This window comes from Salvelinus alpinus, chromosome 13 (assembly GCF_045679555.1).
Source record: "Salvelinus alpinus chromosome 13, SLU_Salpinus.1, whole genome shotgun sequence".
NCBI lineage: Eukaryota > Metazoa > Chordata > Actinopteri > Salmoniformes > Salmonidae > Salvelinus > Salvelinus alpinus.
Window position 1 is genome coordinate 37,970,908 of NC_092098.1, and position 60,948 is coordinate 38,031,855.

Genomic DNA, 60,948 nt, shown 5'->3' on the forward strand with positions numbered 1-60,948 from the left:
GGGCGGCCACCCGTTTGCGAGACTGCCCAGAAGAACCTCTGTCAGCCACAGAAGCGTCACTGTCCTATGGTCCCTTGAGGCCCTCCTGGCATGCTCGCCATTTATGTTGTGGAAAATATTAAATCAAATCCTACTCAGATACTAGAGCTTGTGAATTCAATTAGACTTTAATTGCAGAGTGCAACAAAGCCGAGCACCTCCATGGAAGTACTGCCTTCTCATTCTTAGTGCTTGGCTTTTATAAATGTTTTCCTTTACATAACGTCATCACCCCATTTGCTTTGTTACATAGTTTCCATTATCTTATTGGCTCAGATATTGAGGCATAGATTCTATTGGTGGCGTGACATGCATACCATTGAGCTAATGTTCCTGTCCAAAGGTCTTTACAAGTTCAGACATACATTATCAATGTATGCTTAACTTGTGTGCGTGTCCAGTAGCCTTCACAAGATCAGATATGGCCCAGACCAGTCACGTCTTGTTAGTTTACCTTGCATCATCTCCACAGATTCTGCTTACGTTCTGTTCTTTACATGTCCATTGGTCAATTCGATGTTGATCTAGCTTAGACACTCACATAGGTTTAGCCTTCATTCTGCTTACATATGTCTAATATTTAAGCTTATATTGATTATTCTTTCTACTTCAAAGAGAACAGTATAGGTTACTGAAAATCATCCGATAACTGGAAAATCTCCAACACTAACCATGTGTGAGTGTAGCAAAATGCTTGTGCTTCTAGTTCCGACAGTGCAGTAATATCTAACAATTCCCCAACAACTACCTAATACACAGAAATCTAAAGGGGTGAATGAGAATATGTACATTTAAGTATATGGATGAGCGATGGCGGAGCGGCATAGGCAAGGTGCAATAGATGGTATAAAATACAGTATATACTTGTGATATGAGTAATGTAAGATATGTAAACATTATTAAAGTGGTATTATTTAGAGTGCATTGTATAAAGTGACGAGTGCTCCATTTATTAAAGTGGCCAGTGATTGGGTCTCAATGTAGGCAGCAGCCTCTGAGTTAGTGATAGCTGTTTAGCAGTCTGATGGCCTTGAGATAGAAGCTGTTTTTCAGGCTCTCGGTCCCAGCTTTGATGCACCTGTACTGACCTCGCCTTCTGGATGGTAGCGGTGTGGACAGGTAGTGGCTCCGGTGGTTGAGGTCCTTGATGATTTTTTGGGCTTTCCTGTGACATCAGGTGCTGTAGGTGTCATGGAAGGCAGGTAGTTTGCCCCCGGTGATGCGTTGTGCAGACTGCACCACCCTCTGGAGAACATTGTGGTTGAGGGTAGTGCAGTTGCCGTACCACGCTGTGATACAGCCCGATAGGATGCTCTCGATTGTGCATCTGTAAAAGTTTGTCAGGGTTTTGGGTGACAAGCCAAATTTCTTCAGCCTCCTGAGGTTGAAGAGGCACTGTTGCGCCTTCCTCACCATACAGTCTGTGTGAGTGGACCATTTCAGTTTGTCTGTGATGTGTACTCCAAGGAACTTAAAACTTTCCACCTTCTCCACTGCTGTCCCTTTGATGTGGATAGGAAGGGTGCTCCCTCTGCGGTTTTGTTTTGTTGATGTTGAGTAAGAGGTTGTTTTCCTGACACCACACTCCAAGTGCCCTCACCTCCTCCCTGTAGGCGGTCTCGTCGTTGTTGGTAATCAAGTCAATTACTGTTGTGTCATTTGCAAACTTGATGATTGGAGGTGTGCATGGCCACGCAGTTGTGGGTGAACAGGGAGTACAGGAGGGGGCTGAGCACACACTCTTGTGGGGGCCAAGTGTTGAGGGTCAGCGAAGTGGAGATGTTTCCTACCTTCACCACCTGGAGGCGGCCTGTCAGAAAGGCCAGGACCCAATTGCACAGAGTGGGGTTGAGACCCCGCCCTGAGCTTGGAGGGTACTATGGTGTTGAATGCTGAGCTGTTGTCAATGAACAGCATTCTTACATAGGTATTCCTCGTCCAGATGGGATAGGGCCGTGTGCAGTGTGATGGCGATTACGTCGTCTGTGGACCTGTTGGGGCGGTATGCAAACTGAAGTGGGTATTGGGTGGACGGTAAATTGGAGATGATATGATCCTTGACTAGCCTCTCAAAGCACTTCATGATGACAGAAGTGAGTGCTACGGGGCGGTAGTCATTTAGTTCAGTTATCTTTGCCTTCTTGGGTACAGGAACAATGGTAGCCATCTTGAAGCATGTGGGGACAACAGACTGGGATAGGGAGTGATTGAATATATAAAAGGACACCAATAAGAAGAGACTTGCTTGGGCGAAGAAACACGAGCAATTGACATTAGACTGGTAGAAATTTGTCCTTTGGTCTGATGAGTCCAAATTGGAGAGTTTTGGTTCTAACCACCGTGAGATGCGGTGTGGGTGAATGGATGATCGCTGCATGTGTTTCCCACCGTGAAGCATGGAGGTGGTAGTTTTATGGTGCTTTGCTGGTGACAATGTTGGTGATTTATTAAGAATTCAAGGCACACTTAACCAGCATGGCTACCACAGCATTCTGCAGCGATACGCCATCCCATATGGTTTGGGCTTAGTGGGACTATCATTTGTTTTTCAGCAGGACAATGACCCAACACACCTCCAGACTGTGTTAGGTTTATTTTACCAAGAAGGAAAGAATGGAGTGCTGCATCAGATGACCTGGCCTCCACAATCCCACGACCTCAACCAAATTGAGATGTTTTGGGATGAGTCGGACCGCAGATTGAAGGAAAAGCAGCCAACAAGTGCTCAGCATATGTGGGAACTCCTTCAAGACTGTTGGAAAACCATTCCAGGTGAAGCTGGATGAGAGAATGCCAAGAGTGTACAAAGCTGGCAAGGCAAAGGGTGGCTATTTGTTTAAGACTTTTTTGGTTACCACATGATTCAATGTGTTATTTCATAGTTTGTCTTCACTATTATTCTACAATGTAGAAAATATAAAAATAAAGAAAACTCTTGAATGGAGTAGGTGTTCTAAAACGGTAGTGTATATATATTTTTTTTTCTCCAGAAAAACAAAAGGGTGTGAGATCAGTGGCATGTATTCATGGATGCCAAGGGAAGCCCGGCTTCCCCAAAAAATGTACCAAGACAAATTTTGCATCTTTTGTCTCCGTGTTTCATAATTTTCCTTAAATTTGCATGAGGCTGAAAGTATCTCACTGGAGAAAGCATAAGGGTGAGTGAAACAGTGCACCCCCCCTCCCCTCTGTATGTGTAGCCTATCTATCTGATGCTGTCTGGTCAAAGATAATGATACTGTTGCTGCCTGTAACATTAAATGCAAGGGAAGCCAGCGAGCATTTGGCCTCCCTTGATTTTTTTATACAGTAGTGTCGTAGCTGAATCAGAATTAGTTAGGTAACATAGATAAATAAGATGTTTTATTTATTTTATACTTGTCATTAGAATGTCTCCTTTTGGACTATACTGTTGGCAGTTGCATTTTCCTTTCTCCTCTAGGAAAAAGTCACTTGGGGCCCAGAGAGGGGAGAGGTCAGGCTTGTCTTTTACATGTCTGGTAATATGCAGAATATCAGAAAGGGAGAAGTCAGGTTTGAACATTGTCTTGCATATGTGAATATATCTGTGAAACCATGTGAAGGGCTCCACTATGTCTGTACTCCAGTCATACCCTCCTTTTCCCATTGGAGGGAGGAGTATGGCAGTGTCTGGAACCATTAAACCACCCCTCTGATGTTGAACTTATCTTTCATAGTATATGACCTAGTGGTTCACTCCCCTTAGTGAGCTTCTCCAGGAGTGGGGAGAAGTGGGGGTGTATTTGAGATGGGGGTATCTAGAATTGACAATTGATATATGCCATTGGATGAGGTAATGTTTTGGTAATAGGAAGTACCAAGAACGAGAAGTAGAACCTCGTCTAAGAGACCAAACTGAACGATAATTTATAGCTAATGCTATCTGGCTATGGGATACTCCTCTTTCAAGTGAAAGGCCCTTTGTGAAGTTCCTAAGATCTGTGGTTCGTCATGTGAGTTGAGAGGGGTGTATCTTGGCTATAAAAGATACTAAGTATTCTTTTGTAAGCACTCTCAGATAATTAATTTATAGACACTGAATTGATCTGAGAGTCAAAGGGCTATGGTGAAGCTCATATAATTAAAGATGGAGTTTAAAATATAACTCTGACGAGTTAGATGCACTATTGTAAAGTGGTTGTTCCACTGGATATCATAAGGTGAATGCACCAATTTGTAAGTCGCTCTGGATAAGAGCGTCTGCTAAATGACTTAAATGTAAATGTAAATGTTGTGTGTCGTTTGTAAACTCTCATCATTTAGTAACAGGAAATTACCACGACAGTAGCCAATCAGAACTGAGTGAGCTCAACTGTGAATGGTCCTGGCGCACCAATATAAAGTGTCAACGGAATCTAGTTTGGATATGGCTTCACACCAGTCACATCAAAAGTCAAAAGTCATTGATAGAAAAAAAACTTGAATTGTTGCATCTCGTTGTGTTGTTGTCCTCCGGTGGCTAGCTCGCTAAAATTGGTCCTTTCCTAAATTAGCCATGGATGGAGAGAGAGATTTGGACTTCTGGTTTTACTTAATTCTCTGTACTGGCCAATGATTATAACAGTGATTCTGATCCAACCCTTAATTCACACATTGAGCCTCTGGCCTGAGGATGGAATTTCAATATGTAGCAGGTTAATGGCTAATCGTTACCCATTAAAGGAAATTAGGCTAGCGAGCAAGCATTTTAGCCAGTTAACCTTGGACAACAAAATCTAAAAGCGTGTACTGTATGACCGAGTCATAGACTTTCGGCAACATGAAAGAGATGGCATTGGAGTTTCTCTACAAGTAGGGTGAGTCAACATTTTTCTACTTACGCATGTACACACACAAAAAAATGGACAGCCACATGATATTTAGCTTACGTTGATTGGACTAAATTGTTTTTGGAATCTTTTAGTTGTCACTGTATTAGACTAAGCATGGGTGATTTGATGATTCTGAAATGTTAAAGTGGTGCTGGAATAGTGAAGGCAGCTCCTGTTTTCTTTGCGACTTCCGATAACTCTGGTGTTCTAAATCAATAGTTGTTTAGTAGTCCGAAAATGTCGGAGACATTAACTTCCTTGACCATGCTGTAGGTCATGTAACTGTTTGTTACATGCAACATACTTTGTGGACTCCACCGGAGAGATATTGCTCTCCGGTCTTGTGATGAAACAAAGGTGTGGTTGAATTTATTCTGCCACTTCTTATTGTCTCGGCCTTTGGCCTATATATCATGATGTCAAGGCATATGAACTAACAGGTTATAGAGCAAACAATGCAGGTATCACAACACATAGGATGTAATATGGCTTTTTTCCTGGCTTGGATTCCCCAGTGATTTTACACATGCGATGTGTGTTCCTACCCTGTGAACAATAAAGTTGGTTTAAGGTGCCTAGTTCAAATGATCAAGGATCTAATATATTAAGGTAAAATATTCTGAAAACCTAAGGGTGTGCGATGTGTCCTTATCCTCTGAACTGTCCAAAGTATTGCATTAAGTGATTTTGTATAAATACATAAAAAAGTAGGAATAATTTTATGAGAAAACAAAAAGGGTGTGCAACATGCCTCTATGTAAGGAATAATGGACAGTTGAAATGAGGTTGCTAAGTCACGTGGTGTAAGAACTATTGATATTTGAATATTGTGATCATGCACTTTGTTGACGGTCCCCAACTACTTGCATCAATGGCGTGCCAGGCTGCCTACACCACTGACCATGTGATAACGACTAGGGTCGGAATCGAGAAATAAGACCTGTGCAATGTTGTACACATTTGATCATTAATTAATTAATTAATGCTCATCGAACATCTCATTCCAAAATCATGGGCATTAATATGGAGTTGGTCCCCCTTTTGCTGCTATAACAGCCTCCACTCTTCTGGGAAGGCTTTCCACTAGATGTTGGAACATTGCTGCAGGGACTTGCTTCCATTTAGCCACAAGAGCATTAGTGAGGTTGGGCACTGATGCTGAGCGATTAGGCCTGGCTCGCAGCATTTCAATTCATCCCAAAGATGTTTGATGGGGTTGAGGTCAGGGCTCTGTGCAGGTCAGTCATGTTCTTCCACACCGATCTCAACTAACCATTTCCGTATGGACCTCACTTTCAGGATGACAATGCCCCCATGCACAAACAGGAAACGGCCTTCCCCAAACTGTTGCCACAAAGTTGGAAGCACAGAATCGTCATTGTATACTGCAGCATTACGATTTCCCATCACAGGAACCAAGGGGCCTAGCCCAAACCATGAAAAACAGCTCTAGACCATTATTCCTCCAAAATGTATAGTTAGCACTACATATTCGGGCAGGTAGCGTTCTCCTGGCATCCGCCAAACCCAGATTCATCTGTTAGACTGACAGATGGTGAAGCGTGATTCATCACTTCAGAGAACACTTTTGCACTGCTCCAGAGTCCAATGACGGTGAGCTTTACACCAACCCAGGCAACGCTTGGCATTGCGCATGGTGATCTTATGCCTATGTGTGGCCATTCGGCCATGGAAACCCATTTCATGAAGCTCCCGACAAACAGTTCTTGTGCTACGCACAGTCCCGATCTGTGAGGTTGTGTGGCCTACCACTTGGCGGCTGAGCTGTTGTTGCCCCTAGACGTTTCCACTTCACAATAACAGCACTTACAGTTAAACCGGAGCAGCTCTAGCAGGGCAGACATTTGATGAACTGATGAACTTGTCATCCTATGACGTTGCCACGTTGAAAGTCAATGAGCTCTTCAGTTAGGCCATTCTACTGCCAATGTTTGTCTATGGCGATTTCATGGCTGTGTGCTCGATTTTATACACTTATCAGCAACGGGTGTGGATGAAATAGCAGAATCCACTAATTTGAAGGGGTGTCCACATACTTTTGTATATATAGTGTAGATCAAATCGTTAGGGAGATATTTAAGGTCCGAATTTCTAGCGAATATAAAATCGCAAACAAATGTTTTCCGTGGTCTGGTACCATAGGAAAGATATTTCAATTCATCTACCAGTAAATGCTAACTAAGCCAACAACAGGTATGCAAACCAGGTATCGAAGAAGTTTGGTCCGAAGTCTTGGTTGAATCATTATGTGCTGTAAGAACATTTCTAAAAGGTTATCCCGAAAACCCTTCCCAATTAAATGCAAAGTAGGCCTACCTGGTGATTTGTATCAATCGAGATGGCATTTGTTTAGATAACTCTGCCATCACATGTACACTATTGTTGTACAGTACAGAAACACAGCTAGCCAAATAGTCTCTTGCTAGGTGCTCAACTGAATTAAAAATTAAAACTACACCCTCCCAATTATTAGATATTATTTTCTCCCAGATCTCAAAAAGGTCTCCTGATACGGTTTAAGCATTGTTGTGGACTTAGAACATCCAATGTTTGTTGTTGTTTTTAATATATATATATATATATATATATATAAAAAGTGTGATTTTAATAGCGAAAACATGTAGAAAAACATACATTTCACACAGGGCACCTTTGTATACCCACATCTCCAGGCACCACCATGTCACTGCAACCCCCAACTGAAGCAAGCCAAATAGTAGCATGGAAAATAATAGGGTGGACAGTAACAGGGATGACATTTTCAGGCTTATCTTGCAACTATAGGGGGTGCTGTTCCGCATTAGCATTTTTTGGTCTCCAAATTAAACTGCCTCGTGCTCAATTCTTGATCGTACAATATGCATATTATTGTTATTATTGGATAGAAAACACTTTCTAGTTTCTATAGCCGTTGGAATTTTGTCTCTGAGTGGTACAGAACTACTTCTACAGCACTTTTCCTGACAGGGAGTCAGATTTCAGAAATTTTGACCCCTGATCTGGGGTCGGTTTTAAGGTGCCTGAAAATGATATAGAGAAACCGACACTGCCTACGTCTTCCTCTGGGTGTCAGTACGTCATCACGCTTTGAATGGAGTCGATTGCACAATCAGAGCCACTATAAAACAAGAAGACGTGGAAGTACCGTCCTTTCCCTTCGCGCGTTTTACGCAAGATGAACATCGGACTTGCCTCTTTCCAAATGGTTGTTTAGCCAGTGATATTTCTCCGGTCATGTTTTTAGTCGTTATAGTTGTTAAAAACATCATAATGTAGTTAATTTGAACCGTTTTATAGCAATTTATATCCGTTTAGTGCGATTTTGAGGAATTTCTTTGTCGTGCACTTTGAAGCTTTGGTCACGTTTCGGGGTCTCGGTCGATGTTAGTGGACATTTCGAAGGACAGAGGACATCTATCGACCAAAAGAAGATTAGACCCAAGAAAGGATACATTGCCCAAGAATCTGATGGAAAATCACCTCATAGTAAGAAATATTTAATATGATAAATCGTTGTTCTGTCGAAATATTTTAAACGCATAATCCGCCATTTTGTTTGTTATCGCTTCACTTGGCGAACCCTGTATTGCACAGTAAGGATAATTTTAGAAATGTAAATCAGCGGTTGCATTAAGAACTAATTTGTCTTTCGATTCCTGTCAACCCTGTATTTTTTAGTCAAGTATATGATTAGCTTTCGATTAAACTAGATCACTCTGAAAGATGACGTCCGACATTTTGAGGCTTGATTTGCCAGTATTTTCATTGTCTAACCACGGTTTTGTATGGCTAAATATGCACATTTTCGAACAAACTGTATATGTATGTTGTAAAATGATGTTACAGGAGTGTCATCGGAAGAATTCTGAGAAGGTTAGTGAAAAAATTAATATATTTTGGCGATGATTACGTTATAGCTCTCTTTGGCTTGAATCGATGCTCTGGTAACGTTTGCACATGTGGTATGCTAACTTATCGATTTATTGTGTTTTCGCTGTAAAACGCTTAGAAAATCTGAAATATTGTCTGGAATCACAAGATCTGGGTCTTTCCATTGCTATGCTTTGTCTATTCTTATGAAATGTTTTATGATGAGTAAATTGGTCATACACGTTGCTCTCTATAGTAATTCTAGTCGAGTTGTGATGGTCGGTGCAATTGTAAACTGTGATTTCTACCTGAAATATGCACTTTTTTCTAACAAAACCTATCCTATACCATAAATATGTTATCAGACTGTCATCTGATGAGGTTTTTTATTGGTTATTGGCTATCAATATCTTAGTTTAGCCGAATTGGTGATAGCTACTGGTGGAGAGAAAAAATGGTGGACAAAGAAAGTGTATTTTGCTAACGTGTTTAGCTAATAGATTTACATATTTTGTCTTCCCTGTAAAACATTTTAAAAATCTGAAATGGTGGCTTTATTCACAAGATCTGTATCTTTCATTAGGTGTCTTGGACTTGTGATTTAATGATATTTAGATGCTACTATTTAATTGTGACGCTATGCTAGGCTATGCTACTCAGTGTGGGGGGGGTGGGGGGTGATCCCGGACCCGGGGTAGATACTCGTGAAAGGTTAAATCAGCCATAACTTACAATGTGACTGTAGCCACATTGGGGCTGATTCAGATTGAGGAAACGTAAGCCTCTCCTATGCATGACTTTCCTGCGCACTTCAGTATTTGGTATTCAGACTTACCTTATACAGTCACGTAACGGGCTCTGCAGGTGTGGCTACCTTGCACGCTCTGAATAAATTTAATTGAACTGAAATCCCTCCCACTTGCTGACCAAGAGTTTTTCTTGAAGTTTTTATCCAATAGAGTTTTAAGTACATTTATCTTAAACCATCTCTTTAGATATGTACATTTTAGTTAAAATTGTTTGACTCACTAGAATATATCATGAGAACAGGTTCAGAATAGTGATCAATGAAAGAAAGCTATCTCTGTTTCAGCACCAATTTGTAAATAAATAAAAAAGATTTAGGAAACTATTTATGAATCATAAAAAACTTGTTTGAATCGCCTTTATGCACAAAATTAATTAAAGTGGTTTGATTAATTCTGAAAATTGCAACATTTAGTTCAACCCATTGTAATGTTGTAAGATTAGTGTACATTGAAATAAAAACAGGGAGAAGTGTACAACAGTACGCCTCGTATATTGCCAACGCCTCGTATATTGCCAACAGTACGCCTCGTATATTGCCAGTACTAACCATGGAACTGTATGAGGACAAGGCCAAGTATTGCGCCATGCGTCGGCTTCAAACTTATGGATTGGTCTGCGCTCCATAACAGTTTAATTAGCCAACATGTCTTTTTTTTTTATATTATCAACTGTTACTAATGATCCTCAGCAACAACCACACGGCCGTGACAGCGTTTACAGAGGAAGCAAATTAAGGTAAACGAAACAATGTAATTAAATGTCATGATAATGTAGACTATACCAACTGAAAGGAACTAACAGTAAATTGGCAGTTAAATATGTTTGCTTATTAGGATTACTTACTGACGGTCGATACTGATAGCGGCTAATATTTTTACAGAATAGAAATAGGAAACTGAGAAAGTCGGGGTAGCCTACCATTAAGACATGAGTGCCCATTCCTGCAAGTTGAAATGCTATACAAATCCTGCATAAATATAAAACAATTTATATTTACAATTACGTTATCCAAAACAGATTACTCACTTACCTAGAGCTCTTATCAAGTTGTAAATGATAGTGCATGGAGAATGGTATTAGAGCATAGAAATAGATGTTGATTGTCTGTTGTCCTGTCCTACATAGCAGTCTCAGAGACGATCCAAAGCATTATGGACAAAGCCCCTTAGTCCGTTTCACTGTTCATCAGTCATAGTCGTTTTCCACTGAGGCCACAAGGTGACGCTATGACCTTTCCTTTTTTGGAAAGCATCGAATAGTCCCCGCGATATGCAACTGTTCAGGGATGTCAGGAACCAATACACGCAGTCAGTCAGAAAAGCAAAGGCTAGCTTATTCAAACAGAAATTTGCATCCTGTAGCTCTAACTCCAAAAAGTTTTGGGACACTGTAAAGTCCATGGAGAGCAAGAGCACCTCCTCCCAGCTGCCCACTGCTCTGAGGCTAGGTAACACGGTCACCACCGATAAATCCATGATAATCGAAAATTTCAATAAGCATTTCTCTATGGCTGGCCATGCTTTCCTCCTGGCTACCCCAGCCCCGGTCAACAGCTCTGTCCCCCCAGCAGCTACTTGCCCGAGCCTCCCCAGCTTCTCCTTCACCCAAATGTTATGAAAGAGCTGCAAAACCTGGACCCGTACAAATCAGCTGGGCTAGACAATCTGGAACCTCTATTTCTAAAACTATCCGCCGCCATTGTTGCAACCCCTATTACCAGTCTGTTCAACCTCTCATATCGTCTGAGATCCCTAAAGATTGGAAAGCTGCTGCGGTCATCCCCCTCTTCAAAGGGGGTGACACTCTAGACCCAAACTGTTATAGACCTATATCCATCCTGCCCTGCCTCTCTAAAGACTTCGAAAGCCAAGTTAATAAACAGATCACTTACCATCTCGAATCCCACCGTACCTTCTCCGCTGTGCAATACGGTTTCCGAGGTGATCACGGGTGCACCTCAGCCACGCTCAAGGTACTAAATGATATCATAACCGCCATCGATAAATGACAGTACTGTGCAGCCGTCTTCATCGACCTGACCAAGGCTTTCGACTCTGCCAATCACCGTATTCTCATCGGCAGACTCAATAGCCTTGGTTTCTCAAATGACTGACTCGCCTGGTTCACCAACTACTTCACAGACAGAGTTCAGTGTGTCAAATCGGAGGGCCTGTTGTCCGGACCTTTTCTCTGTATATATCAATGATGTCGCTCTTGCTGCGGGTGATTCCCTGATCCACCTCTACGCAGACGACACCATTCTGTATACATCTGGCCCTTGTTTGGATACTGTTAACAAACCTCCAAACGAGCTTCAAGGCCATACAACACTCCTTCCGTGGCCTCAACAGCTCTTAAACGCTAGTAAAACCAATGCATGCTTTTCAACCGTTCGCTGCCCGCACCCGCCCGTCCGACTAGCATCTACCCTGGACGGTTCTGACCTAGAATATGTGGACAACTACAAATACCTAGGTGTCTGGTTAGACTGTAAACTCTCCTTCCAGACTCATATTAAACATCTCCAATCCAAAATCGAATCTAGAATCGGCTTTCTATTTCGCAACAAAGCCTCCTTCACTCACGCCGCCAAACTTACCCTTGTAAAACTGACTATCCTACCGATTCTCGACTTCGGCGATGTCATCTACAAAATAGCTTCCAATACTCTACTCAGCAAACTGGATACAGTCTATCACAGTGCCATCCATTTTGTTACCAAAGCTCCTTATACCACCCACCACTGCGACCTGTATGCTATAGTCGGCTGGCCCTCGCTACATATTCGGCGCCAGACCCACTGGCTCCGGGTCATCTATAAGTCTATGCTAGGTAAAGCTCCGCCTTATCTCAGCTCACTGGTCACAGTAACACCCACCCATAGCACGCGCTCCAGCAGGTATATCTCTCTGGTCACCCCTGTCATGACGTTGGGTTGGGGGTAGGTTTACGACAGTCATAAATACCTCTTTCCCCCTTTTTCTCTCTCCCCACTATAACTGATGTGACATAAGGAAACCCATGGGTTAACATAGAGATTCTGGGTAACATCAGAAGTTGGGGGAAATGAACTATATTCTGGTAGTCCAAACAACTGTACATATGCGGTGGTACTTAAGGTATATTATGTCAGTTCGGTTGCCCTCTGACACATTCTCATCAATGATAGAATGACATAAACGCTACTGTGAAAAGTCTAAACGTCAGAGGTATCGGATTCACATGGAATTGTTGTTTAATTCAAATGTTTGAATATGACATTGTTTGTGAAGAGGTGAAATGTAATTTTACCTTCCAAATGAGAGATCTGTGTTTTCATAAATTTGGCTTCTGCTCAACCAGGGGCCCGCCCCTGTGAAGAGACCTGGGTAATAGACTTTTCAGACACACCCCTCTACCTCCACTATATAAAGCCAGTGACAAAAATGTAACTTCCTGTTCCGGGTACATTTTGGATGACGATCCGATGTCAAGATGGTTCAGACAATAACTACAGAACTAGGCCAACATCAGCATGGACTTTGATTGTGAATGGTATGAACTTTGAACTCGTGTTCACTACAGAAGTGATATCTCCTAGCCGTTGAGTTGGCAACAGCTGCTACAAACGCAGGTTAGGAAGGACAGTCCGAGTATCCCGTCTACTACCCACAACGTTACTACAACGTCTCCCGTGACCAACAGAGACATTCTCCAAAGGACAGAGGACTCGGGTTGTCGATACGGCCTTCCATCTACCACCAACCTACTGAAGCGCAGCTCAGAGTAAATATGTATTGCATTTTCCTTGTCAAATGGGCGGTAATTTAGAATGCATAAGATACTATATTTACGAGAGCACAGCTTTTGCCCTGTTCCGAATCTCCCGCTCTTTCACTAAAATCCCACCCCTTCCCTTTGTGTAACAAGCTGTCATATCTATTCCGCCCGCTAGGGACGTTTTCTGTATGACGTAATTTGTGATCAAGTTATGATCTAATTGTATATGTGTGATTCTGTGTGATTAGTTAGGTATTTAGTAAATAAATAATTAAACCCAATTTTGTATTGCTGATTCAACTTGTTAGCCAGGATTCTTGCAGATAATCAAGGACTTACAACTTTCAGATGAGACTGAATAAAATGACGATTAATGTGACTGTTATTTAGTAAAATATTACTAAATCTTTAAGAGTTTATTCGAAAGATAACAGCTCTATAAATATTCTTTCATGGTGTCCCTCTCTAGTTAATTAATATTTACATGATTAGTTCAATCAGGTAATATTAATTGCAGATAAATTATTTTATAGAATAGCATGTCATAGCAATCAATCTGGCATAGTCAAAGACACGACACCCCCAAAACCAATTCTTCCTTTGGTCGCCTCTCCTTCCAGTTCTCTGCTGCCAATGACTGGAACGAACTACAAAAATCTCTGAAACTGGAAACACTTATCTCCCTCACTAGCTTTAAACACCAGCTGTCAGAGCAGCTCATAGATTACTGCACCTGTACATAGCCCATCTATAATTTAGCCCAAACAACTACCTCTTTACCTACTGTATTTATTTATTTTGCTCCTTTGCACCCCATTATTTCTATCTCTACTTTGCACATTCTTCCACTGCAAACCAACCATTCCAGTGTTTTTACTTGCTATATTGTATTTACTTCGCCACCATGGCCTTTTTTATATTTGTATTATATTTGTATTTATTTATATATACATTTTGTTTGCCTTCACCTCCCTTATCTCACCTCACTTGCTCACATTGTATATAGACTTATTTTTCTACTGTATTATTGACTGTATGTTTGTTTTACTCCATGTGTAACTCTGTGTTGTTGTATGTGTCGAACTGCTTTGCTTTATCTTGGCCAGGTCGCAGTTGTAAATGAGAACATGTTCTCAACTTGCCTACCTGGTTAAATAAAGGTGAAAAAAAAAAAAATTTAATAAAAAAATGTTACGTTTGGTATGGTTACATAAGACAGGGCACAAAATTCTAAATTCTAGCAACCCAAACGTTACGACTTCGAATCTCATCACGGACAACGTTGCCATTTTAGTAACTTTGCAACTACTTAGCTAAAACTTCCCTAACCTTAACCTAATCGTAACACCTAGCCAAGCTAATGTTAGCCACCTAGCTAGAATTCGTAACATATCGTACATTTTGCAAATTCGTAACATAATACGAATGGTAATTCGTAACATATACAGTACCAGTCAAAAGTTTGGACACACTTCTTTATCCTATTTTCTACATTGTGGAATAATAATGAAGACATCAAAACTATGAAATAACACATATGGAATCATGTAGTAACCAAAAAAAAGTGTTAAACAAATCTAAATATATTTTAGATTCTTCAAAGTAGCCACCCTTTGCCTTGATGACAGCTTTGCACACACTTGGCATTCTCTCAACCAGCTTCATGACGTAGTCACCTGGAATGCATTTCAATTAATCGATGTGCCTTGTTAAAAGTGAATTTGTGGAATGTCTTTCCTTCTTAATGTGTTTCAGCCAATAAGTTGTGTTGTGACAAGGTAGGGGTGCTATACAGAGGATTGCCCTATTTTGTAAAAGACCAAGTCCATATTATGGCAAGAACCCCTCAAATAAGCAAAGAGAAACGACAGTCCATCATTACTTTAAGACATGAAGGTCAGTCAATGCGGAAGATTAAAAACTTTTAAAGTTTCTTCAAGTGCAGCCGCAAAAAACATCAAGCGCTATGATGAGTTTCAGCTTTCATGAGGACCGCCACAGGAAAGGAAGAGACAGAATTACCACTGCTGCAGAGGATAAGTTCATTAGAGTTACCAGCCACAGAAATTGCAGCCAAACTAAATGCTTCAGAGTTTACGTAAAATGACAACAGTTCAGAGGAGACTGTGAATCAGGCCTTCATGGTTGAATTGCTACAAAGAAACCACTATTAAAAAGGACACCAATAAGAAGAGACTTGCTTGGGTCAGGAAACACGCGCAATGGACATTAGACCAGTGGAAATGTGTTCTTTGGTCTGATGAGTCCAAATTTGAGATTCTTGGTTCCAACTGCCGTGTCTTTGCGAGTCGCAGAGTAGGTAAACGGATGATCTCCGCATGTGTGGTTCCCACCGTGAAGCAGGTGTGATGGTGTGTGTGTGTGTGGGGGGGGGGGGGCTTTCCTGGTGACACTGTCTGGTTTATTTAGAATTGAAGGCACACTTAACCAGGATGGCTACCACAGCATTCTGCACAGATATGCCATCCCATCTGGTTTGCGCTTCGTGGGACTATCATTTGTTTTTCAACAGGACAATGACCCAACACACCTCCAGGCTGTGTAAGGGCTATTTGACCAAGCAGAGTGATGGAGTGCTGAATCATAACCTGGCCTCCACAATCACCCAACCTCAACAAGTGCTCAGCATATGTGTGAACTCCTTCAAGACTGTTGGAAAAGCATTCCTCATGAAGCTAGTTGAGAGAATGCCAAGAGTGTGCAAAGCTGTCAAGGCAAAGGGTGGCTACTTTGAAGAATTTAAAATCTATTTCAATTTGTTTAACACTTTCTTGGTTACTACATTATTCCATATGCGTTATTTCATAATTTTGACATCTTCACTATTATTCCACAATGTAGAAAATAGTAAAAATGAATGCCCAGAGATACTGTGACGAGATCCTGAAAAAAAACCACTTCAGAGTTAAAATTAGGTCTGCATTTTATCAAAAACAAGCAAAATTTATACACATTTACTATGACAGGCCATTGGACAAATTCTTCAGTAACTGGCCATCACAGTTGTATGTCGAGACTTACGGACAAAAAGAACAAGCAGATATGAAGTCACTTTGACATGTTTATTAGTTACAGAATGACTTAAAATCCCATTCAGAGCTATCCTGTATATAACGTGAAGGAGAATATGGGGCAAGTTTCACATGCCAATGTCATCTGTTCACAATATGAAAATAAATACATAACATCAGTTTTTAAAAGGCATCTAATATTTCTGTTACACTGCAGTGTACAACAGTTACCAGATAAAAACGGTGTGAGAGTACTGGAGGCTTTGAACCAGTCGCATACCCTCCTAGGTTACAACTTGTCGGGTAGTCAAACTGCCCACATCACCAAAGTCATAATAAGAACAAATGTCTATTTAAAACACTAGTTAAGTTTATAAGTGCTCTGGGTACTTGATAACATCATGTAATGTTTTCTCATTGTGACCCTTTAAAATATTCAGACTATTTCTTAATTTCTTGTGGGCAGATGTACGAAAAGTTGTCCGGAGGCCAGCGCTCACAGAAGATTACGAATAGTTTCCGAGATGACTATTACCCAATACAGACTGTCAGCACTGTCAATGAATTATCCCTGATGACATTCAAAGTGACGAGGCAATTTCCCAGGTAACAGGATGCAGCCACATGCACTCCCATGCTGCAAACATCACATACAATTTTAAAACAGCTATAGTTCTCAAACCAGACTTCTTTCCATTGGTTCTTAACCATCTTAAAGATAGAATTCGCAGTATGGTGAAACAGCACCACTGTCCACCCCACGGCCATTGTTATTGTTTTGTTGACGAAGCAGAGCTGGGGAGAGTCGTGCATCGTAATAATAATAACAAAAAAAATCATCACTACATACAGTATGCTGCTGTTCTATTGCACGTGCAATGATGTCCGGGGAGGTGGGGCTGTTTGCAGTAACTTTGTTGTAATATCAGGCAGATGGGACAGTTTCACTATTAAGAACTCCAGCTTTAATATCACTGAGCAAGAAATATATTTTTACTGTTAAAAATACGTGTTTGAGAGGTCTGTTGGAGAGTATACTACAGGAGTCAAGTAGTCACAGTTTGAGAGGTAGGTTACAGAGGTAAAGGAGGTCCACTGAAGGAACAGAAAAGAAATTGAAAGTGTGCTCATCTTGTCCAAACTTGTAGTTAATTTTATTTCACTATGTTGAAAAGCTAAAAAAAAAACATTCATATGTGCTGGATAAATGTAAACAGAGCTATGTAGAAGTGATTTGAGTGTTAAAACACAAACGTGTGGTATGAAGCTTTTAAATGAAAACCATACATTTTAAACATCATTTAAAAAAAAGTGTCTGAGCAGTAGCCTATAATAAAAAAGGTAAGCAACGACAGCGTCTTCAGAAAGTAGTCACAGCCCTTGACTTTCTCCACATTTTGTTTTACAGACTGAATTTGTATTGATTAAATTGAGATTGTGTCACTGACCTACACACAATGTCAAAGTGGAATTACATATTTTTTGTATGAAAAGCTGAAATGTCTTGAGTCAATAAGTATTCAACCCATGTTATGTTAAGCCTGCATAAGTTCAGGAGTAAAAATGTGCTTAACAAGTCACATAAGTTACAGGACTCACTCTGTGCAAGTATTTAACACGATTTTTATAATAAACAAAAATATAAATGTAACATGTAAAATTGTTGGTCCCATGTTTCATGAGCTGAAATAAAAGATCCCAGATAATTTCCATATGCAGAAAAGGCGTCTCTCTCTCAAATGTCGTGCACAAATTTGTTTACATACCGGTTAGTGAGCATTTCTCCGTTGCCAAGATAATCCATCCTCCTGACTGGTGTTGCACATCAAGAAGCTGATTAAACAGCATGATCATTACACAGGTGCACCTTGTGCTGGGGCCAATAACGCACTAAAACATGCAGTTGTCACCCAACACAATTCCACATCTGCAATTTGCATGCTGACAGCAGGAATATCCACCAGACCTGTTGCCAGAATTTCTCTACCATAAGCCGCCTCCGTCATTTTAGAGAATTTGGCATTACGTCCCAACTGGCCTCACAACCGCAGACCATGTATAACCACGCCAGCCCAGGACCTCCACATCAGGCTTCTTCACCAGCAGGATCATCAGACCAGCCACCCAGGCAGCTGATGGAACTGTGGGTTTGCACAACCAATCTGTATTCCCAGTCATGTGAAATCCATAGATTAGGGCCTAATGCATTCATTTCATTTGACTGATTTCCTTAATTGAACTGTTACTCAGTAAAATCTTTGAACAAATTTCAGTGTAAATGACTACCCCATCTCTGTACTGAGTGGCGCAGCGGTTTAAGGCACTGCATCTCAGGGCAAGAGACGTCACTAGTCCCTGGTTCAAATCCAGGCTGTATTACAGCCGGCCGTGATTGGGAGTCCCATAGGGTGGCCCAGCATCGTCCGTGTTTGGCCGTCATTTTACATTTTAAACTGTCTTGCCTAGTTAAATAAAGGGGTGTGAATACTTTCTGAAGGCACCATGTGCACGTTGTCTTTGCTCCCTCTCGCTCGGCTGTATGTGCATCTTGCTAGCCGTCACTCAAATGGCAACACTCTGGCGAGGGGCTGAAGCTCATTGGCTAGAACTCAAATTGCTAGGGGGCTGGCCCACGTGGGGGAAAATGTTTTTCTGGAAGATCAGCTGCGCGTCTCTTTCAAACTCGGGATTTCGTGGCTAATTGAGGTAAGACAGTAATTCTGTGCATTGATTATGCAGGGATGACCTACACATTGAAACATCCAGCCCAAAGCGTGAGGTACAAAACAATTAAAATACTTAGTCGCCAATGTGCCACCGCATGTCTTTAACCGCTTTACACAACCTCAGTGTGAGGTGTGTAACTTGACTAATATCGGACCTCTGGCTGCATGCATAAAGGATTGCCTTAAAGGTGAAAGTGTAAATAAAGTCCCTGAGGAGAAGAGATAAAACACAAATGTGGGGGGGAAACACTGAGCCTGGGTCCATTTCCACCATAAAGAAGAGGGGCCAGTAGTGGCAGCCTGTCTCTCCCAGCAGACAGTCTCTCTCTCTCTCTCTCTTCCCCCCCTCTCTCAGAAGAGGAAGGAGTAGGGGCTGTCCCTACGGCCGTGGCGCTCCAGGGAGAAGGAGGGGATGGCCACCTCGAACATGGCGCCGCCATTAGCCCGTTGGCAAGTAAAAGTCCCCCTGCAGAAGGCGGAAAATACCAATCAGCAGGCGCAGAAAAAAAAAAGATTTTTGAAAATCAATTAAATTCAACAAGGATATGGCGGCGCATTCTCTTTCGCACACTCACTCAGAGGAGATGGCTTCAGTCCCTGTGATATGAAAAGTTTTGCTGAGGTACTAGACCAGGGGTGGGTAACTCCAGTCCTCGAGGGCCTGATTGATGTCACTTTCCTCCATTGCTAGCAAACACAGCTGATTGCAAATTTCATTCTAAACTGAAGATCATGATTTGGTGATTATTGGAGTCAGGTGTGTTAGCTGGGACAAAACTGACACCAATCAGGCCCTTGAGGACTGGAATTGCCCATCCCTGTACTAGACTGTAGTAGCCTGTACCACTGTTGCCGCTAGCCACAGAAATACAGTATCTAGCACAGCCACAGCATGCTGTCTAGTCTAACAGACTTACAACAGTAACATCTCACCGAAAAGCTAAAAGGGACCTATTCTGCCAGTGCCAACAAAGCATGTTTCCATGTGTGAATCCTGAGTCAAAAATGCTGTTGAACATTCAACATAAAAATAATAAATTATAAAGTTCAGTGTTATCAACTCTGTTTTGGCCACAGTGCCATCCTCACATCAGGACCTGCTAGTGGATGTAATGCAGAACAAATGAAAAAGACTAGACACAAAAGTGAGCAGGTCTAAAATTGGGGGAAAACATTTGTTAAAATGAACAAAAGTGGCAGCCGGGCCCATGTGCCTGTTAATTAACATTATGATTTTTGCACAGAATGATAATTTGGCTGCTGTCCCTTTTCAGATACTGGCTCCAAATGGCCAATCAATCAAAATGGTCGGCAATAAAATAATGACTCTCAGAAACGCCCGATTTGTGGTCCCAGTCCGCCCCTAATGCATGCAGATTAAAATGGGAGTACACTTAGATAGTGATAGACGGAACAATTTCAATGATTCACAGAAGTGTTTATTTAGGATTCCCAAACTGAAGTCCACAAATCCTTACACTGATTCATTTAGCCAGTCACATTAACACAAATTTTTACATTTCCATTCAAATGCATCGACTAATCCGTGTCACTTCAGCCACATTAATGCTATACAAGACTGATTCCGTCACATAAAATTGTTTATACATATATACACACACACATACACACATCATAAAGTATAAATTAACATGAAAAAATATATACGTGATCTTGGTTGGGGTCACTGTGTGTCAATGCCTTGCCTTTACTGGAGATACAGGAAAGTGCCAAAAAGACAAGCATGAATACTTAAGTCACCATGAAATTACTAGATATACAGTAACACATTGACAACAACTTCAAATGTCTGCCATTGATTGAACAATCTAGTAATTGCACATCTTTGATTAGTGACTGGCTATTTGATCAGCAGTGAATCAGCTGTGATCATATCATAGCAGCACAAATTAAAGCGGGAATCCTTAATAGTGAATCTGCCACGTTCGTTTTGGATATTACAACAAAAACGTTACTACAAATGAACAAACAGTTTGACGCACCTCACCTCCGTTTCATCCACAAAACAAAACAAAGGTGTTGGGGCAGACAGTGGGCTGTTACCCCTAATGCGGATTCCATCATTAAAAGGGGATGTACAATATTTAACAACTTAATGTTAGATCTTGAAAGTAGTCTCTGGCCCAAGAGAAACTATAATCCCTGGTTAAATTCTTTAAACAGCCAACACAAAAATGGAAGTGATAGGGTCATGCAGCATACTTTCAGGGTGAGGAACCATTTAACATTAAGTTGTAAAATACTGAACTTCCCCTTTAACAGATCATGTGATAAATAAAGCAACATGATTATAACTAGTAGTCGTGTACTACGTCACAGCTTTGCTGCCTCTGTGTTAGAGGGTTGAGGTCCTGATAAGTACAGCACTGATAGGGAGTAGAAAACACAGATTATGTAGTCACTGTCTGATCAAGGCCCTCGGTTCTTTTTGGGAGTAGGTCTCTACTATGAGCGGCGTTTAGGAAGATGTTAAGCAACAGACTTTTATAGGTGCTATGACGTTCATATAAAACACTACTCATGTTCCTCATTGCAAACAGTCAACTGCTCTTCTTCATTTGTGTACACACAGTATGTGGTTGACCAACAAAACATAATAGATAGTGTTTCATTCACAATGAGTTATACTTATTGATTCACTATGGTTTGGCGAGAAATGGTCTAAAATGTCTGGGGAAACGTGTTAGAGCACAGACTCAAATAACATTTTCTTTTAAACTAACGTACCATTGGAAATGTAAAGAGATGATCCAAAAACAGAACGAGTCGCTCAGTAGGATACTGAATACCATGTTTGTGATCCTCTCAGCCTGAGCTTCTACTCGGTTTGTCCTTTTCAGTCAAACCGGCACTGGCCTAGTCAAAAATAGTCTAACAGTATTAGGCCTAATAGTTTCAAGTGTCTAAAAGTCTTATCAGTCTGGAATAGATGCAAAACTCAGAATAGATGCAAAAGTCAGAATAGTCTGATGGTTTCCTTTCCGCATCCACTGCTGAGCCTGCCCTGCATATGACTGGTGAAAAACAGGATGGCAGAAACCTAGCCCTTTATGCCATAGGAGTTGTACTGAAGGGCAGGAGACTGGAGGAGAAAAGGAAGCAATTTAAGAGTATTGACTCGTCTAGGCGGCTGACTAAATGTTGGATAGACTACTTTTCATTAGAGAACCACAGACCGCACCGGTCTTGACCACACCGCCATGTGCTACCAGAGCAAAGGTCACTATTGAAGTGCCACACAATCCTACTAGTGGTACTGTAGATGTAGTGCAGACAAGGTAGTCCCCGGGTATGTGCACAATGCTTAGCTCCACAGGGCTCTCTGCAAGGTTTGGCGTAGAGTCACATTCACACTTCCCAATGACTTAGTCTTGACATCGATCCAAGAGCCTAGGGCATTTGTGTTGGCAGGAGGGGCTACAGTTGTTGATTAGGTGGTACAGCCTATGTGGAGAGGAGAATGGGTGGTGAACAGGACAGGGGCAGGCTTTGAAGAGGGTGATGTGAGTGTGGGTGGAGCAGTTTGGAGGATGGCATGGCTCGACTCAGGCCAATGAGGTGAAAGGGCCGGGCAGGAAGCCGTTGGGTGTATCGTCTTTCTTGCTTTCGAGGGAAAAGGGCGGGATGCGGACGTCGAAGAAGGTGCCGTTGGGCCTCTCGAGCCGATAGGAACCCCTGCAGGGGTCAAAAGACAAAGACAGGCACCGTCAGAGTCCGAGCCCCTTCTGCCCTGCCCAGCCACTGCCCAGTCCAGAGTCCTACAGTAGTACTGCTGTGACTCATTTTCTACTACTAGCTTCCCAAGTATTCTACTTCAACTACTACTGCTCCTACAATTAGCTTACTTCAGCTTCTACTACGACCAGGGTAATTTTACTACTACCGTTTCCACTGACAATATTCATGCTTCTACAGTATGCTACACAAACATACCAATTTACTTACATATATACACACGCACAGTGTGTCCCTCATCAACTAATACAACAAACCTGGCACAGAGTGGGCAAACCTGGCCAAATTATGTAAATAAATTGCCCGATATCGCAAGTCAGAAAACTTGAGGAAGTTTGCAGAGCCTATTAACCACAAACAAAGTGTGTTTGTTCATTGGAGCTCAGACCCATACTTGAAATTCCATTTAAGGATGATTGAAAAGAGAGATCGCTCACACACACACAATGCAGTAGCCAATGTCAGTTCCCATAAAGACAAGAGTCCGAACTATGTGCTGCTAAAGCTCAACCATACTAATCTCTACTAGGTTTGCAAAATTCTGGTAACTTTGGGGGAATCTGGAATTGCATAGTCCAGATAGGGTGAAAGTTGAGGTACTTTCAGTACATTTTTCTTCTGTTTGGCACCTAATGAACCGTTTTACAATTCTGCCTGATGTTTGCTATATGGCACATATTGTCCATTATGTTGATTAGGCTAGTATTCATTTTAGGGTGGAAATAAACCCTGCCATCATAGTAGGTTACTTGGACCAGGAGGAACAAAAAATGGTTACCACTTGTGTGACATTCTGCCATACGTGTTCTGCTGGTACAAAGTGTCTACTTTTTTTATTTTTATTTTAATAAATTTTATCCCCTTTTCTCCCCAATTTTTGTGGTATTCCAATCGCTAGTAATTACTATCTTGTCTCATCGCTACAACTCCCGTACGGGCTCGGGAGAGACGAAGGTCGAAAGCCACGCGTCCTCCGAAGCACAACCCAACCAAGCCGCACTGCTTCTTAACACAGCGCGCCTCCAACCCGGAAGCCAGCAGCACCAATGTGTCGGAGGAAACACCGTGCACCTGGCCCCCTTGGTTAGCGCGCACTGCGCCCGGCCCGCCACAGGAGTCGCTGGAGCGCGATGAGACAAGGATATCCCTACCGGCCAAACCCTCCCTAACCCGGACGACGCTAGCCCAATTGTGCGTCGCCCCACGGACCTCCCGGTCGCGGCCGGCTGCGACAGAGCCTGGGCGCGAACCCAGAGACTCTGGTGGCGCAGCTAGCACTGCGATGCAGTGCCCTAGACCACTGCGCCACCCGGGAGGCCCTAAAGTGTCTACTTTTTGACAACAACGGGCAGGTGTTTCACAGTGCGTGTGTGCGTTTCTTGGCAAGACTCACCACATGTGCCCGCTGGGTGCCTGCAGTGAGACGTGACTGCTGTACTGGAAGGCAGGCTGCTCTTCGGACAACACTGGCTCCTACACACAGTGAGGGGGTATCATTTGGTAGACAAGTCTTTACCACACTTTTTTTGACCTTCTCCAATATATTTTGAAAAGGAGAGGATGTGAGGAATCAGGAAAGATTTATTGAAAGCAGCCCGACTCACCCGTCCCACCACTCCTCTGCCCCGGACCGTCTCCAGGGTGCCTGAGAGGCTGAAGATCCTCCAGTGTCTCTCCCTCAGTTGCACCACCTCCTCCCCCATGTTCTCCAGACGGATACAGTACCGCCACTGACACACACACAGACCGAGCAGTGAGCCAACGGAAACCACTCTGGTCCGTCTGAAATGCCACCCTATTTCCTATGTAGTGCACTACTTTTTACCAGGGCCCGTGAGGCTCTGGTCAAAGTAGTGCACTCCAAAAAGAATAGCGTGGCATTTTGGATGCACACTGACTACAGTAGTATGCAGGTACGCCAGCACAATCGGCGGTTTCTATGGGAATGGGAAGCTAGCTTGTATGGCTAAAATTGTAGCTAGATTCAGAGAGTCTAAATAATAATGACAGCAACACCCAAACATCCCTGTTTATAGCCCAAAGAACACCATGAAATGGACTGAAGTGAATATAATTGTTTCCTCATATCTGACAGTTTGCTAGCACACAGTTACAACAGTCGCTAGGCTACAGTTATCAGTGGCAGCTTCTTTCACTTACCCAATATACGTGGGAATTCTGGGCTTCCTGACAGAGAAAATGACATACATAAGCAAAAATACAAACAGGTTCTAATCATGACTGGGGCACATTCAGCAGGGCAGAGTTGTGGAACATTCAGATAGAAATACAGTGAGGTCTAAAAGTATTGGGACAGTTACACATGTTTTGACTCTGTACGCCAAATGATACAATGACGTCGAGGTTAAAGTGCAGACTGTCAGCTTTAATTTGGGGGTATTTTCATCCATATCGGGTGAACAGTTAAGAAATGACATCCCTTTTTGTACATGGTCTTCCTCACTCATCATTCATTCAGTAGTATTCGTAATCATGGTAGCATAGAAATATTGTATTCTTATTTACAATAAAAGTGACTCCAAAATGACAATGTTATTTACCATTAATTTCTATTGGGAACAAAATAATCTGTTCACCCACACCCAAAATAAACAAATGCAGCCAACACGTTTGTAGAGTCACAAGCTTGATGTAATCATTGGGTGCAAGGAATATGGGACCAAATACTAAACTTGTTACTACTTTAATACACACAAGTGAATTTGTTCCAATTCATTTGTTCCCCTAAAATGGGGGGACTATGAACAAAAAGAGTTGTAATTTATAAACAGTTCACCTGATATGGATTAAAATACCCTAAAAAGTCTTCACTTTAATCTCATAGTCATCACATAATTTCAAATCCAAAGTGCTGGAGAAGAGCCAAAACAAAAAAATTCACTGTCCCAATACTTGAGCTCACTGTATGTTATGTAGAACAACATGCCTCTGACATCTAGAAAGGGAATCATGTCAGCTCTATTCATGAAATTTCTTCTGCAATGTTGTGCTGAACGTGACCCTGATTCTTTATTCCCTTTAGAGTTTAGAGAAGTGGTGTGGGGCGTACCCTCATGCCCATATAGAAGGGGATAACAGTAACGCGGATGTTCTCAGTGGTCTCACGGTGCACGTCCGACAGCTCCAGCCATGGGTGGTTCTTCTCCTGCCACGCCTGCAGCGTGTCCCGTGGTATGAATGGGGGAACTGGAGAACAGGTCACAGCGCAACGGTCACATTTGAATCTTTGGGATTTACCTGCCAACAAGTTCTCATACATACGCATTGCGTTTACTGGCTAACTGACTGAAAACACTCAAAAAGCCTTTTGGTTTGTAGTACCTTTGGAGGCATTGAACTGGAGGAAACGCTCAAACAGCTCATGCTGAATGGGGACCTGGTCTGTGGAGTTGTAGGGCAGGATGTCTTCATGACTCACATAGTCCAGCCCTGAAAGAGTGAGAACGAGAGTTAGCTTAGTGCATTAATTCCTTTGTGCGACAGTAACTATGTATTAGCAACACTTAAAATAACTTGTCTAATGCTTTACATCTGACTCACCTGGAATGGCATAAAGCGCCCTGCTGTCATCGTGATTGGCCAGAAACGTCACCGCCTCAGTCTGTGATCTCTGAGACTGACAGACACAGACCATTTATAAGGAGACGATTAGGGTTGCAAAATCAGAACAACCAGGGTTTGTGGAAAACCTAGGAGTTTTGGGAAAGTTACCATCATTTTGCGGTGTGTGATATAGACAATAGTGATGGAGGGAATCTCGTTACATATCGCAATATTATTTTTCTACGAAATTGATTTGAGATTCCAAGTATCTTTAAGAAGAAGAAAAAAATTGTAGGTAGTATTATGTTTGCACTAGTCAGGTGTACCTGGGCCAAAATGCAAATATTTTTAAAATTCTATAGCTTGTTCTCTAGCTCCTTAAATAGTGAGCCAACATGTTTACAACACTTTCATTTCCCTGACTGATAAAAACTCGTTTTCTCATGCTCCCTCGTCTCTCTGCAACGGACATGTCGTGAGCAATATGTTTGGAACACCAAATCACAATATTGAGTCACAATACATATAGAACGATAATATCATATGAGGTCCCTGGCAATTCCCTTTGGGTCAGATACTCACAATGTGGGGACAGTCCCTGGTGTCTATCAGAACCTGATAGTATGTGTGAGTTTTCCCTTTCACCTCTTTGGACCGGTGTGCCCCAGGGGGTTCCGTAGACTTACTGGGGGCAGAAAGCAAGCAGAGGAAAGGTGTCAATGAAGAATAACCAGTCAACGAGAGCTAGACCACTTCCAAACAAAAACATAACTCCAATCCATTTCCTTTACAAACTGCCTGTGACATGTTTGGATCTTATGGCTACATCTGATATAGCACCCTACTCACTATATAGGCCTAGTGGACTACAAAAGTAGCGCTCTATATAGGGAATAGGGTGGCATTCCAGACAGTGAAAAGCACGCTAAGCAGACAGGTGTTGCGGAGACATGGGTGACCGTGTGAGGTGGTGTCATCACCTCTCCGTCGCAGGAGTGACGTCGCGGTCGTAGAGGCGGGCGTGCCAGGGGAAGAGCACGATCCCTCTGTAGCCAAACACACTGTGCAAGAATAACTGGGGAGAGAGGCAGACAAACTTAAGGCTGTGTGTGGAATAGCTGGGCAGTGAGTATAACAGATGAGTAAATAGAAAACCCTGCCAGGTTGGCACAGTATTTTGCTCATCATAGAAATTGAATTAGCTATATAATTAGTAATGTTATTGCTATGGTCCTAAGGCAGATCCCTTGGGAACCCTCATGTAAAATTGTTAGTCTCTAATGTGGAGTGAAATATGGAGTTGTGGTTGGAGACCCTCTCACCTGTCCTGTTTCATATTTCCCCTGCTGTTTGGGAACCTCAAACACTCCTACTGTCTCCAGCACCTTCCCCTCTGGCCTGTAGGACAAAGAAAATCAAGACGTTAGGAGAAGAACAAGTAATAAGACAGACTGCCTTATGTCATGACTTGCCCTTCCAAAGTTATCCATGCAACTCCCTCAGCCAATTAGTGATCAAGTTGTTGACAGTCTGTCTTAATTGCTGGCGTGATTTGTTCATTGCATAGGGGATCACGTCACTAAAACCAACAGACACTGTCACACTATCATATACCTATTTGGAGCAGTGGAGAACAATAAAATAAGTAGACGCAAGTAGGGCTGAGGCGGACAATACATTTTGTCAGCCGGTTATTGTCATGCAAAAAGACTGCCGGTCTCACAATAATTGACCGTTAATTAACATAAACACGTTTAGCATCTCCAGGCATACTCGCTGCATATAGTATAATAAATCAATTTGATATACTCAATCAGGTCTAAAGAAACATATGAAGAACAGAATATGAGTTGACCTACTGTATGTTATCTGGCTATGCTCCATGCCAATACCCGAGTGGCGCAGCAGTCTAAGGCAGTGCTAGAAGAGTCACTACAGACCCTGGTTCGATTACAGGCTGTATCACAACCGGACGTGTTTAGGAGTCCCATAGGGCGGCGCACAATTGTACCAGCGTCGTCCGGGTTAGGGTTTGGTATGCAGTCATTGTAAATAAGAATTTGTTCTTAACTGACTTGCCTAGTTTAATAAAAAATACAACGATACAATTTCAATTCAATGTGTTTAATGCAGGCCCTTCATTGAATACATCTATTGTTCCCTGGAAGGCAGTATAGAGCAGCTGCTGAACAGAAATGCTGAAATAGAACGTTTGCCAAAATAGAACGCAACTGCTCAGCTACAGCGACCAACAAAGGTTTGCTACTAGCTAATTTTTGCAGTCTGGTAGACATGGATCAATTTATTGTACTAAAGAAATGTACATTTATTGACAATGAAAATGAGGGAGAAGAGCTGGAGAACGTGACAGCTATGAACGAAACAACCACCGGAGAACCAGGAAATGCAGCTAGCTAACGTAGCTAAGAGAAGGATACGGTCGATTCAAAAAGAACAAAGTTAAGAGAAAATGGACAAGTCTTTTTTTTGTACTGCATAAATGGGACTAGCTCACTTTGTCTTATTTGCCAGAAGGCAATCAATTGTTTTAAACAAGCAAATTTAGAGCAACACTTCCAGTCACACCATGCCCACTTTAACAAAACATATCCGTCCCAAAGCCACCTTAGAAACAACAAAATAGCGCAACTCAAAGGACAACAACAAATGGACAGATCTAGCACTGTTGCAGAGAAAACATATGACCTTGCTTGGATACTCGCGAGAAACAAGAAAGCCTTCACAGACAAGGACATGGTCAAATAATGCTTTTTGGCCTCAGCCGAAATATTGCATGCTGATTTCACAAACAAGGAAGCTATTTTAAAGCAAATTCAGGGACTGCAACTCTCAGACTCAACCATAAGACGCATAGAAGACATCGGCGAGGACAACGGTAAGCAACTGATTACTGACATAGCCGTGGCGCTGTGTTTTAGTATCGCGCTTGACAAAAGCACTGATGTAAGTGACATTGCCCAATTATGTGTTTGGGTCCGCTTCCCTCAAAACGAGACGTTCAGAGGGGAACTTATGTTTACTGCCCCTTCAGGGACAAACGAGGAGGAGAGGATATTCTGAAATCCCTTGTTACATTTTTTTGCTGATAATAATATTGACTAGAGGTCGACCGATTAAATCGGCATGGCCAATTAATTAGAGACGATTTCAAGTTTTCATAAATCGGTAATCTGCATTTTTGGACGACAATTATGATCGATTACATTGCATTCCACGAGGAAACTGCGTGGCAGGCTGACCACCTGTTCCACGAGTGCAGCAAGGAGCCAAGGTAAGTTGCTAGCTAGCATTAAACGTATCTTATTAAAAACAATCTTCACAATCATTAGTTAACTATACATATTTGATGATAGTACTAGGTTAACTAGCTTGTCCTGCGTTGCATATAATCAATGCCGTGTCTGTTAATTTATCATCAATCACAGCCCACTTCGCCAAACGGGTGATGATTTAACAAAGGCGCATTCGCAAAAAAAGCACAATCGTTGCACGAATGTACCTAACCATAAACATCAATGCCATTCTTAAAATCAATACAGTATACAAGTATATATTTTTAAACCTGCATATTTAGTTAAAAGAAATTCATGTTAGCAGGCAATATTAACTAGGGAAATTGTGTCACTTCTCTTGCGTTCATTGCGCGCAGCGTCAGGGTATATGCAACAGTTTGGGCCGCCTGGCACGTTGAACTAATTTGCCAAAATTTTACATAATTATGACATAACATTGAAGGTTGTGCAATGCAACAGCAATATTTAGACTTAGGGTTGCCACCCGTTCGATAAAATATGTAACGGTTCCGTATTTCACTGAAAGAATAAACATTTTGTTTTCAAAATGATAGTTTCCAGATTTTACCATATTAATGACCAAAGGCTTGTATTTCTGTGCTTATTATATTATAAGACTATGATTTGATATAGCAGTCTGACTGAGCGGTGGTAGGAAGCAGCAGGCTCGTAAGCATTCATTCAAACAGCACTTTCCTGCGTTTGTCAGCAGCTCTCAGCAATGCTTGATCACAGTGCTGTTTATGACTTCAACCTGATCAACTTCAGAGATTAGGCCGGCAATACTGAAGTACCTCTTAGAACATCCAATAGTCAAAGGTATAGAGAGAAATATTCGACGCATCATAATTCCTATAACTGTAACCTAATATTTATTTACTGGGAATATTGGAACATTTACATTTGAACCACCAGCTTTCATATGTTCTGAGCAAGGAACTTAAACGTTAGCTTTTTTTTTTTACATGGCACATATTGCACTTGTACTTTCTTCTGCAACACTGTTTTTTGCATTATTTAAACCAAATTGAGCATGTTTCATTATTTATTGAAACTAAATAGATTATGTATTATATTAAGTTAAAACAAGTGTTCATTCAGTATTGTTGTAATTGTCATTATTTCAAATATATATATATAAATAAAATCGGCTTCAGCTTTTTTGATCGTCCAATAAAATCTGTATCGGCATTGAAAAATCATAAAATCGGTCGACCTCTAATATTGACTGGTCAAATCTGGCATCTGTGTGCACTGACGGCACCCCAAACATGCGAGGGAAGGAGAAGGGACTCAACAATGAACATTGTGAAACAAAAACAGAGAAAGAGACTGACCAATGCACACATTGATTGCCTCACAAGGATAGCAACAGACTATACATTTAGAATCAATTCAGTCAAGGAGCAGAAGGGACATTTTCGCTCATCCAACTACTGAGGTAAGCCTTAATATTGGTCTTATACATGTGATGTACCCTATTTGATGCAAGTATATATTTGTGAGGTGCTGTACAGCAAATCAATTGCATGTGCTCTATTGCGCTGAATTTACTCTCAATTGATATTGGAAGAAAAATAACAAATTAAAGATTTGTGCGGCCCTCTGAATGTCTCAACCCAAAGTGGCCCACCTACAAAAAAATTGTGAGTAACACTGCCATAGACTGTAGGCTTGTTCATTTAACTGACAAGATATGCTTCCAAATCTGTGCAATTATTTCATGACTTTATAGTAAGAAGAAAAAGAAAATAATTGAAATTAGCTGAATAAAATAGAAAGGACATTTACCCCATTCTGGAGCGAGTGTGCATATGAAGGGGCTATGTAAAAACATTTAAAAAGTGATCATTTGGAACATGTCCTATGTGCTAGATTAAGTTTTTGGGCAAGTTTACTTGTGAATGATACAAACCTTAGATATCAAAACATATATGGGCTCCATGATGCGACTACAGGCTATTGATAACTTGCGATCCATTCCTTGCCTCAGGCTGCACAGCTGTTCTCTCAAGACCATTCTCCCTTAATAACCATGACTCCCAGCGCCATTACATATAAGAGTCATTGGACGAAGGGGAAGTTTTGTTAAAGGCCCCTTAACTTGGTCTGACCATTAACACGCATCGCTTGTGGTACGGTTTTGGAAGCATAAGGATCGTATCTTTCATATCAGCAAGAAATATTTTTCTAAAAATGAAAGGTTACATGGATACATACCTTTATAGGGTTAGTGTTCCCATACGGCCATATCTCCATGTTACAGGGCATGTTTACGGAAGACAGAGGAACCACATGCTAATTAGCTATCTAGCATGCTCCGAACATTTGTTAAATTATTCTGATATGATAGTAAAAAGTGCTTTATGTTTCTAGAACTGTATCGCAATTTAGAATCGATTCACGTTTAGATGGAGTATTTGGCTGTATCTTGCGATAGCGTAAGCCATGTGCAGTGCTGGAGCTCCAAAAGCATCCTGTTATGTGAAACAAAGCAGAAGGCTCCATGTAAGCCAAGGCAACTAAGCCAAACCTAGCTAGTCTATAAATGTGCCCGCCCCTAAAACTATATTGAACAAAAATATAAAAACTGAACATTTTTCATAGATTATGTAGTTTTGTTCATAAGGAAATAAGTCAATTTAAATAAATGTATTATGCCTTAAGATTTCACATTACTGGGAATACAGATATGAATCTGTAGGTCACAGATACTTTTTTAATGGTAGGGGTGTGGATCAGAAAACCAGTCAGTATCTGGTATAACCACCATTTGTCTCATGCAGCACAACATCTACAACGCATAGAGTTGATCAGGCTGTTGATTGTGGGCTGTGGAATGTTATCCCACTCGTCAATGGCTGTGCGAAGTTGCTGGATATTGGCGGGAACTGGATCATGCTGCCATACACATTGGTCCAGAGCATCCCAAACATGCTCAATGGGGTGACAGGTCTGGTGAGTATGCAGGCCTGGGATATTTTCAGCTTCCAGGAATTGTGTACAGATCCTTGCAACATGGGGCCGTGCATTAACATGGTGAAACATGTGGTGATGGCGTTGGATGAATGTCGCGAGAATGGGCTTCAGGATCTCGTCATCTCTGCATTCAAATTGCAATTGATAACACACAATCGTGTTTGTTTCCCGTAGCTTATGCCTGCCCATACCATAAACCCCAACATGGGGCACTCTGTTCACAACGTTGACATCAGCAAACCGCACGCCCACACAACGCCATACACGTGGTCTGCGGTTGTGAAGCCTGTTGGACGTACTGCCAAACTCTAAAACTTCATCGTAGGCGGCTTATGGTAGGAAAATTAACATTCAATTCTCTAGCAACAGCTCTGGTGGACATTCACACAGCCAGCATGCCAATTACACACACATTGAACTTGTATGTTGAGAGTAAACAGCACATTTTGGAGTGTCCTCTTATTGTCTCCAGCACAAGGTGTACCTGTGTAACAATCATGCTGTTTAATCAGCTTCTTGACATGCCACACCTGTCAGGTGGATGTTTGTATTGGCAAAGGAGAAATGCTCACTAACAGGGATGCAGACAAATTTCAAGGATCTTTCATTTCAGCTCATGAAACCAACACTTTACATGTTGCGTTTATATTTTTGTTCTGAGTAGTTACGTAAACCTGAAGACTAAAGGTGACTAGAGATAGTATGTGTGTGTATTGCTGCCCTGACACAATGATCCAAGAAAAAGAAAAAAGCTTGCTTTCAAGGTACTGGCATTAGTCCAAAGAAGCTCACACCTTATTGCATTGACACTTATGGCCTAACTTTTGGGCACCCATCAACAGTGGAAAACTTTAATAGTGTCTCAATCATTGTCTCATTTCATCAGTGTTGCCTAAACGTTCTACCTACCTGACTTGCACATACACCGAGTGAACAAAACATTAGGAACACCTTCCTAATATTGAGTTGCACCCCCTTTAGCCCTCAGAACAGCCACAATTCATCGGGGCATGGTCTCTACAAGGTGTAGAAAGCATTCCACAGGGATGCTTACCCATGTTGACTCCAATGCTTCCACAGTGGTGTTGTTGGCTGGTTGTCCTTTAGGTGGTGGACCATTCATGAGACACACGGGAAACTGTTGAGCGTGAAAAACCCAGCAGCAACGCAGTTCTTAACACAAACCTGTGCTGGCACCTACTACCATACCCCATTCAAAAAGGCACGTCTTGCCCATTCACCATTCGAATGGCACACATACACAGTCCATGTCTCAAGGCTGAAGAATCCTTCATCTATGCTGATTGAAGTGGATTTAACAAGTGACATCAATAAGGGATCATAGCTTTCACCTGGTCAGTCTCATGGAAAGAGCAGGTGTTCCTTATGTTTCGTACACTCATGGCTATGGAACGCCTATTTGGGTCTTTGCATGTCAAAAAAGATATGTCAAATAACACTGACTGGGTTTCCCCCTTTCGTGTCAAATAAGCTTGTTGACCAATCAGGACCTGAATATGACTACACGTCAATTTAACGCGTTCATACATTTTTAACGTATTTATTACACCATCACTCGTATTTCATGTCACAACGATACGTATGCTATGATGCTGGTATTGCTGTCTTGCGCATCTACAGTGCTGGTCATAAAAAAGCTACCTGATGGATACAAACAAATGTTCTTCCCCAAAAACATAGCAAAATGACAATCTGTTACAGTAGCTATAGTTAGCTAGCTAACTATACAGCTAGTTGTCATCGAGTAAAATAAACCTCATTTATAGGACAGTTCTTATTTGAAGAATGGTGGTTGTACCCATCTATGTGAAGCTAGCCACAATAAGGATTAGCCACAATAGTGGACTTTGCATGTAGCCTTAAAAATAAAAGTATGCAATTAACAGTGATGCAAATGAACACAAAATCGTAGAATGCCATATTTGAATAGATCATGCTAAAACGAGGTTGGAATGTCATATAAAAATTAAAAAGACTTAATTTGACAAATCTGTTGAAATCACACTGGATGAATTAGACATTAGAATTGCATTGGGGGCAAACTTATTTCACTGTACAGCCTTACTTATGGATTGTGGATCAATGACATGGGGCATCAGTCTACTCAGTGACACCCAGAAAACATTAAGGTTGAAGATCTTATTGCGGGACTCTGAACTGAATTGAGACACATGTCAACCTACTATGTGTATTGAACACTATTCCCATGGAAAAACAATACTCCGTGGATGTTTGAGTCTGATAACTGAGTACGTTGGGGGAAATCCCTGCTAGGGGGAAATGCTGATTTTAACTAATTAAACTAAGAATATGATCTACATGATCAGTCTGTGTGTAAAATAAGTGGTTATTGTGAACCTAAATCACAGTAAAAAAAAAAGGGGGAAAAAACATCTTCAAGTAGAAATATAACAAACAGGCATCTCCATTTTTGCTCTATTATAGTGGCCACTATAGTAGACGTCCATCAAGTGCTCAAGGCTACATGTGCAAAAATAACGTTCAGAGTATTTAAAAAAAAAAAAAAATCCCCATTACACGTGTTACTGTCAAGTTCAACATAACAAAAATCAATATTTTGGGGCTACACATTATTACATTGTACACATTCTGCCTGTGGACATCTGTTCTACAATGTGCCAGCAGAGAACGATAACCTTTGTTGGCATAATTGATATCTTTCAGGCAGAGAGTACACCTGACAGAGGTCGAACGATTATTATTTTTCAACACCGATACCGATTATTGGAGGACCAAAAAAAGCCGGTACCGATTAAATCAGGCGATAAAAAATTTATATAGATATATATTTGTAATAATGACAATTACAACAATACTGAATGAACACTTATTTAACTTAATATAATACATAAATAATGAAACATGTTCAATTTGATTTAAATAATGCAAAAACAGTGCTGGAGAAGAAAGTATTAGTGCAATATGTGCCATGTAAAAAAGCTAACGATTAAGTTCCTTGCTTAGAACACACGAAAGCTGGTGGTTCCTTTTAACATGAGTCATCAATATTCCCAGTTAAGAGGTTTTAGGTTGTAGTTATTATAAAATAAGACTATTTCTCTATACCATTTGTATTTCATATACCTTTGACTATTGGATGTTCTTATAGGCACTTTAGTATTGCCAGCCTAATCTCGGGAGTTGATAGGCTTGAAGTCATAAATAGCACTGTGCTTCAAGCATTACAAAGAGCTGCTGGCAAACGCAGGAAAGTGCTGTTTGAATGAATGCTTATGAGCCTGCTGCTGCCTACCACCGCTCAGTCAGACTGCTCTATCAAATCATAGACTTAAATATAATTAACACAGAAATACGAGCCTTTGGTAATTAATATGGTCGAATCCGGAAACTATCATTTCGAAAACAAAACGTTTATGTTTTCAGTGAAATACAGAACCGTTCCGTATTTTATCGAACGGTGGCATCTAAGTCTAAATATCGCTGTTACATTGCACAACCTTCAATGTTATGTCATAATTCTGGCAAATTAATTATGGTCTTTGTTAGGAAGAAATGGTCTTCACACAGTTCGCAACGAGCCAGGCGGCCCAAACTGCTGCATATACCACGACTGCTTACACTGAACGCAAGAGTGACACAATCAGGCACCGCATTGATTATATGCAACGCCGGACAAGCTAGTTAAAAACTAGTAATATCATCAACAATGTGTAGTTAACAATCACTAGTTAAGATTTATTTGTATTTTTATATAAGATAAGTTTAATGCATGGCTCCTTGCTGCCTGCACTCACATAACAGGTGGTAAGCCTGCCACGCAGTCTCCTCATGGATTGCAATATAAAATCGGCCATAATCGGTGTAAAAAAAATGCCGATTACCGATTGTTATGAAAACTTGAAATCGTACCCAAACAAATCGGCCATTCCGATTAATCGGTCAACCTCTACCTGACATACCCCTATTTATCCACTGTATTGAAAGAGGGAAAGTGTGTGTTCCTTTCATCTCTGGTGCCATCCAGCTTAATCTAGGCCCAGCTCCAGCCAGCTACACTTAATCTCAGAATCATTTTCACCAAATTCTCTCATTCTGAAAATTAACCACATACTTGAGGTAAAACATCCGTTCACAGTTCGTTAGCTAGTTAACATTTCACACAGATTGCCAGGATCCAGTAAGCAACTAAATTGTTATATGAATCCTTCCCGTTCCTCAAGTTATACCAGTTAATACTATAGCGGTTAGGTTACTAACCTAAGCTGTCTGACTTTATTAGCCAGCTAATTTTCACACCATAAACTCTATTTGATCAGTTCAGTTGGCTAATGTTGCTCAACATTTCTCTAGCTAGCAAGATACTTAACAATGCTAACAATTCTTGTTCCACCACAGTTTCTCCCTCACCTCAAACTTTCCAAATGCTAGGTGTTTTTTAGTTACAGCTCATGAAGTACGCTTCATCACCTTCTCACCCCCGTCTCCATGGTTAAGCTTCTCAGCTAACGTTACCGTTCATGGACGCTCAAACTGCCTTCCCAGAGCGTGTTTGGTTGCCTCTTCGCTCTTCTGTTACGTGAACGATTGGCTGATCATTGGATACAGCCAGTATTGGTCCAAACCCGCATCACTCGTTCGCATACAGCCAGTACTCATCCAAACTTTTCTCATCGGATCTACACGAATCACGTACAGTGGGGAGAACAACAATTTAATACACTGCCGATTTTGCAGGTTTTCCTACTTACAAAGTATGTAGAGGTCTGTAATTTTTATCATAGGTACACTTCAACTGAGAGAGACGGAATCTAAAACAAAAATCCAGAAAATCACTGTATGATTTTTAAGTAATTCATAAGTAATTAATTTGCATTTTAGATTCTGGCCACGCCCCTCGTGCAGCACCTGAGAGAAACCGTTCCACCGGCGAGAGATATCGTTAAGCCGTCCGCATGGCATCATCCGAAGGACAGCCAGAAGAGACGCCTCCTCTGACAAAACGCGGGGGAGAGAACGGAAGAGCGCACGAAGAGAGCACGTGCCTTACGTGTGCCCACTGTCACCCCCCCACTATTACTATTGAGGAGCCAACATGTTTGTCTAGTAAAGAATGGATTCCAATTGACTGTCACAAGAGAAACTCGCTCTCCAGGGAGGACACAGGTGGCAGGGCGGACATGAGCCCCCAAGCTACGCCTTATAAAAACCTCACACCACAGTCTCCTAGGAGTAATGTGGTTCATGTTTCACATAACGGGCTGTGTACGGAGTCTTCTTTGGAACTGATAACACAATCGCTGTTTGGGGACGGCTCAGCGCCTCAGTCAGTGCAGCTCAGACCAGTGCTACATTCAGAGGGCTGGAACCACGAGGCTAACCAACATGTCATCCCCCCTGTTTTTCTCATAACGTATTCATGCCCTCTTCCTCTCACCACTGAGTGTAGCACAGCCCACTACGGGTGCGCAGCTGAGCACACACGAGGACGGTTTAAGTGGGAAGAATAAGAGGGCAGCAAAGGGGACACTCTTGAGCCGCTATGCTACACCTCATAAGAACCCCTACTTCCTAGTGTCAAAAAAAGACTAGGGGGAATGAGGCCAATATTGGATTTACGCATTCTCAACGAGAGCGTAGCCAAACGGCCCTTTCGAATGCTTACGACGAAGCGTCTGCTGAATTGTTTCCACAAAGATGTATGTATAAGCATAGACTTAAAAGGACGCATTCTTCCAAGTATATTCGCGTCACAGGAAGTTCCTGCGTTTCACCTTTCAAGCAAATGCGTGGAGGCAGCAATAAAATCATTGCATCTTCAGGTAATATAGGTTTTGGCCTACCTAGACGACCTACTGGTTCACACGGTGAAGGCGCATTCTGGCATGACACTCTTGGGTCTCACGTCGTCTGCCCACTTCGAGAGTCCGTTGGGACTCCTGCACCTGCAGTGAATGGAATGTGTTTTTTCACATGATAAGCAGCGCTCACCCGCAACCATTAAAGTGCTTGCTGCAGCGATTTCGGCTTGTCATGAGAGGTTTAATAGAGACACGGTCTTCAGCCACCCCCTAGTGAAATGTTCCCTACTGGGAACGCGGCGACCTAGGACGATGTCAAGGGCCATGCTTCCGCAGTGGGATTTGACTTTGGTATTCAAAGCGCGCTGCGAGCCATCGAATTAAGTCCCCCTGAAGATGTCATAACTCTAGCTCAGTCTGTATTCAGGGTAACTGATGGAAGGACCAAGAGGGAAAGATGTAGGACAAATGGGAATGGTTCCCATTAAGTCCGCTCTTTTCTATGAGAGAGATATGTGAATCATGTTTTATGACCTGCCCACCAGTGGGTTGGAAGGATGAGGGAAATAGTATTTGTAACTTTGTTTTACACTACTATTAGACCGGTCATTGAATATTGATGGAATACATGTTTTCACAATGGTGTGCCACAGAGAATGTGTACACCGTGTGCTTTCATGTCAAGGGCATGCTCTCTTTCGTACAGTTCATGTTTGACAAGCAGCGCTCACCCACCACTATTAAGGTGTTCGCGGCAGCGATTTCAGCTTGTCATGAGAGGTTTGGCAGAGACACTGTCTTCTGTCACCCTCTAGTGAAACGGTTTCTATTGAAAACGCGGCGGCTTAGGCAATGCCTAGAGCCACGCTGCCCCAGTGGGATTTAGCTTTGGTACTCGAGGCGCTCTGCGAGACGCCGTTCGAGCCACTGAATCAAATCCCCCTAAAGAAGTTCTATTAAAACCTCTTTGGCGCAGGCGTGCCGCTAGCGACCCACCTCGACAACATCCCGTGAAATTGCAGAGCGCCAAATTCAAACGACAGAAATAGTAATAAACATTCATGAAAATACAAGTGTTATACATCGGTTAAAAGATTAGCTTCTTGTTAATCCAGACGCTTTGTCAGATTTCAAAAAGGCTTTACGGCGAAAGCATAACATGCGATTATCTGAGGACAGCGCACTGCACTCAAAAGCATACAAACATTTTCCAAGCAGAGGAGTCACGAAAGTTAGAAATAGCAATAAAATAAATCACTTACCTTTGAAGACCTTCATCTGGTTGCAATCACAAGGGTCCCAGGACCGTAACAAATGGTCCTTTTGTTCAATAAAGTCCTTCATAATATCCCCAAAACTCAGTTTTGTAGGCGAGTTTTGTTCAGTAATCCACTGGCTCAAATGCGATCAAAACATGCAGACGAATACATCCTAATAGTACCGGTAAAGTTCGTCGAAACATGTCAAACGATGTTTATAACTAATCCTCAGGGTGTCAATTATCTAAATAATCGATAATATTTAAACCGGACAATAGAGTATTCAATAGAAAGGAAAAAGAACGAAGGGCGCACGCACAGTCACGCATTCCAGTACTGCATATTTCCCCAGTCCCCTAACCAAAAGGTATTTTACTTTGTCGTTTTTCAGAAAACAAGCCTGAAACCATGTCTAAAGACTGTTGACATCTAGTGGAAGCCATAGGAACTTCAATCTGGGCCCTACCCAATTACATAGTCAATAGGCATTCAATGGAAAAACCTCTCACATCAAAAAAATCCCACTTCCTGGATGGATTTTCCTCTGGTTTTCGCCTGCCATATCAGTTTTGTTACACTCACAGACATTATTTTAACAGTTTTAGAAACTTCAGAGTACTTTCTATCCAATGTTACCAAGCATATATGCATTTCCTAGCTTCTGGGCCTGAGTAACAGGCAGTTTACTTTTGGCAAAAGTTAAGACGGCACTGTTGCTTGCTTTGACTACGGCCAAGCGCATCAGTGATTTGTGTGCTCTTTCGACAAGACCCAACTGCCTTGCCATTAATGGCGATCTGAGCGGAGCGGTGTTACGTCCCAATCCAGCATTTTTGCCGAAGGTTATCAAGAGCTCATATAGGTCACAGACCGTTAAGCTGTGGGCCTTCTCCTCCTCCACACAGAGCAGAGAGAGAGGCTTCGCCTGTGTCCAGTGCGCACTCCACTCGTGGAGTAGCAGCGTCTACGGCCCTTTTCAGAGGAACACGGGTAGACGATATTTTGCAGCGGCGTCGTGGTCGTCATTGTCTCCTTTTATCGAATTCTACCTGTTAGACATGTCGTCTAGCTCTTTCTGTACTCAGCGTTGCTGAAGGGAGAACTTGAGTTAAGGATGCAGGTCTATTGGGCGGGGTTCCCATTAGGTCCGCTCTTTTTTCAAGGAGAGACGTGTGACATGACCTCTGTTTGACACGGTCAGCACAGTAGGGAATGTCTTGACTGCCCACCAGTGTATCACTGTGTTGGGGCAGCGTGATGATGGAAATAGTACTGTAACTATTGTTACTTTACTATTAGACCGGTCACTAAATTTGATGGAATATTGAGGTATCAACTATCTGCTGAGTCAGATTAGTGTGACCCATTTTCTATTATCTGCCCACAAATCATTGGCTTTGCCTATGGATTGAGTGTGGCGGGTTACACTGAGAAATCAGTGAGTATGCCTTCTAAAATGGTTCAGCCTGCACTCAGCATTGCTGATGGGAAGGCTAGAACTAAGGTGAGAAACGCAGGACCAATGGACATGGTTTCCATCAGGTCCGCTTTTTCCTATTAGAATGACTACATGACATGACTCCTGGGGTAGTACAGTAGAGTCAAGTGTTACATCCGGCCCACAAGTCTGACTGTTTGGGCGGCTGGACTAGGGATATAGTACTGTAATACTAGTTACAGAACTATTAGACCAATCTTAATATTGAAGATTCATCTATCTGCTTGTACAGATTAGTATTAGAGGTTGACTGATTAAATCGGAATGACCGATTAATTATGGCCGATTTCACGGTTTCATAACAATCGAAAATCGGTATTTTTTTACACCTTTATTTAACTAGGCAAGTCAGTTAAGAACACATTCTTATTTTCAATGACGGCCTAGGAACAGTGGGTTAACTGCCTTGTTCAGGGGCAGATCGACAGATTTTTACCTTGTCAGCTCAGGGATTCAATCTCGCAACCTCACGGTTGACTAGTCCAACGCTCTAACCACCTGCCTCACGAGGAGCCTGCCTGTTACGCGAATGCAGTAAGAAGCAAAGGTAAGTTGCTAGCTAGCATTAAACTTATCTTATAAAAAACAATCAATCAATCATAATCACTAGTCATAACTACATATGGTTGATGATATTACTAGTTTATCTAGCGTGTCCTGCGTTGCATACAATCGGTGCGGATTCGCGAAAAAGGACTGTCGTTGCTCCAACGTGTACCTAACCATAAACATCAATGCCTTTCTTAAAATCAATACACAGAAGTATATATTTTTAAACCTGCATATTTAGCTAAAAGAAATCCTGCTTAGCAGGCAATATTAACCAGGTGAAATTGTGTCACTTCTCTTGCATTCATTGCACGCAGAGTCAGGGTATATGCAACAGTTTGGGCCGCCTGGCTCGTTGCGAACTAATTTGCCAGAATTTTACATAATTATGACATAACATTGAAGGTTGTGCAATGTAACAGCAATATTTAGACTTATGGATGCCACCCGTTAGATAAAATACGGAACGGTTCCGTATTTCACTGAAATAATAAACGTTTTGTTTTCGAGATGATAGTTTCCAGATTCGACCATATTAATGACCTAAGGCTTGTATTTCTGTGTGTTATGTTATAATTAAGTCTATGATTTGATAGAGCAGTCTGACTGAGCGATGGTAGGCACCAGCAGGCTCGTAAGCATTCATTCAAACAGCACTTTCGTGCGTTTTGCCAGCAGCACTTCGCAATGCTTCAAGCATTGCGCTGTTTATGACTTCAAGCCTATCAACTCCCGAGATTAGGTGGTGTAACCGATGTGAAATGGCTAGCTAGTTAGCGGGGTGCGCGCTAATAGCGTTTAAAACTTCACTCGCTCTGAGACTTGTAGTTGTTCCCCTTGCTCTGCATGGGTAACGCTGCTTCGAGGGTGGCTGTTGTCGATGTGTTCCTGGTTCGAGCCCAGGTAGCGGCGAGGAGAGGGATGGAAGCTAAACTGTTACACTGGCAATACTAAAGTGCCTATAAGAACATCCAAAAGTCAAAGATATATGGAATACAAATCGTAGAGAGAGAAATAGTCCTATAATTCCTATAATAACTACAACCTAAAACTTCTTACCTGGGAATATTGAAGACTCATGTTAAAAGGAACCACCAGCTTATCACCTAATCGCCTCTAAAATGTAAATAAAACACAATTTGAATCGTGTTTTTAGGGCGGTGCTAGTAAACAGCGGCTTTGAGAATGATGATCGCATGCAATGATAACGCAAAAAATTACTAGGTATCCCCCCTTACCCCCGTCACTGTACATTTCTTGTTTTTAAACGATGAGATAAGTGCTACACCTGGTGGAGAGAGTTTGTAAGACAGAAATAGTTGCTTTATGCGTGCTGTACTTTACGACATGACACGTCACGATGTACCGGAGGGTCCGTTTTTTCAACTTTTCTCCAATACTAGATTGACATGGTAATGGCTCTAAACGCTTGAATAGAAACCTAGTTCACACCCCCGATTTTAAAGTCAACACAGTCGCTACAGTCCCATTAGTTTTCTTTGTAGCCTCGTTTGAATGTTGCGGTTATGTGTGGATTAATTGTACGGAATGGGGTGAGTTTACGTTACCTGCTGTCAACTTGTGCAATACGTTAGGAGATAAAGCAGATCGCGTTCTTCATTTCACTTGTCACACATGCTGACCAGACCGGACACATCGCAAAATACATTTAGAAATCCATGTTATTCCATTCTTGCGCCAACGAGCGTCTGCGATGCCAAGGGCTAAAATAGAAGTTGTTTCTATTTCTGATGCAGATCACGCTGAAAACCTCATTAGTTTATAGAAGCAGGTACCCACGTGCCATCTCCTCATTGGTTATACCCACGTGGGTGATTGAAAGACGAACTTTGTTGCCGGTTGTCGTGGTAATACTATGAAAGTTTAGATGTGATCACCATATAAGTTCAAAGATGAAAAAGCCTGGAAGGAGAGATGACTAGAAACGATTTGGTTGGCCGTTTTATGTGTGGATTAGTTGTTGGAGTAGAGGTCCTTGTGCATTTCAGGTAAAATAAATAAAATAATATCCTTCCTGTTTGGCCCTGTCCGGGGGTTTCTTCTGATGGGGCCACAGTGTCTCCTGACCCCTCCTGTCTCAGCCTCCAGTATTTATGCTGCAGTAGTTTGTGTCGGGGGGCTAGGGTCAGTTGGTTATATCTGGAGTACTTCTCCTGTCTTATCCAGTGTCCTGTGTGAATTTAAGTATGCTCTCTCTAATTCTCTCGTTCTCTCTTTCTTTCTCTCTCTCGGAGAACCTGAGCCCTAGGACCATACGTCACGGCAAACCGGGCATGATGACTCCTTGCTGTCCCCAGTCCGCCTGGCCTTGCTGCTATTCCAGTTTCAGCTGTTCTGCCTGCGGTTATGGAACCCCTACCTGTCCCAGACCTGCTGTTTTCAACTCTTAATGATCGGCTATGAAAAGCCAACTGATATTTATTCCTGATTATTATTTGACCATGCTTGTCACTTATGAATATTTTGAACATCTTGGCATAGTTCTGTTATAATCTCCACCCGGCACAGCCAGAAGAGGACTGGCCACCCCTCATAGCCTGGTTCCTCTCTAGGTTTCTTCCTAGGTTTTGGCCTTTCTAGGGAGTTTTTGCTAGCCACCGTGCTTCTACACCTGCATTGCTTGCTGTTTGGGGTTTTAGGCTGGGTTTCTGTACAGCACTTCGAGATATTAGCTGATGTACGAAGGGCTATATAAAATAAACTTGATTTGACTTGATTTGATATCCCAGGACAAATTAGCTAGCAACAGCAAACTAGCTAATTAGGACAAATTAACGTTAGCTAGCAAGTGCAAGTTAGCTAGCTAAATTTCCATACATGTTTAATGCTTTTCGACCTGTCCCCAAATGAATGTCATTGGTTCAGAGTTTGTTTTGATATTTTAACCTGCGTGTCGTGATCGCGTTTGGTGTGGGGGGGCAAAATAAATTGATGCATGATAGCGCACGCGCGCAGACGGTTTGGGTTCCGTGTTACCATAGTTCCCCAGAACAGTTGAGCCAGACACGTGCTTGTTTGTAAATAGCAAAAAGAGTCCATAGCGTTCTATATGTTTCGCAAATCTGTTGTGCGACGCACATGAGGTGATGGAAGTTACACTTGTATGCAATCCACTACTACATGTTAGCCATCAGATATCTTATAACTGCTTTCTGACAGAAGTAAAAGAGCTCTGGATGACTTCTGTACAGTTGCCATTTTTTCCGTGCTTAGTACAAGTGTTTATTTTCCCTCTGTTCTTCTCCCCTCTGCTCCATCTACATATGTTGCTCTTCCTTCAGAAAAGCATGTACCACAACTTCTCATTTACACCATTTCCCTCATTCACATTTTCTTGTAAATGTCCACACTCGTTGAAAATTACATTTGGTAGCTACTATGAGCTGGATTTGCCTGCCTTTGCAATTAGTTTGTTCGTTTTCATTTGTTACCAGCGTTAGTTTGTGCTAATTTTGTTAGCATTCTGGTACTAGAGGCCCAATGGGCTTTTCTAACAGGTAAATTGCTAGCTGTTATGTATTTGAGGAGCCAATGGTGCGAAGCTACCATCTGTGGGATTATGACTGAACGCCTCTAAAATCAGAATCCCCCCTAAACGTAACGATGCCATAGCGCCGCAGATCTTCGGTTGGCCAGGGATAGCATGCCTCTTTTGGCAGGTGATTAGAGCTGTTCGTGATGGGGTTGGGGTCCGGCCGGATGAGTTACCGCCCCTCTCCTGATGCGCACCGCATGTTTGTGGGGAACCTGGTGCTAAATAACTCGTAGATGACCAGATTCTTGCCTGGAAATCCAATGTTGACACTGTTTGAATCAGGAAAAGTTTCCTTTCACGACCTCTACAAGCCAGAATGTTGAATACACTTACATTTTTACATACATTACCGGTTGTTCTGCGGTTGGTCCTTTTGGCAGGAGGCATGAGACACAATATATCCACAGGAAAGTATAGGTAGCCTAGTGGTTAGAGTGTTGGACCAGTAACCAAAATGTTGCTAGATCAAACCCATGAGCTGACAAGGTAAAAATCTGTCGTTCTGCCCCTGAACAACCCTGAACAAGGCAGTTAAGCCACTGTTCCGTCATTGTAAATAAGAATTTGTTCTTAACTGACTTGCCTAGTTAAATAAAGGTAAAATTATAAAATAAAAAAAAGCGCTGGTAGTGCATTCCGATTACTATCACCTGAAGCATGCAAAGAACTATAAACCCGTGCACGAGCTCGGCAAGTATGCGGACAAGTCCTGAATTTATTTATTTTCCTCATCCTCAGATACTTCAGGTGATAGAAATCTGAAAACACTACCAGCGCTTTGAAACGTAATTATACTTTCCTGTGGATATAGTGTCTCACATTCTTACAGCCAAAAGGACCAACCGCACGGACAACCGATAAAGTACATTAAAATATAATTGTATTTAACATTCTGGCTTGTAGAGGTCGTGAGAGGAAACCTTCCTGATTCAAACGCTAATTTCTACCCAAAGTAGAATTCAATGTCATTCAACGTCGGGTTTCCAGGCAAGTATAGTAATTAACGACGTTACTATGATACAAAGGATGCAATGACAGTAATTGGGAACTTGACCTTGACGTGCAGTAGATTCTGTAGTCAAAGCAACCTGCGTTTGCTAACCAGCTAACTAGTTAACCTACCGATCTAACGTTAGCTAACTAAAAACAAGTAACTCGCTAGCTAACAATGCTATTAATGAAAGGGTACTATGACCAGCTTTGTGGTTTTGTTTTAGCACAGACGCAGGACAATAACAACTGTTACAGCTAACTGCTAGTCGGTCAGGCTAAATTAGCTGACTAACAAACGTGAGCTACCAACCGTAGCGAGTTAGCTAGCTAATATCTAACTTACCTTGACGACATCAACCGTTTCTGTTGGATGTTGAACAAGCTACATGATAAACGCGTCCTATTCGGAGTTTGTCTACTGTTTAAATCGACATTTAGTACACTGATGGCGTGTTTCCTATTATATTTATTAACCGTGGACAACAACGTCCGACGAATGACACAGGCCGCCATCTTTGTTTAGATTAGCGTTTGCATTGGCGTGGACCCCACACGCTCCTACATAGTATTTTTGGTTTGTGGCATTCTTCTTCTTCGATGGTATATTGGCGATCTTAATTTAATCTGCATTCCGCCACCTACTGTACGGGATCGAAACAGGATTACCAAAATTATAGCAAAACAACTACAAACTACCCCCCCCCCCCCGGAAAAACGAAATCAAACAACTTTTCTGTAAAAAAATAAATTCTAAAATAAAACAGGCTCAAGGGGCACCTGAGTCCGGGTCTTCCAGCTCCAGTGCCCCTTACAAGTCCCAAAAACTGTTCTGCCGTAGCCACAATAATGTCCCATTTCTTAGATTTCTGCCATACAGTTTATAACTGTGGCAATGAACGCCACAAAATCCATATTTTGCCTGGCAGCAAAAATATATATATATTTACATTTATTTAAGTAGACACGTCAGTTAAGAACAAATTCTTATTTACAATGACGGCCTACTGCGGAACAGTGGGTTAATTGCCTTGTTCAGGGGCAGAATGACAGATGTTTACCTTGTCAGCTCTGCGATTCGATCTAGCAACCTTTCAGTTACTGGCCCAATGCTCAAATCAAATGTATTTATAAAGCCCTTCTTACATCAGCTGATATCTCAAAGTGCTGTACAGAAACCCAGCCTAAAACCCCAACAGCAAGCAATGCAGGTGTAGAAGCACGGTGGCTAGGTAAAACTCACTAAAGGCCAGAACCACATTTTTTTTTTTTTAATATATATTTCACCTTTATTTAACCAGGTAGGCTAGTTGAGAACAAGGTCTCATTTGCAACTGCGACCTGGCCAAGATAAAGCATAGCAATTCGACACATACAACAACACAGAGTTACACATGGAATTAACAAAACATACAGTCAATAATACAGTAGAAAAAAAGAAAGAAAAAAAGTCTATATACAGTAGAGGCCGACCGATTATGATTTTTCAGCACCGATACCGATTATTGGGGGACCAAAAAAAGCCGATACCGATTAATCGGCCGATTTTTAAAATTTATTTATTTTTAATAATGACAATTACAACACTACTGAATGAACAATTATTTTAACTTAATTTAATACATCAATAAAAATCAATTTAGCCTCAAATAAATAATGAAACATGTTCAATTTGGTTTAAATAATGCAAAAACAAAGTGTTGGAGAAGAAAGTAAAAGTGCAATATGTGCCATGTAAAATAGCTAACGTTTAAGTTCCTTGCTCAGAACATGAGAACATATGAAAGCTGGTGGTTCCTTTTAACATGAGACTTCAATATTCCAAGGTAAGTGTAACGGCTTTCTTCCTGGGATGAAGGAGAGGACCAAAATGCAGCGCGGTTATTGTTCAACATGTTTAATAAGACGATAAACGATGAACATTAACAAATAACAAAATAACAAACGTGAAAGCCGAGACAGTCCTATCTGGTGCAGAACACAAACACAGAGACAGGAAACAACCACCCACAATCCCCAACACAAAACAAGCCACCTATATATGAGCTGTCTCTGATTGAGAACCATATTAGGCTGGACACAGAAACAGACGAACTAGACACACAACATAGAATTCCCACCCAGCTCACGTCCTGACCAACACTAAACAAGCAAAACACATAAGAACTCTGGTCAGGACGTTACAGTACCCCCTTCCTGAGGTGCGGACTCCGAACGCACCCCTAAAACTCAAGAGGAGGGTCTGGGTGGGCATCTGTCCGCGGTGGCGGCTCCGGCGCAGGACGAGGACACCACTCCACCACTGTCTTTGTCCCCCTCCTTAGCGTCCTTTGAGTGGCGACCCTCGCCCACGACCTTGGCCTAAGAATCCTCCCCAAGGCCCCCACATGATTTAGGAGGTAGCTCAGGACAGAGAGGTAGCTCAGGACAGAGAGGTAGCTCCGGACAGAGAGGTAGCTCAGGACAGAGAGGTAGCTCAGGACAGAGAGGCAGCTCCGGACAGAGAGGCAGCTCCGGACTGAATGGCAGCTCCGGACTGAATGGCAGCTCCGGACTGAATGGCAGCTCCGGACTGAATGGCAGCTCCGGACTGAGTGGCAGCTCCGGACTGAGTGGCAGCTCATGACTGGAGGGCAGCTCATGACTGGAGGGCAGCTCATGACTGGAGGGCAGCTCATGACTGGAGGGCAGCTCATGACTGGAGGGCAGTTCATGACTGGAGGGCAGCTCATGACTGGAGGGCAGTTCATGACTGGAGGGCAGCTCATGACTGGAGGGCAGTTCATGACTGGAGGGCAGCTCATGACTGGAGGGCAGCTCATGACTGGAGGGCAGCTCATGACTGGAGGGCAGCTCATGACTGGAGGGCAGCTCATGACTGGAAGGCAGCTCATGACTGGAAGGCAGCTCATGACTGGAGGGCAGCTCATGACTGGAAGGCAGCTCATGACTGGAGGGCAGCTCATGACTGGAGGGCAGCTCATGACTGGAGGGCAGCTCATGACTGGCGGGCAGCTCATGACTGGCGGGCAGCTCATGACTGGCTGGCGGCTCTGGCAGCTCCTGACTGGCTGGCGGCTCTGGCAGCTCCTGACTGGCTGGCGGCTCTGGCAGCTCCTGACTGGCTGGCGGCTCTGGCAGCTCCTGACTGGCTGGCGGCTCTGGCAGCTCATGACTGGAGGGCAGCTCATGACTGGAGGGCAGCTCATGACTGGAGGGCAGCTCATGACTGGAAGGCAGCTCATGACTGGAAGGCAGCTCATGACTGGAGGGCAGCTCATGACTGGAAGGCAGCTCATGACTGGAGGGCAGCTCATGACTGAAGGGCTGCTCATGACTGGAGGGCAGCTCATGACTGGAGGGCAGCTCATGACTGGAGGGCAGCTCATGACTGGCGGGCAGTTCATGACTGGCTGGCGGCTCTGGCAGCTCCTGACTGGCTGGCGGCTCTGGCAGCTCCTGACTGGCTGGCGGCTCTGGCAGCTCCTGACTGGCTGGCGGCTCTGGCAGCTCCTGACTGGCTGGCGGCTCTGGCAGCTCCTGACTGGCTGGCGGCTCTGGCAGCTCCTGACTGACGGACGGCTCTAGCGGCTCCTGACTGACGAACGGCTCTAGCGGCTCTGGACAGACGGGCGGCTCTAATGGCTCGGGACAGACGGGCGGCTCTAATGGCTCGGGACAGACGGATGGCTCAGATGGCGCTGGGCAGACGGATGGCTCAGATGGCGCTGGGCAGACGGATGGCTCAGATGGCGCTGGGCAGACGGATGGCTCAGATGGCGCTGGGCAGACGGATGGCTCAGATTGCGCTGGGCAGACGGATGGCTCAGATGGCGCTGGGCAGACGGATGGCTCAGACGGCGCTGGGCAGGCAGGCAGCTCAGACGGCGCTGGGCAGACGAGCAGTACAGGCGGCGTTGGGCAGACGGCCGACTCTGACCTGCTGAGGCGCACAGTAGGCCTGGTGCGTGGTGCCGGAACTGGTGGTACCGGACTGGAGACACGCACCTCAAGGCTAGTGCGGGGAGCAGGAACAGGGCACACTGAATTCTCGAGGCGCACTATAGGCCTGGTGCGTGGTACCGGAACTGGAGGTACCGGGCTGAGGGCACGCACCTCAGGGCGAGTGCGGGGAGAAGGAACAGTGCGTACAGGGCTCTGGAGACGCACAGGAGGCTTGGTGCGTGGTGCCGGAACTGGAGGTACTGGGCTGGGGCCACGCACCATAAGGCGAGTGCGGGGTGCTGGAACTGGAGGTACTGGGCTGGGGCGGGAAGGTGGCGCCGGATATACCGGACCGTGCAGGCCGGTATATCCGGCCTGCCTTGAGCACTGAGCCTGACCAACCTTACCTGGTTGCATGCTCCCTGTAGCCCGACCAATGCGGGGAGGTGGAATAACCCGCACTGGGCTGTGTAGGCGAACCAGGGACACCATGCGTAAGGCTGGTGCCATGTACACCGGCCCGAGGAGACGTACTGGAGGCCAGATATGTTGAGCCGGCTTCATGGCACTTGGCTCAATGCTCACTCTAGCCCGGCTAGTGCGGGGAGGTGGAATAACCCGCACCGGGCTAAGCACACGTACAGGAGACTCCGTGCTCCTCCTTCGCACAACACGGTGTCTGCCCGTAATCTCGCTCTCCACGGTAAGCCCGGGAAGTTGGCGCAGATCTCCTACCTGACTTCCTCTCGGGCTTCCAGCCGCTCTGCCTTGCTAGCGCCTCATAATGCCGCCTCTCCGCTTTAGATGCCTCCAGCTCCGCTTTGGGGCGGCGACACTCCTCTGGCTCTGCCCAGGGTCCTTCTCCGTCCAGAATCTCCTCCCATGTCCATTCCTCCTTGTACCACTGCTGCTGTCGCTGCTGCCCGTTGCCACGCTGCTTGGTCCGGGTTAGGTGGGTGGTTCTGTAACGGCTTTCTTCCTGGGATGAAGGAGAGGACCAAAATGCAGCGCGGTTATTGTTCAACATGTTTAATAAGACGATAAACGATAAACGATGAACATTAACAAATAACAAAATAACAAAAGTGAAAGCCGAGACAGTCCTATCTGGTGCAGAACACAAACACAGAGACAGGAAACAACCACCCACAATCCCCAACACAAAACAAGCCACCTATATATGATTCTCAATCAGGGACAACGGTTGACAGCTGTCTCTGATTGAGAACCATATTAGGCTGGACACAGAAACAGACGAACTAGACACACAACATAGAATTCCCACCCAGCTCACGTCCTGACCAACACTAAACAAGCAAAACACATAAGAACTCTGGTCAGGACGTTACAGTAAGAGGTTTTAGGTTGTAGTTAATATAGTATTTATAGGACTATTTCTCTCTATACCATTTGTATTTCATATACTTTTGACTATTGGATGTTCTTATAGGCACTTTAGTATTGCCAGTGTAACAGTATAGCTTCCGTCCCTCTCCTCGCCCCTATCTGGGCTCGAACCAGGAACACATCGACAACAGCCACCCTCGAAGCATCGTTACTCATTGCTCCACAAAATCCGTGGCCCTTGCAGAGCAAGGGGAACAACTACTCCAAGTCTCAGAGCGAGTGATGTTTGAAACGCTATTAGCGCGCACCCCGCTAACTAGCTAGCCATTTCACATCGGTTACACCACCTAATCTCGGGAGTTGATAGGCTTGAAGTCATAAACAGCTCAATGCTTGAAACACAGCAAAGTGCTGTTTGAATGAATGCTTACGAGCCTGCTGCTGCCTACCACCGCTCAGTCAGACGGCTCTATCAAATATCAAATCATAGACTTAATTATAACATAATAACACACAGAAAACCGTTCTGTATTTTATCTAACGGGTTTCATCCCTAAGTCTAAATATTGCTTTTACATTGTACAACCTTCAATGTTATGTCATACTTACGTAAAATTCTGGCAAATTAGTTCGCAACGAGCCAGGCGGTCCAAACTGTTGCATATACCCTGACTCTGCGTGCAATGAACGCAAGAGAAGTGACACAATTTCACCTGGTTAATATTGCCTGCTAACCTGGATGTCTTTTAGCTAAATATGCAGGTTTAAAAATATATACTTCTGTGCATTGATGTTTATGGTTAGGTACAGTCGTGCAACGATTGTGCTTTTTTCGCAATTGCGCTTTTGTTAAATCATCCCCCGTTTGGCGATGTTGGCTGTCTTTGTTAGGAAGAAATAGTCTTCACACAGTTTGCAACGAGCCAGAAGGCCCATACCCTGACTCTGTTGCAAGAGAAGTGACACAATTTACCTAGTTAAAATAAATTAATGTTAGCAGGCAATATTAACTAAATATGCAGGTTTAAAAATATATACTTGTGTATTGATTTTAAGAAAAGCATTGATGTTTATGGTTAGGTACACGTTGGAGCAACGACAGTCCTTTTTCGCAAATGTACTAGATAAACTAGTAATATCATCAACCATGTGTAGTTAACTAGTGATTATGATTGATTGATTGATTGTTTTTTATAAGATAAGTTTAATGCTAGCTAGCAACTTACCTTGGCTTCTTACTGCATTCGCATAACAGGCAGGCTCCTCGCGGGGTGCAATGAGAGGCAGGTAGTTAGAGCGTTGGACTAGTTAACTGTAAGGTTGCAAGATTGAATCCCCGAGCTGACAAGGTAAAAATCTGTCGTTCTGCCCCTGAACAAGGCAGTTAACCCACCGTTCCTAGGCCATCATTTAAAATAAGAATGTGTTCTTAACTGACTTGCCTAGTTAAATAAAGGTGTAAAAAAATTTTTTTACAAATAAATCGGCCAAATCGGTGTCCAAAAATACCGATTTCCGATTGTTATGAAAACTTGAAATCGGCCCTAATTAATCGGCCATTCCGATTAATCGGTCGATCTCTAATATACAGTGAGTGCAAATGAGGTAAGACAAGGAAGGTAAGGCAATAAATAGGCCATGGTAGTGTCGTATCTTTGCTATCATTAAATTGAAGATTTATAGTTTTTATCAAAGATTCCGGTAATTAGGGATTACGCGATCACTTGAGTAATAATGTAACTAATTAACTATGAATTTGGGAGCACCAGGGAAAGTAGTCAGATTACAAAGTTATAATTTCCCAATATAACCTTTCAGATATTTTCATATCTGATCATTAGTCTTCTGATTAATGATTTATTTATTTTTACCTCACGTTAGTCTCATTCCAAACGTCGTAAATTGTTGATTATCTGCACGAACCCAGTCTTCACTATGAGTCATCCATACATCAATTGTCTTAAATCATTTATTTATTACTAACTAATTAATTCACAGAAATGCATAAACAAACAAACAAACTTAAAATGGTTATATGAAAATGATGGGAGAAATATGCCCTAGGGGGCTAAACCGGCATGGCGGCTGTTAGACAAAGGAAAAATTGTGGTTCGACTAAGAAGTCACTAGAGTTCATAATTATAACAATTGACATGCTAATCCTTTACACATGAACGCTCACTCATTCGGGAACAATTGCAATCAATATATATATAGTTACGCTCGGTGTGTGTCGTCTTGATCGTTGGAGTGAAGTTAGTTTCTGTTGGAGTTCCTTCTGTCTCGGTTATTGTGGATAGTTCAGAGTGACATTCGATATAGAATGGATGTTTCGGCGGTTGTCTTTCTTCGCGTTCAATGATACCGAATTCCTAGCTGCAGACTAGTAGTCAATATCAAGGACTTGTTCTTGATCGTCTAAGAGTTTAACCACGTGGTATGGTTAAAGATTCAGCAATGTTACTTAACATTCGTTCTCCTCCTAATGGAGAAAAACATGGTCTAATGGTCATTTCTTCAGAGTTGACTTTTATTCAGATAGCAGGAAGGGGCTGTCCTTGGATGTCTGACCCAACTGGCTCAGGGGCGGGTCCTCGGGTTTAGTTCAAATCAAAAAGGGATTTATATTTTTCTTCATTAAACAGTCCAAAATCATATCACACAATTATACAAACAGTATCATACTCACTCATTCATTTTATACAACAAACAGATGTAAACCTCATATCTGAGGTTATTATATAAACAGCGGTATGGTAATGTAGTCCCACAGTCTCTCATGAGTTTCCCACATGGGGACAAACAGGCATGTTCATAGCTGGACTCTCCACCGATCTTTCATACTTTTGCAGGAATATGAAATATGTTCGTACCTCAAGTTCTGTGAGGTGGAAGAGAATTCCTTTGTCCTGAAAGTTTACCCTCTCTCTTAATACTGTTTGGCCATGAGGAGATTCTCAGGAATTTACGACGTCTCTCTGTGATCACCGCATGGGTTGTGGTAGGAAAGGGAGAGGCAGGGAGAGGGGGATGGGGTTTTGCAATACCCAAGCAGGCAACGTCATGACAGTAGCGAAGTAATTACAATATAGCAATTAAACACTGGAATGGTAGATGTGCAGAAGATGAATGTGCAAGTAGAGATACTGGGGTGCAAAGGAGCAAGAAAAATAAATACGGTAATTAAATACAGTATGGGGATGAGGTAGATAGATGGGCTGTTTACAGATAGGCTATGTACAGGTGCAGTGATCTGTGAGCTGCTCTGACAGCTGGTGCTTAAAGCTAGTGAGGCTATGAGTCTCCAGCTTCAGTGATTTTTGCAGTTCGTTCCAGTCATTGGCAGCAGAGAACTGGAAGGAAAGGCGACCAAAGGAGGAATTGGCTTTGGGGGTGACCAGTGAGATATACCTGCTGGAGCGCGTGCTACGAGTGGGTGCTGCTATGGTGACCAGTGAGCTGAGATAAGGCGGGGCTTTAACTAGGAGAGACTTGTAGGTAACCTGTAGCCAGTGGGTTTGGCGACGAGTATGAAGTGAGGGCCAACCAACGAGAGCGTACAGGTCGCAGTGGTGGGTAGTGTATGGGGCTTTGGTGACAAAACGGATGGCACTGTGATAGACTGCATCCAATTTGTTGAGTAGAGTGTTGGAGGCTATTTTATAGATGACATCGCCGAAGTCGAGGATCGGTAGGATGGATCAGTTTTACGAGGGTATGTTTGGCAACATGAGTAAAGGATGCTTAGTTGCGATATAGGAAGCCGATTCTAGATTTAATTTTGGATTGGAGATGCTTAATGTGAGTCTGGAAGGAGAGTATACAGTCTAACCAGACACCTAGGGATTTGTAGTTGTCCACGTATTCTAAGTCAGAGCCGTCCAGAGTAGTGATGCTGGACAGGCGGGCAGGTGATCGATTGAATAGCATGCATTTAGTTTTACTTGCATTTAAGAGCAGTTGAGGCCACGGAAGGAGAGTTGTATGGCATTGAAGCTCATCTGGAGGTTAGTTAACACAGTGTCCAAAGAGGGGTCAGAAGTATACAGAATGGTGTCGTCTGCGTAGAGGTGGACCAGAGAATCACCAGCAGCAAGAGCGACATCATTGATGTATACATAGAAGAGTGTCGGCCAAAGAATTGAACCCTGTGGCACCCCCATAGAGACTGCCAGAGGTCCGGACAACAGGCCCTCCGATTTGACACACTGAACTCTATCAGAGAAGTAGTTGGCAATCATTTGAGAAACCAAGGCTGTCGAGTCTGCCAATAAGAATGTGGTGATTGACAGAGTCGAAAGCCTTGGCCAGGTCGATGAATACGACTGCACAGTAATGTCTCTTATTGATGGCGGTTATGATGTTGTTTAGGACCTTGAGCGTGGCTAAGGTGCAACCATGACCAGCTCTGAAACCAGATTGCATACATTTCATCAAGAATATGCATTACGAAGTTGAGCCAGCACTTGCTCAAGGATTCTGGGGTTGAGTTGGCAGACCAAACGGTGGGATTCGAAATGGTCGTAATCTGTTTGTTAACTTGGCTTTCGAAGACCTTAGAAAGACAGGGTAGGATAGATATAGGTCTGTAGCAGTTTGGGTCTAGAGTGTTGTGTCTTTGCTATGCCGGATTAAGTGATATGACATGCTATTTTATAAAATCATTTCTCTGTAATTAATATTACCTGATTAAACTAATCATGTAAATGTAATTAACTAGAAAGTGCCTAGAAAGGCACCACGGAAGAATGTTTATAGAGCTGTTATCTTCCGAATAATCTCTTAAAGACCTGGTCATCTTTTACATCAGTAGCAGTCAATTATTAATCATCACCTTATTCAGTCTCATCTGAACGTCGTAGAATTCTTGGTTATCTTCACGAACCCTGGCTAACAAGTTGAATCAGCAATACACAATTTGGTTTAATTATTTATTTACTAAATACCTAAATAATCACACAGAATTACATATACACAGGATGGATCATACATTGATTACTAATAATGTCATACAAGAAAACGTCCCTGGTGGACGGAACCGATATGACGGCTGGTTACACAAAGAAAGGGGGTTGGGTTTGAATGAAAGCGCGGGAAGACTGAGGAACAAAAGAATTGGGTCTCTATCGGACCTCATGAAGCTATGCTACCGTAAATACAGAATCTGCATTCTAAATAACCGCCCATTTGGTAAAGGAAAATGCAATAAATATTTACTCTGAGCTGTGCTTCGATAGATTGGTCGTAGATGGAAGGCTGGGTTGCCCAGCAGAGATCTCTTGTCCTCTGAAGAATGTCTGGTGGTAAAGCGGATACGTTGTAGTACCGTTGTCGTGTGATAGAACAGTTACTTTGTCTGTCCTTTCCTAGCCCATGTTTACAGCTGCTGCTAACGGCTAGGAGGTATCACTTCTTTAGTGAATAAGAGTTCAAAGTTCATACCAAGTTGCCATACTGTAAGTTCATGCTATATTCTGGCTGGTATAGTCGAAATTCATCCCTACGGCGTGTTGATTGTCACCTCCACGTTGAAATTCGCCCTTTTTAATGTATGGACAGCAGTCCTCACGTCACCGGGAACACAATGCTAATTTCGTTAGGTTGTTGTAGTTCAACCGTTCGCAACCAGAGCTCACGCTGAGGTTGGCTTAGTTCTGTAGTTGATATTTGCTCTTTTAACGTATGGACAGCAGTCCTCACGTCCTCGGGAACACAATATTACATTTTTGTAAAGGGGCTTATGTAGTGGTGGGAGAGAAGGGCGTGGTTCATAGTTTACAACCAATGTCTGTTCACTTGGGCTGGGCCACTGAGTGAGCAGAGTTTTTACTTTATGAAAACCATTCTCTCATTTAGAAGCTAAAATTACATTTAATCTTTTCACAAATAGTTTCATATTTAAACATTTAAATTGCAAAACAATTCCATGTGAATCTGATAACTAGAATGTGTAGACTTTCCAAGATACAATTTAAGTCATCCTATCATCAGTAATAATGTCTCAGACGACAACTGATCGGACATTATATTCATTAGTACCAACGCATATTTTCAGCTGGTTGGATTACCGAAATATGGTTCTGTTCCCCACCCTTTTGATGTTACCAGACTCTCTCTATGTTAACAATGAGTTTCCAACAGTCACATCTGTAGAGTAGAGAGAGGAAAGGGGGGAAGGTATTTATGGGGGTCATAAACCTCACCAACAGGGCAACGTCATGACACTAGGAAGAAACCTAGATAGGAACCAGGCTCTCTAACCACTAGGTGCTCTAACCACTAGGCTACCTGCCACCACATTCACTACAGTCTGTGGTGCGTCCACTACCTATCTTCACTAGCATCACTTGTTTTCTCAATTATTTTAATCGCCTCAGCATAGGAGATTTGATTGACCACTTTCGCCACCTCTTTCACCCTTACAGGGCACTCCAGGAACTCTGGATCATGATCCCCACCACAATTACAACACCGTCGTCCTTCTACACACCGTTCTTCAATATACTCTGTCCGTCTGCACACACTTGAAACATGGCCAAATCCTTTACATTTCTTACACAATGCAGTGGTTTGGGGACTAAAACTCTTACAGTGTATCTTACATAACCAAGCTTCACATGTGTAGGTATTTGCTCTTTATCAAAAAAACAACAGGACTGACAGACTTTCTTATTTTTCTCCATTCACCCAGCGGGTCAGACGCCGGGCACCAATCACACCAGGAATTCTCTTCAGGGATTTAACCTGAACATCCGTTGTCACCCCTGAGATGACTCCTTTGACTGTTGCTCTACTCTGAAGTTCAAAACTTATGTTGTCTGTATTCTTTTGAAGCTCACTGCAATCTTCTTATGTTCTTCAGAAATACAATTAATCAAAATAAGACCACTCCTGGTCACTCTGACAGTCCACTTTCCCAGCGCATACTTTACCATTTTACCGACACCTCAAAGGGGTCTCTCACATATAAATCCTTACTCAACAAACGCATCCCAGCGATTCATTATAATTCATGCACGTATCATCCACTCCAATTTTAGACAATTTATTTTTTGTTCCAGTTTTCGATACTACTGTCCATTCAGTACATTCGTCTTCACCAACTTTGCTCAACGCGCTGCTTGATTCAAACTGTTCATCCACTTCCGCCATCTTTCCACCACTCCCCCCTCCTGCACCATTATGTAGCATTATATTGGATCACTTCATATGGTATTTTTTGCACGGCAGGATACATTCCGAGTAAGGATTTCCAGATCAGTCCCGTGAACCGGGTAGTGCTGTGGCTGACCCGTTATATAGCTGCCAAGGCACTACTTCCACCTCTTCTTTTACTTGGTTCCTTCCAGAGAGAGTTAGCTTGGTAAGAGCTCTTTGTTACAGTGTATTGCAGAAGTATACTTCTCCATCTGGGTGCTCTGCTGTCCCCCCACTCGATTTGGGGGGTTTTTGTCCATGTTTTAATTACTTGTGACAGTGTACCAACCTGGGCGATACACGGTTTGATCTACCAGTATTGCGGTGCTGAGGCTTTGTCCTAGTTGTCCATGTGACTTGTCTGTCCACCTGAACCCTCCCGGTTTTAGCGTTTGGGCTCGGGGACCGAGCCTATTACTTTCATCACTCACAGGGTGCAGCTATCTTGCCTAGAACCTTGTGTGTTCCACAGTGAACAAGCTATGCAAAGTTGCTAGCTTAATGAGAGGTGACCATTGCAGAATTAAGCACAAAGTTATAAGCACGCTTTCCCTTAAGTCCTGCCAACCTGAGCCCCCACGTATAAAGCGAGAAATAAGCTATAAACATGGCGTGAGTAACAGCCTGGCTCAGCCCCAGGATGACATGCCTAAAAGGAGGGTATTTTAAAACCATGAGGGGGCACGACTATCGTAGTATTGCTTTAGAGTCTAAATAAAACAAGGTAGATTGGTCCTACTACTGTTCAAATGTACAGAAATGTATATGAAATGTATCAGAAACTGTCGTTGTACAGAATAACACAAAGATATGCGCAACCCACTACAAATGCTGCCGTAGGCCTACCCATACCTTGTGGCTACCAACACGCACAGATCAGCTCGACAGAATGAGCACCACTAGGCTATCAAAGATTCTTACAAGCTTCATAGCTTAAACTTCAATAATTAGAATTTATAGACTACATTTCTGTCGAATCTGTGACACTACGCAATAGGGCTGTCCCTAACAAAAAAAATGTTTCTCCATATATTGACATATCCTATGTGTTTTAATCTAATTAATTATATTCACTAAGATGGTCTGATGCTTTAAGCACACTGTTTGATTAAATAATTAAGACACATCAACTCAGGAAAAAAAAGAAACGTCCTCTCACATTGTCAACTGCGTTTATTTTCAGCAAACTTAACATGTGTAAATATTTGTATGAACATAACAAGATTCAACAACTGAGACATAAACTGAACAAGTTCCACAGACATGTGACTAACAGAAATGGAACAATGTGTCCCTGAACAAAGGGGGGGTCAAAATCAAAAGTAACAGTCAGTATCTGGTGTGGCCACCAGCTGCATTAAGTACTGCAGTGCATCTCCTCCTCATGGACTGCACCAGATTTGCCAGTTCTTGCTGTGAGATGTTACCCCAGTCTTCCACCAAGGCACCTGCATGTTCCCGGACATTTCTGGGGGGAATGGCCCTAGCCCTCACCCTCCAATCCAACAGGTCCCAGACGTGCTCAATGGCATTGAGATCCGGGCTCTTCGCTGGCCATGGCAGAACACTGACATTCCGGTCTTGCAGGAAATCACGCACAGAACGAGCAGTATGGCTGGTGGCATTGTCATGCTGGAGGGTCATGTCAGGATGAGCCTGCAGGAAGGGTACCACATAAGGGAGGAGGATGTCTTCCCTGTAACGCACAGCATTAAGATCGCCTGCAATGACAACAAGCTCAGTCCGATGATGCTGTGACACACTGCCCCAGACCATGACGGACCCTCCACCTTCAAATCGATCCCACTCCAGAATACGGGCCTCGGTGTAACGCTCATTCCTTCAACGATAAACGCAAATCCGACTATCACCCCTGGTGAGACAAAACCGCGACTCGTCAGTGAAGAGCACTTTTTGCCAGTCCTGTCTGGTCCAGCGACGGTGGGTTTGTGCCCATAGGCGATGTTGTTGCCTGTGATATCTGGTGAGGACCTGTCTTACAACAGGCCTACAAGCCCTCAGTCCAGCCTCTCAGCCTATTGCGGACAGTCTGAGCACTGATGGAGGGATTGTGCGTTCCTGGTGTAACTCGGGCAGTTGTTGT

At 42.8% G+C, this 60,948-nt stretch overlaps 1 protein-coding gene across 2 annotated transcripts; it reads right to left on the reverse strand.

Annotated features, from left to right (window-relative positions):
• Positions 1-16,400: 16,400 nt before the first annotated feature.
• LOC139537628 (polymerase delta-interacting protein 2-like) lies at positions 16,401-46,929 on the reverse strand. 2 transcript variants are annotated; one of them, XM_071339167.1, is made up of 11 exons: positions 46,702-46,929; positions 27,732-27,807; positions 27,390-27,484; positions 26,992-27,094; positions 26,407-26,482; positions 26,188-26,295; positions 25,916-26,052; positions 25,006-25,032; positions 24,450-24,575; positions 24,239-24,318; positions 16,401-19,555 (listed from the first exon to the last, which is right to left on the reverse strand). In XM_071339167.1, the coding sequence occupies exons 1-11, from the start codon at positions 46,869-46,871 to the stop codon at positions 19,441-19,443; spliced, it is 1,113 nt and encodes a 370-aa protein (XP_071195268.1). In that variant the 5' UTR covers positions 46,872-46,929; the 3' UTR covers positions 16,401-19,440. The 2 variants fall into 2 exon arrangements, with proteins under 2 accessions (XP_071195268.1, XP_071195267.1); XM_071339166.1 differs by lacking the exon at positions 16,401-19,555 and adding an exon at positions 20,513-22,785 and having other exon boundaries at positions 46,702-46,927.
• Between the last annotated feature and the right edge of the window lie 14,019 nt (positions 46,930-60,948).

Excerpts from the sequence above, each read along its gene's own strand:
- LOC139537628 (XM_071339166.1), bottom strand. The coding sequence starts at position 46,871 with ATGGCGGCCTGTGTCATTCGTCGGACGTTGTTGTCCACGGTTAATAAA. Across the intron at positions 27,485-27,731 it reads GGAAATATGAAACAGGACAG|TTATTCTTGCACAGTGTGTT; the intron begins GTGAGAGGGTCT and ends CTCTCTCCCCAG. Across the intron at positions 26,053-26,187 it reads CCAGTTCAATGCCTCCAAAG|TTCCCCCATTCATACCACGG; the intron begins GTACTACAAACC and ends CCTGTTCTCCAG.